Source organism: Aegilops tauschii, chromosome 5 (genome assembly GCF_002575655.3).
Source record: "Aegilops tauschii subsp. strangulata cultivar AL8/78 chromosome 5, Aet v6.0, whole genome shotgun sequence".
In the NCBI taxonomy this organism is placed as follows: domain Eukaryota; kingdom Viridiplantae; phylum Streptophyta; class Magnoliopsida; order Poales; family Poaceae; genus Aegilops; species Aegilops tauschii.
This window is the reverse complement of record NC_053039.3, coordinates 242,259,828-242,331,752: the sequence shown is the minus strand read 5'-3', so window position 1 is coordinate 242,331,752 and position 71,925 is coordinate 242,259,828. Positions and strand designations below refer to the sequence as shown.

General features: G+C 48.1%; 2 protein-coding genes, 1 long non-coding RNA gene and 1 pseudogene across 3 annotated transcripts in view; 3 read left to right on the top strand and 1 right to left on the bottom strand.

Moving 5' to 3' along the window:
- LOC109756331 (uncharacterized) overlaps positions 1-5,839 on the top strand; it is a 6,572-nt gene extending 733 nt beyond the window's left edge. Inside the window, exons 3-13 of the mRNA XM_020315184.4 lie at positions 99-181; positions 303-429; positions 2,911-2,971; positions 3,223-3,320; positions 3,409-3,493; positions 3,620-3,743; positions 4,001-4,102; positions 4,349-4,413; positions 4,929-5,010; positions 5,244-5,323; positions 5,412-5,839. Of these exons, the coding sequence (XP_020170773.1) occupies positions 99-181; positions 303-429; positions 2,911-2,971; positions 3,223-3,320; positions 3,409-3,493; positions 3,620-3,743; positions 4,001-4,102; positions 4,349-4,413; positions 4,929-5,010; positions 5,244-5,323; positions 5,412-5,469 (965 nt within the window). The 3' untranslated portion in view covers positions 5,470-5,839. The remainder of the gene's footprint in view (positions 1-98; positions 182-302; positions 430-2,910; positions 2,972-3,222; positions 3,321-3,408; positions 3,494-3,619; positions 3,744-4,000; positions 4,103-4,348; positions 4,414-4,928; positions 5,011-5,243; positions 5,324-5,411) is intronic.
- A 207-nt stretch (positions 5,840-6,046) lies between these two features.
- On the bottom strand, positions 6,047-8,734 carry LOC109756332 (protein LEAD-SENSITIVE 1). Its single transcript, XM_020315185.4, has 2 exons — positions 8,316-8,734; positions 6,047-7,333 (listed from the first exon to the last, which is right to left on the bottom strand). The coding sequence occupies exons 1-2, from the start codon at positions 8,410-8,412 to the stop codon at positions 6,375-6,377; spliced, it is 1,056 nt and encodes a 351-aa protein (XP_020170774.1). The 5' UTR covers positions 8,413-8,734; the 3' UTR covers positions 6,047-6,374.
- A 32,112-nt stretch (positions 8,735-40,846) lies between these two features.
- On the top strand, positions 40,847-43,536 carry LOC109756334 (protein FAR1-RELATED SEQUENCE 5-like; annotated as a pseudogene).
- A 9,543-nt stretch (positions 43,537-53,079) lies between these two features.
- On the top strand, positions 53,080-56,553 carry LOC120964663 (uncharacterized). Its single transcript, XR_005756995.3, has 2 exons — positions 53,080-54,369; positions 54,860-56,553. It is a non-coding gene; the product is annotated as an uncharacterized lncRNA (long non-coding RNA).
- Positions 56,554-71,925: the final 15,372 nt, after the last annotated feature.

The window sequence follows — 71,925 nt, the reverse complement described above, 5'->3', positions numbered from 1 at the left end:
CATAACTTGCTAATGCTGTGCTTCATTGAGACAGACGTGTAATTTTCCTCCACGGGAATCGGGACATATAACTGACTAATGGTTTGAACTTTCCCCAGATGTGGACTTGGTTGTTCATACTGCTGGGCCTTTCCAAAGGGAGGCTGAATGCACCGTCCTGCAGGCGGCGATATCGACCAAGGTGACTAAAAACATCCTATCCCTGAGGACAACTGCATAAGTTTTGCAGCATCTGTTGAACTTGGTGATATTTTACTTAAGAACTGAAATGGCTGTTGGCTCACTTAAGTTTTTGTGAACAGACAGCATATATCGATGTTTGTGATGATATGGACTATTCATGGAGAGCCAAAGCTTTTCATGAAGAAGCAAAAGCTCAAGGTGTTCCAGCTATTACAACCGCCGGCATATATCCTGGAGTGAGCAATGGTATTACTTCAGATTCATGCCATACAACACCATCAATTTGGCTTGCTATTTTTTTCTTCATCCACATCTCTGGTAATTGCTATATGCTCTTTGACTTGTTTCCATTCGTTTCCCCGCAAAAAAAAAAAAAAGACTTGTTTCCATTCGTTGCCACGAATGTCCATATTTGCTGTTGCTCCACTGTGTAACTTGATACTAGTGACTAAAGACAATGACATGCTATTCTAAAATAATGCTCGGTGCAATGGTTCTTTAAACAGTACCGAAATGGAAAGAAATTGCATGAATCAAAGCTTTCTTTTTCTGGAAAAGGAGGATAACCCCCGGCCTCTGCATCAGAACGATGCATGCGGCCATCTTATTAAAAAATCCAATCAAAACAAAGTCGTAGTTCAGTACAGCTCGCAAACGGAGCACAAAAATAAATGAAGGTAAATAAAGGCACAACCGGCGAAAAACAGGACAAGATGACTAAACACCTATCCTATTATTGGACCGCCATCCAAACCGGTTGTAGAATAGCCCGTGCTACCGTCTCCCATCGGTTGCACCCAGTAACCAAAATTCCCTGGAGTCCGTATGAGTGAGTAACGACCACGTACGCATCCAAGTTGTAGCTCTGTAAATAACCTGCAAGAAGTTTGTAAGATTTTTTCTGTTAAAGATCATATCATTTCTGCAGTTCCATATAGCCCAAAGCAGTGTGCATTTTTCTATCCGAATACGTCCCGCAATAACTGGTTCCACTCCAGTTAGCCACGTCCCAAGTAACATGCCAATGCTGACTGGAGGGTTAATGTTAAAGGCTATATGAATCGTGTGCCAAAGAAGCTTGGCGAGAGGGCAATCTATAAAGAGGTGTTCTCTTGTTTCATCCTTGTCACAAAAACAACAGCGTGAACTGCCTACCCATCTTCGCTTTAGCAGATTATCCTTGGTTAGAATCACTTCCTTGTGAACGAACCACATGAAGATCTTAATTCTCAACGGAACTTTTATCTTCCAAATGTGAATCGATCTTGGGATTGGGCCAGAATTAATTAGATCCAGGTACATAGATTTACCGTGAAAACGCCGTTCCTAGTTAACTTCCAATGAAAGGAGTCAGGCTGATCAGAAAGTTGAACATCCATCAACCTTTGCACGAGATGCAACCAGGAACTCCAACGCTCCCCCACTAGAGACCTCCTGAACTGGATGTTTAATGGAGACGATTGTATTACTGTAGCTATGTAATCCTCCTTACGTTGTACAATATTATATAGTGTGGGATATTGCAAGGCTAGAGGCATTTCCCCTAACCATGTATCTTCCCAACATCTGGTTGTTGTACCGTTTCCGACAACAAATTTCGCTCTACGAAAAGAAAAATCCTTCGTCCTCATTAGTCCCTTCCAAAATGGCGAGTCATTAGGTCTAACGGTAACCTGGGCTAAAGAGTTAGATTGCAGGTATTTGTTACGTATAATCTGTGCCCACATACCGTCGGTCTCAACCGATAACCTATATAGCCATTTACTCAGCAGGCATTTATTTTTGATTTCCAGATTCTCAATCCCAAGCCCCCCTTGGTCTTTGGGTCTACAAATAATATCCCACCTGGTCAATCTGTATTTCGTCTTTACTTCATCACATTGTCAGAAAAAACAAGATCGATAGAAGTCTAACCTTTTCCGTACCCCTATAGGTACTTCAAAGAAAGTTAGCAGGAACATCGATGTACTTGTTAATACTGAATTTATTAACACAAGCCGACCTCCATAAGACATAAGCTTGCCCTTCCAGCAGCTTAACTTTTTTTCAGATCGATCTTCAATGCATTTCCATTCTTTATTTGATAATCTACGATGGTGAATTGGAATTCCGAGGTATCTAAATGGCAAGGAACCCATTTCACAACCGAACAATTGTCTATATGCATCTTGTTCTTCTTTGGCTCTTCCAAAGCAAAACAATTCGCTCTTGTGAAAATTAATTTTTAACCCCGACAATTGTTCAAAAAGGTAAAGAACTAGTTTCATATTTCTAGCCTTTGCGAGATCATGTTCCATGAATATAAGTGTCATCAGCGTATTGTAGTGTCATCAGCATGAATCAAAGCTAGTGCATGAATATAATAGTATCATCAACATGAATCAAAGCTAGTGCTGTAAAAAGGTGGAACACGGTAACTGTGAGCGGATTCACCAAATTGATTCGTGTCTTGTATTCATATGTCAATCGAAAGATACGTACACTTGAAGCTGTCGGAAACTATGTTAATATAAATTGCAGTGTTACATAACTACTATGTCCTCATGGAACCAAGGAACGAAGTACTGAACTAGATCACATATGCATTGTTCCATTACGAAAGTGTGTGTGGTTTTTACACGGACCGCGATGCTTCATTTAAGGAATAGCTGCAGATATCGAGAACGAGAAGAGTGCCACATCTTAAATGTTTAGTGCTTATTCGTGTGCTGTATTGTTTTCTAACAGTGATGGCTGCTGAGCTTGTGAATGCTGCAAGAAGTGAAGATGGAGAACCTGAAAGACTAAGGTTAGGGGAGTTCTATATTTTCTGGAAAAGGGAAAAAAAATCAAATTAGGCATTAAGGACAGAAGGGGTGGTTTGATTTGATTCTCGATGCATCTATTCATGTCAGATCTTACTACTCCCTCCGTAAACTAATATAAGAGCATTTAGAACACTAAAGTAGTGATCTAAACGCTCTTATATTAGTTTACAGAGGGAGTACTTACTAGTATTCCTACGGGCTCACAATGGCCACATTGCTAAATCCTTTTTAGATTCTTCTATTATACTGCAGGCTCTGGTGGTGCTGGCCCAACAATATTGGCGACAAGTTTTCTGCTTCTTGGGGAGGATGTAATTGCATATAACAAAGGTACTTTTGAAAATTTTGTTAATAATCACCTATGGTATTCCTCAGTGAGGAGGAAAAGATGATGAATTCATTCTAATTACGTATTTAGGAGAAGAAATCAAATTGAAGCCCTACAGTGGAGTTCTCAACATTGATTTCGGAAAAGGGGTCAGAAAGAGAGATGTTTACTTACTGTGAGTACTTTGGGCATCATCTTATAATTGACAAACCAGAAGCCAGTGTGGTAAAAAAAATGCACTACTATTATTTATCATAGCTTGCCTTTTGACATACCGCAAATGCATCGCCGTCTATTTCAGGAATTTACCTGAAGTGAAGAGTGCTCATAAATTTTTAGGTGTCCCAACTGTCAGTGCTCGATTTGGTACTGCTCCTTTCTTCTGGAATTGGGGAATGGAGGCTTTCGCTAATTTTTTACCTGTTGTATGTATTCTTCCCAGTTCTCAGTTATCTCTTTATGAAGTTCCTTCATTCAAGCTCTTTACATTGCTATTCTAGTAATACCAATTGAAGATATTGGAAGTTGCAAACATACAGTAGCATGTATTTTCCTGCAATTTAAGCAATTAACCAATACGATCTGTGTCACTGGGCTGAAAGAAAGTATCAATATAAAGGATGTAGTTGAGTTGGTACCAATTTGCAGTATATATACTTGACTTCAACTTGATCCTTTTTAGGAGTTGTTAAGGGATAAAGATAAGGTTGGAAAGTTGGTTGAACAAATTGATCCCCTTGTTCGAGCCATTGATGGCATTGTAGGAGAGCGTGTGTCCATGAGAGTAAGTATTCCTTTATCTCTATTTCAGAATTATATTCAAGTCATTGTAATATTATTCAAGTTGTGTCAATAGTAAGAGCATACTACTCGTACACAAGTTGTGTCTACAGTAAGAGCATACTACTCGTACTCAAGTTGTGTCTATAGTAAGAGCATACTAATTCCACTCAAGCTGTGTTCAGAGCAGTACGCGAAAGGCGAAACTACTGATGACTATTGTTGGATCAAACTTATTTTGTTTGTGCAGGTAGACTTGGAGTGTTCGAATGGCCGAAATACTATTGGATTATTTTCTCATAGAAAACTATCTGTGTAAGTGCACATTTCTGGATGAGCAATTGAGCATCCTCAAATTCCATTACCTAATTGATATTTACCATTAGTTATTTCCAGCTATCAGATTATTTGCCCATCGTCTCTATTGAGCCTAAATTAATGTCCTCCAAATAAAGCAGAGTCCCAGGAAATTATAGTCGGCATTCAAGAGTTTCCATTGGTTTCAAAACTTCTTTAGGTGGAAACAATCTATAATCATGCCTATTTAAACTGAGGGATTATCTACCTAATGAGATTTCTTCATCTGTTCTTAATACTTGAAATGATCGATGCAGAATTTATGCAATACCTGTTACAACACAACTGTCAGAAAAAGTTATACTCAGAACTTACAACTCAAATCCTAGGAATTTATACTCGAGATTTAGGCAATATTTACTGTATGGCTCATTTTACAAGTTCTGGTGCACTTTTCAGTTCAGAAGTACCCAATATTATTCTGGTCAATCTATCTACATCTCTCATCTAAGCATCTGATGTTGGACTTGCAGATCGGTGGGCCATTCAACGGCTGCATTTGTTCAAGCAGTTCTGGAGGGAAGCACACAACCAGGTGTTTGGTTTCCGGAAGAGGTGAGTAGTGCTCCGATAGAAGGAAAACTAATGGAATAGTTGCAACAACAAAATTCCTTCGCGCCTCACAGAAATAAGAGAAGTTAATTCATACTCCCTCCGTTCGGAATTACTCGTCTCGGAAATGGATGTATCTAGAACTAAAAATACGTCTAGATACATCCATTTCCGAGACAAGTAATTCCGAACGGAGGGAGTACTTTCTAAGATCATCTCAATTATTTGTAATGCAGCCAGAGGGAATAGCAATTGAATCAAGGAAGCTGCTTCTTGAGCGTGCATCCCAAGGAACAACAAACTTCGTGATGAACAAGTGATTTCTTCTACCCGATTTCACAATTTAAGTGGTTAACTCATAATGTTTATGTTAGCTGACATAGTTATATCACTTGGACTGGCAGGCCTTCATGGATGATAGAGACTGATCCAAAGGAAGTTATCCTAGGAATATACGTGTGAGAAAAAAACTGGAAAAAGAAACACACACAGTTGAATATGGATAGATCAGTTTATAACTCTATCCTAATTTTGTCGATCGGATATTGGAGAAACTTACAGAAGTTCTGGAGTTATTACCGAGGATCAAAAGTAGCCACAATTAGTACGGTGTAGACTGCAGCAAGGAGAATCCTCTCCATAACATTCCTGTGAGACATTTTAGAAAATGCTGTAAATAACATAATGATCAATACATTTAGCATTACAAAACTGCAACTGAGAAAGGACATGCTAGCCTATTCGACAAGTTGGGGTAAGGAATTCGTGAATTGTATGATGATAGAACATAAGAGTTACTCCCTCCGTTCCGAATTATAAGATGTTCTAACTATTTTCTGAATCATACGTATTTAGATGTGTTTTAGTGTGCCTGTTCATTCATTTCAGCACGTATGTAGTCCATATTGAAATATCTAAAACGTCTTATGATTCAGAACAGAGGTGAAACTAGACACTATTGCAAGGAAAAGGCTTCAGGAAGCACCAGAAACTCCATTGGATAATTGTGGAAGGGGAAGAGCACACAAAACAATGAGTATTATGATAGAACCAAGAAATATATTACATCACATGGTTTAATTCAAATTTGTGCCACGACAAATCTTGGCTAAAAGTTCCCACCTTACATCATAACATTCCATACAAGCGAAGTAGAAGTATTGCTACTTCTTTCGAGGTAGATTAATTTACATGAGCAGGTTCAGGCAGCAAGTTAATAAGTGGATTAAGCAGCAAATCGTCACAGCCAGATCGACGAACCTCTTTCAGAGGTTGATTAATTTACATGAAGAATTGCGTGGAACACACTGATAAGGGAATTGAGCAGTAATCCTCACAAGCCAAATCGGCGAACGACAATACCGCAGCTAAATAACACTTCCCTTTTTAGCAAGTTCCCCTTCGCCTGGTAGCTCCAGCGAGCCTTCTGGTGTTGCCGTTTTAGCAAGCTCCCCTTCCCCTGGTAGCTCCGGCAAGCCTCCTGGTGTTGCTGTTTTAGCAAGCTCCCCTTCCCCTGGTAGCTCCGGCGAGCCTCCTGGTGTTGCCGTTTTAGCGAGCTCCCCTTCCCCTGGTAGCTCCGGCGAGCCTCCTGGTGTTGCCATTTTAGCAAGCTCCCCTTCCCCTGGTAGCTCCGGCGAGCCTCCAGGCATTGCCGTCTCCGCCTGTGTGGCCCCTTGAGGAAGAGCAGGAGTGACGTTGTTCACCCAGTGCTCTACAAGCCTTTCCACAGGCACCTTGATCACATCACGGCGAACACCCATGTCTGACACATATCGCCCCACGCAGTACATGCCGCTTGTCACAATTGCCAGACCACTAGCACTAGTTGTCAGGAAACGCAGCGGCGAAGAAGCCACCGCACTGAATGCAGCCGTCAGGGACGCCAGCTGCCCACTGCGCCCAACGCTGTAAGCAGTCTCGACAAGCAGCTCCGTCTTGCAGTATATCGCGAAGTCCTCACAGTTGTTCTTAAACAGGCTATACATGCCAAAGCCATTGTTGAGGAGGTGTTTGGCACGGTGGACAACAAGCTGAGCAGCGTCAGAGGGTGCCATAGTGCAGGTTCCTCCACGTGCTTTGGCAAGGAAGAAAGGGGGCGACACAGCATAGTCGAAGAGGTAGAGACTGCCCCCGTCCAGGAAGCAATCGAGACAGGACATTATGACGCCCTGAGGCTTGATGAGGTGCCCACATTTCTCACAAGGAGGGCCATCCGCCGTAGTCGGCGATGAGCTGAACAGAAACTTGTCTAAAAATGTCCCTGTCCCAATTTCATGTCCAGCCGCTCTCGTAAAATGGATAACCATTCCATCTCCAGCATATATCCCTGAAAAATGGAAGATCAAACTAGTCAGTACTACAGTAGTATTATTTATGACAACATATTAGCACATGTGTACAAGCAAACAAGTCAAGAGAACATCACGAACAAGTATTGCAGTAAGGAGCGTATGCATGGCGAAAACTAGCAAGCATAGGCAGCACGAGCGTGAGCGAAATGCGGCTTGAGAAGGAATATATCAATCTATAAGATGCTATTCAAAGCCCACTAGTCTAACAAACGGCAAAAGCTTTGCAGGCCTTTGTATTACATAGAAAGCAGTCAAAAGCCAAATTACAAATGTACGGGATGGCCAAAGCTTGCAGTCGATTCTTAACAGTCCAGATTGAACAATCACGAGCACAACTTCCGCTATATCTGAGTCACATAAAAGATAAAACTTGCCAACCCCTTCGCTCCAGCCTGACCTGAGTGCTCGCCTCACTGGGATCCTTGATGCCACATCCCACATAGCAGAGGAGATCCCAGACCATGATTACCATGGTGTCGAAAACTCAAGTGTTTCCCTTCCGGATTCGCATCCGCGCCCCATCCACCATGCCTTCAGTGGTGCTGGTGCTGCTGGGTAAAAGGAAAGGTGGCCAATCGTGCTTCGCTGAAGCATAGGCATCCACAGTTGATGAACCCAGACGCACTCGGCGAAGCAAGAATGAGCCGATCCACCGCTGAATAGCAACACTGGCAAGATCATGGTTATTGGGAACAACCCTCCTCATCACTCGACGAAAATCTTCCTCAATCGGGGCCAGCGGGCAAGCCTAAGAAACCATTTAGCCTAATAGTCTGATTCAGAGATGAGGGCATCTATTGTTGCAGGGCGTCTTCAAGGTGAGCCCGGAGGACCAGGCGCGAGATTAATGGTGGCAGGGTGCTTAATTAATCCTCGGCTAATTAACGAACCAATTGATAGAGATAGCTAGGGGGGATTGGTTGGGGCATTGAAGAATGAGGGGATTGGATTACCGACCGTGGTGGGCGTAGATGTAGGCGGTTCTCCACGAGTAGATGTGATCCCCGGCGGCGAGGGCCTCCCGGCCCACCCGATTCGACAGCACCCCCACCATCGACGAATCCAGCACTGGGGTCGAAATCGAAATCGAGTTCCCCAATCTGAAACGGCAGAGATCACCGGGGCTAGAGCATTACGGTCATCCTCGTCGCCTCGGCCCCGAGGTGTCGCTTGCTTAGCGGCAAAGGATGCCCTGGCTGGATGAACGCGGATGGAGACGGCAATCGGTTAGGGCTGGTTGCTTGGTTAGGTTAGGAAGCAAGGGCACGAGGAAAGCAGCCGTTGCTCCCGCGTCCGTGCCCGCGACCGCGACGACCACGACTCTCTTTCTCTCTCGGGTCGGGACTGCTGGTGTTTCCTTTTTTTTTTTAGGATCTGCTGGTGTTTCCTTGTCTAGCGCAAATTATACGTGGCCATCCGCCGGGCCAGGCCTGACCAAGCCCGAGGTAGAAAACTCAGGCCTGAGCCCAGCCCGGCCCAGCCATCGGGCCTATTTTTCAGGCCCAAGCCCATCATTACAAAAGTCAGCGGGCCTTGGGTCGGGACTCTTCAGTAAAGCGCAAAAACAGCGGGCCCTGACCGGGCCCGATGTTCGGGCTCAAAACCTAGGCCCAGGCCCGGGGCCAGGCCGGGTTGAGCTTTTTCAGGCCAGGTTGTTCATGGCCAGGACTAAGCGCAATCATCTTTTCATTCATACGCTCTTATGTTTCCTTACGAACAGATTTTTTTTTCCAAAAATAAGTTTATTTTTATTTTTACAAAAGTAATTTTGGTTGTCAACCTGACGTTGCTAAAATACATTTAATCTTGAGTTTTACTTTAGGAAAGGCGCTCTAAATGTCAAGGTTGTGTGATATATATGCAACCTTGCGTCGGGTAAGATGAACTTGACATCCTTGAAGCTCAGGTCTCTTCTAATGCAAAAGTGCTTAGATGAGATGCTAAACTCATTGAAGTGTTTAACAACTAAAGTCCGCAATGTGTATATGCTTAACTTGTTGTACTTCCTCCGTCCCAAAATAAGTAACTTAACTTTGTACTAGCTTTAGTACGGAGGGAGTACCTAAGCTTTCTTTGTTTAATTATTTAACAACTAAATTCTCTTCAACCTCGCAAAAAAACTAAATTCGCTCATGCATTAGTGAACTTCCTTTATTTAAGTGTTTCGCGCGCTTAGCATTGTTTCTTCTCGGTTATCAAAGTGCTCTCTGTCCTCCTTAATTGCTTTACCATGTTAATTTTTTACTTATTTTTTGCTTATGTGGCATGCTTAACACATGCACACCATGGAGCAATGCGAAGGGCCTTATATATTCTGATCTATGTAAAATCAATGTTGTGTTGACAAAAGGTGAAAAAAAATACTTAATGACGTTGATAGATGATTTCACTAGATTTTGCTACCCGTATTTGTTCAAAACTAAAGATAAGGCTCTACACTACTTTACAATATACAAAAATTAAAAATTAGCTTTAAAATCAAATCAAACGAGTTCATTCAAATCGTAGTGGAGAGTACTTATCAAATGAATTCAACTCATTATGTGAGGACATGGTATTACTCGTGAGAGAACGTCTAAGCATTTACCTTAATTGGTCAAATGGAATTGTCGAACGAAAAAAATTCATATTCTAGCATATTTGATTAACGTCATGTTAAATATTTAGGGTTTATGCAAGGCATGATGGAGAGAAAAAATTGATATTTTACCATATCTTGAAGGGCTTTGTGACTGATAGCTACTTTACCTTCCTTTTTGTTCTTGACTAGTAGTGCTCATGCACTATTAAAAGGGTATAGTTGGGAGGCAAAGGACAAGCTCAAGTCATGATCAAGACACCCCATTTCCTAAACCGAACCCAAAGCCAAATAGCTCAACGAATTCCCAAGCCAAAAGTTGTAAAAGTGCAACTTCAAGTTGGTCGAAATCTCCATTCATGCATCTGCGGTGCCAGAAAAGGACTTATTTTCAATTGGAGCCCGCAATTCCTCCGGGACTTCTTGGGCTAGAGCCGAAGTCTCCGAGTCAGTCTCTGGTTGCTCTTGAGCGTCTACTGGAGTATCGAGGAAAGGGGTCGAAGTCTCCGGGGTACCCAGTTCCCGGTTGGTGCTCTGGCAGCGGGGTGATGACCCAGCCGGAGCCTTTGGCTCCTCTTCTTGCTGCTTTTGGGTTGGATCCGAAGCATCCAGGTACATCTGCCCAGAGCCTTTAGGCCTGGCTTCAAAGCCCGATGATGACTCGCTATTTGGCTCTGGCTCATCTTTCGAGAGCTAACCTTGTGCCTTAGGGCCATTTGGGTCAGAGACTACATGTCAGGACCTGACATCAGAGATGTGTGCAAATATAGTCATTCCATTAGCAAATGCATATCAAAGATTCCAAGCCCCTCCACACAACATGCAAGTTATATACATACACGTAACATGCATGCTATGTGGGTGAAACAACATGTAACACAACATATAACTCTACAACAGAACTGCAACATATATAGACAACAAATTTGAAACAGTAAAGTTTTGCAAATTAATAAATACAAACAAGGATCTCACAATAAGTTGTAAATCTCAGAGCGGGAACATAAATATATCTTACACCTGTAATTTTAACAAATGCCTTAAGTAGGCTACAATAAAGCATATGGCAACCATAATCCTCCCATACCACTATCTAAGATAACCATAACTAACGTCGTCTTTCATCACTAAAGATCACATGTTCCAAATGCTACCATCTGCTTTGCATCATCCACGTCAAAAGAATAAATAAAGCAAGGTGAGTACAAAGGTACTCGCAATACTTACATCAGAATAATTCTAGATACACATGTGTTAATGAGGGCTATTTGTGGACTGTTTGAGCAGAAAGCAGCAAACCCTAATACACTACTATAAGCAGAAGTGGAGCGACTATTGAGAGTATAAGATGAGAAACATGAGATTGAGTACCATCTATCTTGGACCACCACAACAGTACACTACCATGAATACCCCCTTGACTCACCAGTGAGGAAGCAATCCATGGCACTCACACTTATCTCGCAATTTTAAAGTATCCATTAAAGTTTCGATGATCAAGCGACAATCTCCAAGTCGTTCATAACCGCAGACACGACTATTTGAATAGATTAAAACCCTGTGGGGGCATACCAATTTATCCATGTGTGCCTCGATCTCTCTTAGAACCAACACATTAAGGACGCTACCATCGTATGCCAAAAAAGGGAGATCGACTATGACATTCCCCTTATGCTGCAAACTAGTCCAGAGAGTCACCTACCTGACATGTACCCAGATAGTGATTCTGTCTGAATCTCTGATGCAGACCCAACTCTTGCGCACATGGACCAAGCCCATCCCACAAGACGATTTGTCCACTTGACAAGTTGTGCCGCATTCCTACCATGCCATGTTGTCTCAAACTTGACCTTCTCCCAATAATGTTATTTCAACATGATGTCTCTACTGCACTGGTGGCTCATTTATACGCCACTGTGCACTTTGGGTTCGATGAGGCCAAGACGATGACTTGGATGTGTGCTCGTGAGAGGGTGTTTGCTCCTCTATTTGTACTTGCTATTCTACTTGGCTACGAGTATACCGCTATATCTGTTGAGCATGCCACAAGATTCACGACTGAGGTGTATTTCTCAAGCATCTTGTAGCCCTTTATCCTGATAAAGGCAATGTTGGCATTATTACGGTTCTTTTACCATACTACTACATCATGCATCAGGTGTTCTGTGAGACCGTGGCTGTTAAAGTTGGTGACAAGAATAAGATTTGTGGCCTTCTTATCAACTTAATGTACTTCACTTTCCATGAGTCTAGTAAGGGCAATATTGGTGTGATGGACTTCATGTGGCATGAGATGTACAGTGTGGTGATGAACCGCAAGGTGCCTATCAATGCCCCCTATATTACTACCCTTATTGTTGAGGTGTCTCCCGCGCTTATGAAAAATCAGCACCATGTTTCCCACCCATGTGTGATTTTTCTTGTCAAGAAGGTCAAAGTTTTTTATGCTAATGATGAAGCTGAGTAGGAGGAGAATTTGCATGCTGGTGGATATGGTATTCTTCTTGGTGCTTGTACTCGCTATCGTTGGGATCCAAGCCCTAAATCTAAGAAGAAGAACAAGATGTGGAAGGTTCTCAAGAATATGTTATATCTGCAAAAGGATATGCATTCCAAGTAGTATGATGAGCACAAGACACGCAAGGGGAAGAAGTCCCTCAACGGTGGCTTGAGGAAGAGTGGTCTTAGTATCTCACATGGGTCAGAATATGTGATCACACCTTTTAACCAGTTCAAGTCCAAGCACTTTGATTATGATGTTGAGGTTAGTGATGAGGCTACTTATTCTCACCCTCAAGGCACCACTTGTGATGATGATGAATCTTCTGAGGATATTTACACTTTGTTTGACTTAGCCTTGGACGTAGCATCACTTCTTCCTGTTTTTCACGTCTTGACGCCAAAGACGGAGAAGTAGTTTCATTAGGTTCTATCGGGTTTACCTATGGGTAGGAAGAAGAGCTTGGTTTTTATTTGCTTGTCACTTATAGTTTGTGTCCATTTAAAAGTTTCTTAGTATGTTCTCTAGTATCGGTGAGTTGGTAAAACATGTGTTTATTGAAGGAAATATGCCCTAGAGGCAATAGTAAAGTTGTTATTTATATTTCCTTATATCATGATAAATGTTTATTATTCATGCTAGAATTGTATTAACCGGAAACTTAGTACATGTGTGAATACATAGACAAAACAGAGTGTCCCTAGTATGCCTCTACTTGACTAGCTTGTTAATCAAAGATGGTTAAGTTTCCTGACCATAGACATGTGCTGTCATTTGATGAACGGGATCACAACACCTTGTGTGCTATAAAACGTCACAACGTAACTGGATGATTATAAAGATGCTCTACATGTGTCTCCAAAGGTGTTTGTTGGGTTGGCATAGATCGAGATTAGGATTTGTCACTCCGAGTGTCGGAGAGGTATCTCTGGGCCCTCTCGGTAATGCACATCACTATAAGCCTTGCAAGCAATGTGACTAATGAGTTAGTTGCGGGATCATGCATTATGGAATGAGTAAAGAGACTTGCCCGTAACGAGATTGAACTAGGTATGATGATACCGACGATCGAATCTCGGGCAAGTAACATACCGATGACAAAGGGAATGATGTATGTTGTTATGCGGTTTGACCGATAAAGTGTTGGAAATATGCCCTAGAGGAAATAATAAATGGTTATTATTATATTTCTTTGTTCATGGTAATTGTCTATTGTTCATGCTGTAATTGTATTGTCCGGAAATCGTAATACATGTGTGAATACATAGACCACAACGTGTCCCTAGTAAGCCTCTAGTTGACTAGCTCGTTGTTCAACAGATAGTCATGGTTTCCTGACTATGGACATTGGATGTCATTGATAACGGGATCACATCATTAGGAGAATGATGTGATGGACAAGACCCAATCCTAAGCATAGCTAAAAGATCGTGTAGTTTCGTTTGCTAGAGCTTTTCCAATGTCAAGTATCTTTTCCTTAGACCATGAGATCGTGCAACTCCCGGATATCGTAGGAGTGCTTTGGGTGTGCCAAACGTCACAACGTAACTGGGTGACTATAAAGGTACACTGCGGGTATCTCCGAAAGTGTCTGTTGGGTTGGCACGGATCGAGACTGGGATTTTGTCACTCCGTGTGACGGAGAGGTATCTCTGGGCCCACTCGGTAATGCATCATCATAATGAGCTCTATGTGACTAAGGCGTTAGTCACGGGATCATGCATTGCGGTATGAGTAAAGAGACTTGCCGGTAACGAGATTGAACAAGGTATTGGGATACCGACGATCGAATCTCGGGCAAGTAACATATCGATTGACAAAGGGAATTGCATACGGGATTGATTGAATCCTTGACACCGTGGTTCATCCGATGAGATCATCGTGGAACATGTGGGAGCCAACATGGGTATCCAGATCCCGCTGTTGGTTATTGATCGGAGAGGCGTCTCGGTCATGTCTGCATGTCTCCCGAACCCGTAGGGTCTACACACTTAAGGTTCGGTGACGCTAGGGTTGTAGAGATATGTGTATGCGGAAACCCGAAAGTTGTTCGGAGTCCCGGATGAGATCCCGGACGTCACGAGGAGTTCCGGAATGGTCCGGAGGTGAAGAATTATATATAGGAAGTCAAGTTTCGGCCACCGGGAAAGTTTCGGGGGTTACCGGTATTGTACCGGGACCACCGGAAGGGTCCCGGGGGTCCACCGGGTGGGGCCACCTATCCCGGAGGGCCCCGTGGGCTGAAGTGGGAAGGGAACCAGCCCCTAGTGGGCTGGGCGCCCCCCCATGGGCCTCCCCCCATGCGCCTAGGGTTGGGAACCCTAGGGTGGGGGGCTTCCCACTTGCCTTGGGGGGCAAGGCACCCCCCTGGCCGCCGCCCCCCACCCTAGATGGGTTCTGGCCGGCGCCCCCCAGGGGGCCTATATAAAGGGGGGGAGGGAGGGCAGTAGCAACACAGCCTTGGGCGCCTCCCTCCTCCCCTGCAACACCTCTCTCTCTCGTATAAGCTCGGCGAAGCCCTGCCGACATCCCGCTGCATCCACCACCACGCCGTCGTGCTGCTGGATCTCCATCAACCTCTCCTTCCCCCTTGCTGGATCAAGAAGGAGGAGACGTCGCTGCACCGTACGTGTGTTGAACGCGGAGGTGCCGTCCGTTCGGCACTCGGTCATCGGTGATTTGGATCACGGCGAGTACGACTCCGTCATCCACGTTCATTGGAACGCTTCCGCTCGCGATCTACAAGGGTATGTAGATGCACTCCTTTCCCCTCGTTGCTAGTATACTCCATAGATGCATCTTGGTGAACGTAGGAAAATTTTAAAATTATGCTACGATTCCCAACAGTGGCATCATGAGCCAGGCCTATGCGTAGTTACTATGCACGAGTAGAACACAAAGAAGTTGTGGGCGTTGATGTTGCCAATTCTTCTTGCCGCTACTAGTCGTTTCTTGTTTCGGCGGCATTGTAGGATGAAGCGGCCCGGACCGACCTTACACGTACGCTTACGTGAGACAGGTTCCACCGACTGACATGCACTAGTTGCATAAGGTGGCTAGCGGGTGTCTGTCTCTCCTACTTTAGTCGGAACGGATTCGATGAAAAGGGTCCTTATGAAGGGTAAATAAAAATTTTCAAATCACGTTGTGGTCATACGTAGGTAAGAAACGTTCTTGCTAGAAACCTACAAACCACGTAAAAACTTGCAACAACTATTAGAGGACGTCTAACTTGTTTTTGCAGCAAGTGCTATGTGATGTGATATGGCCAGAAGATGTGATGAATGATATATGTGATGTATGAGATTGATCATATTCTTGTAATAGGAATCACGACTTGCATGTCGATGAGTATGACAACCGGCAGGAGCCATAGGAGTTGTCTTTATTATTTTGCATGACCTGCGTGTCATTGAATAAACGCCATGTAAATTACTTTACTTTGTTGCTAAACGCGTTAGCCATAGAAGTAGAAGTAATCGTTGGCGTGACGACTTCATGAAGACACGATGATGGAGATCATGGTGTCATGCCGGTGACGAAGATGATCATGGTGCCCCGAAGATGGAGATCAAAGGAGCATGATGATATTGGCCATATCATGTCACTATTTGATTGCATGTGATGTTTATCATGTTTTTGCATCTTATTTGCTTAGAACGACGGTAGTAAGTAAGATGATCCCTTATGATAATTTCAAGAAAGTGTTCACCCTAACTGTGCACCGTTGCGAAGGTTCGTTGTTTCGAAGCACCACGTGATGATCGGGTGTGATAGATTCTAACGTTCGAATACAACGGGTGTTGACGAGCCTAGCATGTACAGACATGGCCTCGGAACACACGCAATACACTTAGGTTGACTTGACGAGCCTAGCATGTACAGACATGGCCTCGGAACACGGAGGACCGAAAGGTCGAGCATGAGTCGTATAGAAGATACGATCAACATGGAGATGTTCACCGATCTTGACTAGTCCGTCTCACGTGATGATCGGACACGGCCTAGTTAACTCGGATCATGTTTCACTTAGATGACTAGAGGGATGTCTATCTGTGGGAGTTCATTGAGTAATTTGATTAGATGAACTTAATTATCATGAACTTAGTCTTAAATCTTTACACTATGTCTTGTAGATCAAATGGCCAACGTTGTCCTCAATTTCAACGCGTTCCTAGAGAAAACCAAGCTGAAAGATGATGGCAGCAACTATACGGACTGGGTCCGGAACCTGAGGATCATCCTCATAGTAGCCAAGAAAGATTATGTCTTAGAAGCACCGCTAGGTGATGCACCAATCCCAGAGAACCAAGACGTTATGAACGCTTGGCAGCAGCGTGCTGATGATTACTCCCTCGTTCAGTGCGGCATGCTTTACAGCCTAGAACCGGGTCTCCAAAAGCGTTTTGAGAAACATGGAGCATATGAGATGTTCGAGGAGCTAAAATTAGTTTTCCAAGCTCATGCCCGGGTCGAGAGATATGAAGTCTCCGACAAGTTCTTCAGCTGTAAAATGGAGGAAAATAGTTCTGTAAGTGAGCACATACTCAGAATGTCTGGGTTGCACAACCGCTTGACTCAGCTGGGAGTTAATCTCCCGGATGACGCGGTCATTGACAGAATCCTCCAGTCGCTTCCACCAAGCTACAAGAGCTTTGTGATGAACTTCAATATGCAGGGGATGGAAAAGACCATTCCTGAGATATATTCAATGCTGAAATCAGCGGAGGTGGAGATCAGAAAAGAACATCAAGTGTTGATGGTGAATAAAACCACTAAGTTCAAGAAGGGCAAGGGTAAGAAGAACTTCAAGAAGGACGGCAAGGGAGTTGCTGCGCCCGGTAAGCCAGTTACTGGGAAGAAGTCAAAAAATGGACCCAAGCCTGAAACTGAGTGCTTTTATTGCAAGGGAAGTGGTCACTGGAAGTGGAACTGCCCCAAATACTTAGCGGACAAGAAGGCCGGCAACACCAAAGGTATATGTGATATACATGTAATTGATGTGTACCTTACCAGTACTCGTAGTAGCTCCTGGGTATTTGATACCGGTGCGGTTGCTCATATTTGTAACTAAAAACAGGAACTACGGAATAAACGGAGACTGGCGAAGGACGAGGTGACGATGCGCGTCGGGAATGGTTCCAAGGTCGATGTGATCGCCGTCGGCACGCTACCTCTGCATCTACCCACGGGATTAGTTTTGAACCTTAATAATTGTTATTTAGTGCCAGCTTTGAGCATGAACATTGTATCTGGATCTCGTTTAATTTGAGATGGCTACTCATTTAAATCCGAGAATAATGGTTGTTCTATTTATTTGAGAGATATGTTTTATGGTCATGCCCCGCTGGTCAATGGTTTATTTTTGATGAATCTCGAACGTGATGTTACACATGTTCATAGTGTGAATACCAAAAGATGTAAAGTTGACAACGATAGTCCCACATACTTGTGGCACTGCCGCCTTGGTCACATTGGTGTCAAGCGCATGAAGAAGCTCCATGCAGATGGACTTTTGAAGTCTCTTGATTACGAATCATTTGACACGTGCGAACCATGCCTCATGGGTAAGATGACCAAGACTCCGTTCTCCGGAACAATGGAGTGAGCAACCAACTTATTGGAAATCATACATACCGATGTGTGTGGTCCAATGAGTGTTGAGGCTCGCGGAGGATATCGTTATGTTCTCACTCTCACTGATGATTTAAGTAGATATGGATATGTCTACCTAATGAAACACAAGTCTGAAACCTTTGAAAAGTTCAAGGAATTTCAGAGTGAAGTTGAGAATCAACATGACAGGAAAATAAAATTCTTACGATCAGATCGTGGTGGAGAATATTTAAGTCACGAATTTGGTACACACTTAAGGAAATGTGGAATAGTTTCACAACTCACGCCGCCTGGAACACCTCAGAGAAACGGTGTGTCCGAACGTCGTAATCGCACTCTATTGGATATGGTGCGATCTATGATGTCTCTTACCGATTTACCGCTCTCATTTTGGGGCTATGCTTTAGAGACTGCCGCATTCACTTTAAATAGGGCTCCGTCGAGATCCGTTGAGACGACACCGTATGAATTATGGTTTGGGAAGAAACCTAAGCTGTCGTTTCTAAAAGTTTGGGGATGCGATGCTTATGTCAAGAAACTTCAACCTGAAAAGCTCGAACCCAAGTCGGAGAAATGCGTCTTCATAGGATACCCTAAGGAAACTATTGGGTACACCTTCTACCTCAGATCCGAAGGCAAGATCTTCGTTGCTAATAACGGGTCCTTTCTAGAGAAGGAGTTTCTCTCGAAAGAATTGAGTGGGAGGAAAGTGGAACTTGATGAGGTGATAGTCACCCCTTCCGAACCGGAAAGTAGCGCAGCGCAGGAAAATGTTCGTGTGGTGCCTACACCGACTGAGGAGGAAGTTAATGATGATGATCATGAAGCTTCGGATCAAGTTACTACTGAACTTCGTAGGTCCACAAGGACACGTTCCGCACCAGAGTGGTACGGCAACCCTGTCCTGGAAATCATGTTAGACAACGGTGAACCTTCGAACTATGAAGAAGCGATGGCGGGCCCGGATTCCGACAAATGGCTTGAAGCCATGAAATCCGAGATAGGATCCATGTATGAAAACGAAGTATGGACTTTGACTGACTTGCCCGATGATCGGCGAGCCATAGAAAACAAATGGATCTTTAAGAAGAAGACGGACGCGGATGGTAATGTGACCATCTACAAAGCTCGACTTGTCGCTAAGGGTTATCGACAAGTTCAAGGGGTTGATTACGATGAGACTTTCTCACCCTTAGCGAAGCTGAAGTCCGTCCGAATCATGTTAGCAATTTCCGCATACTATGATTATGAGATATGGCAGATGGACGTCAAAACGGCATTCCTTAACGGATTCCTTAAGGAAGAGTTGTATATGATGCAGCCGGAAGGTTTTGTCGATCCTAAGAATGCTAACAAAGTATGCAAGCTCCAGCGCTCAATCTATGGGCTGGTGCAAGCATCTCGGAGTTGGAACATTCGCTTTGATGAGATGATCAAAGCGTTTGGGTTTACACAGACTTATGGAGAAGCCTGTGTTTACAAGAAAGTGAGTGGGAGCTCTGTAGCATTTCTCATATTATATGTGGATGACATACTATTGATGGGAAATGATATAGAATTCTTGGAAAGTATAAAGGCCTATTTGAATAAGTGTTTTTCAATGAAGGACCTTGGAGAAGCTGCTTATATATTAGGCATCAAGATCTATAGAGATAGATCGAGACGCCTCATTGGTCTTTCATAGAGTACATACCTTGACAAGATATTGAAGAAGTTCAATATGGATCAGTCCAAGAAGGGGTTCTTGCCTGTATTGCAAGGTATGCAATTGAGCACGGCTCAATGCCCGACCACGGCAGAAGATATAGAAAAGATGAGTGTCATCCCCTATGCCTCGGCCATAGGGTCTATTATGTATGCCATGCTGTGTACCAGACCTGATGTAAACCTTGCCGTAAGTTTGGTAGGAAGGTACCAAAGTAATCCCGGCATGGAACACTGGACAGCGGTCAAGAATATCCTGAAGTACCTGAAAAGGACTAAGGATATGTTTCTCGTTTATGGAGGTGACGAAGAGCTCGTCGTAAAGGGTTACGTCGACACTAGCTTCGACACAGATCTGGATGACTCGAAGTCACAAACCGGATACGTGTATATTTTGAATGGAGGAGCAGTAAGCTGGTGCAGTTGCAAGCAAAGCGTCCTGGCAGGATCTACATGTGAAGCGGAGTACATGGCAGCCTCGGAGGCAGCACAGGAAGCAGTCTGGATGAAGGAGTTCATTACCGACCTAGGGGTGATTCCCAATGCGTCGGGCCCGATGACTCTCTTCTGTGACAACACTGGAGCTATTGCACTTGCGAAGGAGCCCAGGTTTCACAGGAAGACCACGGCATATCAAGCGTCGCTTCAACTCCATTCGTGAAAGTGTTCAAAATGGAGACATAGATATTTGTAAAGTACATACAGACCTGAATGTAGCAGATCCGTTGACTAAACCTCTCCCTAGAGCAAAACATGATCAACACCAGGACACAATGGGTGTTCGATTCATCACAATGTAACTAGATTATTGACTCTAGTGCAAGTGGGAGACTGTTGGAAATATGCCCTAGAGGCAATAATAAATGGTTATTATTATATTTCTTTGTTCATGGTAATTGTCTATTGTTCATGCTGCAATTGTATTGTCCGGAAATCGTAATACATGTGTGAATACATAGACCACAACGTGTCCCTAGTAAGCCTCTAGTTGACTAGCTCGTTGTTCAACAGATAGTCATGGTTTCCTGACTATGGACATTGGATGTCATTGATAACGGGATCACATCATTAGGAGAATGATGTGATGGACGAGACCCAATCCTAAGCATAGCTAAAAGATCGTGTAGTTTCGTTTGCTAGAGCTTTTCCAATGTCAAGTATCTTTTCCTTAGACCATGAGATCGTGCAACTCCCGGATATCGTAGGAGTGCTTTGGGTGTGCCAAACGTCACAACGTAACTAGGTGACTATAAAGGTACACTGCGGGTATCTCCGAAAGTGTCTGTTGGGTTGGCACGGATCGAGACTGGGATTTTGTCACTCCGTGTGACGGAGAGGTATCTCTGGGCCCACTCGGTAATGCATCATCATAATGAGCTCTATGTGACTAAGGCGTTAGTCACGGGATCATGCATTGCGGTACGAGTAAAGAGACTTGCCGGTAACGAGATTGAACAAGGTATTGGGATACCGACGATCGAATCTCGGGCAAGTAACATATCGATTGACAAAGGGAATTGCATACGGGATTGATTGAATCCTCGACACCGTGGTTCATCCGATGAGATCATCGTGAAACATGTGGGAGCCAACATGGGTATCCAGATCCCTCTGTTGGTTATTGATCGGAGAGGCGTCTCGGTCATGTCTGCATGTCTCCCGAACCCGTAGGGTCTACACACTTAAGGTTCGGTGACGCTAGGGTTGTAGAGATATGTGTATGCGGAAACCCGAAAGTTGTTCGGAGTCCCGGATGAGATCCCGGACGTCACGAGGAGTTCCGGAATGGTCCGGAGGTGAAGAATTATATATAGGAAGTCAAGTTTCGGCCACCGGGAAAGTTTCGGGGGTTACCGGTATTGTACCGGGACCACCGGAAGGGTCCCGGGGGTCCACCGGGTGGGGCCACCTATCCCGGAGGGCCCCGTGGGCTGAAGTGGGAAGGGAACCAGCCCCTAGTGGGCTGGGCGCCCCCCCATGGGCCTCCCCCCATGCGCCTAGGGTTGGGAACCCTAGGGTGGGGGGCTTCCCACTTGCCTTGGGGGGCAAGGCACCCCCCTGGCCGCCGCCCCCCACCCTAGATGGGTTCTGGCCGGCGCCTCCCCAGGGGGCCTATATAAAGGGGGGGAGGGAGGGCAGTAGCAACACAGCCTTGGGCGCCTCCCTCCTCCCCTGCAACACCTCTCTCTCTCTCGTATAAGCTCGGCGAAGCCCTGCCGACATCCCGCTGCATCCACCACCACGCCGTCGTGCTGCTGGATCTCCATCAACCTCTCCTTCCCCCTTGCTGGATCAAGAAGGAGGAGACGTCGCTGCACCGTACGTGTGTTGAACGCGGAGGTGCCGTCCGTTCGGCACTCGGTCATCGGTGATTTGGATCACGGCGAGTACGACTCCGTCATCCACGTTCATTGGAACGCTTCCGCTCGCGATCTACAAGGGTATGTAGATGCACTCCTTTCCCCTCGTTGCTAGTATACTCCATAGATGCATCTTGGTGAACGTAGGAAAATTTTAAAATTATGCTACGATTCCCAACATAAAGATCTTCGTAGAATATGTAGGAACCAATATGAGCATCCAGGTTCCGCTATTGGTTATTTACCGGAGATGTGTCTCGGTCATGTCTACATAGTTCTCGAACCCATAGGGCCCGCACGCTTAACGTTCGATGACGATTTGTATTATGAGTTATGTGTTTTGGTGACCGAAGTTTGTTCGGAGTCCCAGATGAGATCACGGACATGACGAGGAGTCTCAAAATGGTCGAGAGGTAAAGATCATATATTGGAAGGTTATATACGGACACCGGAATGGTTCCGAAGAGGTTCTGGGATTTATCGGAGTACCGGGAGGCTGTCGCAACCCCCCGGGAAAGTTAATGGGCCCAATGGGCCATAGTGGAGAGAGGGAGGAAGGCCATAGGAGGAGGCGCACGCCTCCCCCTGCCCAATCCGAATTGGACAAGGGGTGGGGGCGCGGACCCCCTTTCCTTCTCCCTCTCCCGCTTTCCCCTTTCCCCTCTCTATTGGAAGGAAGGGGGGCGAATCCTACGAGGAACGGAGTCTTAGTAGGACTCCCCTCCCATGGTGAGCCACCCTTGGCCGGCCTCCTCCTCCTCCCCTCCTTTATATACGGGGGCGGGGGCACCCCAAAGGCACAACAGTTATTCTCTTAGCCGTGTGCGGTGCCCCCTTCCACATTTTACTCCTCCGGTCATAGCGTCGTAGTGCTTAGGCGAAGCCCTGCGCGAATCACATCACCATCATTGTCGCCACGCCGTCGTGCTGACGGAACTCTCCCTCGACTCTCTACTGGATCAAGAGTTCGAGGGACATCATCAAGCTGAACGTGTGCTGAACACGGAGGTGCCGTACGTTCGGTACTTGGATCTGTTGGATTGTGAAGGCGTTCGACTACATCAACCGCGTTAACCTAACGCTTCCGCTTTCGGTCTACAAGGGTACGTGGACACACTCTTCCCGTCTCGTTGCTATGCATCTCCTAGATAGATCTTGTGTGATCGTAGGAAATTTTTGAAATTGCATGCTACGTTCCCCAACATTTGTGAACCTTTTATTGAAGTCACATGTGGAACATATGTGCTAAATGACCTATCTTGTGATGTTCTTTACATATGCTATTGCCATGTCACACACCTCTTGTGGTTGGGATTAGTGAATTGCCTATCTTATTTTATATTACCAATCAAGCTTGTTGAATGTGTATACTTCCCGTTTCATTCTTGACTCACTTGCACATGTGTTGGTTTATAACGAAATAGGGGGAGTGTTTCTCCATGTTTGTGCCTCTGATATTGAAATGCAAAAACATAGGCCATGAATCTAGGGGGAGGGGGTCTCTTGCGGTCTTGCCTGTTTTCATAAGAAGCGTTGATGAATTAACATAAAAATATGTTGTCAAGTTATGTTGTCATCAATGTTGGGGGTGAAAGGGCAATACTGCCCTTAACTGTTTTGTGTTAATGATAACATGATTTATGTTCTAACCACATGCTTGAGTCTATAAACAGCATCGCCGCATCATAAAGAGAAGCCTATAAGGTTGGACGCCCCCTCACCCCCCCCCCCCCATTTTGGAAAAGAGAAAAGAAGCGCTTGTAGATGTCTTTTATATTTTAATTGAATCAATAGGGCAATTGTACTATTAAGAGGAGGTGCACCTTGGACACGTTGTGGGAATCAACTACATGTACACATAAAAATGCACCTACAATCATACCCAATATCTGAGAGCGAGTGCCCCTAAATCACTTGAAGTTCCACTGTTCCACACAGCCCGAAACTTTGGGGGGGGGGGGTGCATGGAACTTTTGGAGCAAGGTCTGCCAACATCTGGGGTGTTTAGATGTGCAATCGATTACAAACACTTTCAGGGTCCAACACTTCTAGTCAAGTCCAGCCAGCTTCTGAGGTGTTCAGAAGGTGTGCAATCTAGTTGCAAACCTTTGGTAATTCCTGGAACCTGCCTAGAACCTTGCTTGCAATTTCGGGGGCAGGGGGAGGACTTTCGGGGCAGCCCAGAACTTCCAGTCCACGTAGAAAATGTGTGGTACCGGTTGGATTTGGGGGCTGGCTATAAATAGGCCCTTCTTCCCCATGAAGAACGTGACAACCATATATCTCTCCTCCATTGATTCTAGCTCAAAATTTCTTGGAGATATCCCTTCCACTCAAATGTGTTGATGTTTTGGAAAGTGAAAGAGAGGTGCCCGATCTACACTCCACCAAATCAAAAGTTTATTCACACTTGTTTCCTGGGTGGATGTTGTTACTCTTGGAGGTTGGAGACTACTAAAAGGGGGGGAAATGAAAGTGCAATCATGCCCTTAATCATATTTTTATGCTGATGACAATATACATATAGATGACTAATCATGTTTGTCAAGTATATCATGGGTTTTAGTCTGGAATCATGTGTGTGGATCATGACCTACATAAGTGTATATTGCTCAAGAATGAAGAAACAAAGACAAATAGCTTAGGCTCTTCGGTTTGTTCCCGAGTATAGGGATCCCGCACTATGTAAGAGAGGATCATCGAGACTTGTGGAAGGTTCGCTCCAAATCCACGGTTTCTTCCAATGTCTTTCACTCACATCATACATCCATATCACACATACACCTACAAATCACTCCTGGGTATTTCTCCAAATAGACCTATTTCTTATCTCAGGAAAACCATTTTGGTCTTTGGCTCATAGAAAGTTCGGTATATACCGGACGTCTGATTCCTCATTGCTCACTGGATATCCGGACTTACCAAAAATCCAGGGTATCTCAAAACCGATGGATTTTTGGTCCCCACCATAAAACGGGTTCATCCCATCCAAAGCCAAAGTGTCAGTTGTTCAGCGTTCTCCAGATGGTCTCTCCCAAGCCACCGGACATCCAGTTGTGTCTGAAAATCTGGTACAATCTCAACAGAACATATTAGACAGATTTTTGGTCTCTACTGGAAATCCAGTGCACTACATCCAGTACCGAATTGACTGATTTTCAGTACTTAGTGGATGGATGGTGCCTTCGAAGACACCGGATGTCCAGCAAGTATCAGACGTCCAACAAGTCTTTGTCTTATCCATTTTATAATGCTTTCATCCACTAGCACACTACAACCACCGGATGTTCAGTGATTCCACCGAACGTCCAATGCTTGTTTTCCACCAGATGTACGACACAGTGCTACACTTATTGCTCCAATGACCACAACTGGCTAGCACTATAAATACCTCTCTACCAATCCAATGGAGGGTTGACCACTCCATTCAAAAGATCCCAGGAACCCTAGAAGTGCTCCCTCTCACTCTTCCTCACCAAATCTCATATGCCTGAATCGTTTGTGAGAGTTCTTGAGAGTTGTTCCAATCAAGTGATAGATCCACCCCCTCTCCTTGTTGTGACCAAAGCAAATCGTGATTTGAGCAAGTCTTGAGCTTTCCCCTTGATCTTCTTACTCTTGGAGGTTGGAGACTCCTAGGTGGTAGGAGTACTCCGGTGAGGAATTGAGCATTGTGATTACCCCCAGAAAGTTTGTGAGGGTTTGGAGACCACCTCAAGGTGTACCAATAGTGGTTGAGAAACGCCTTTATGGTGTTGTCTCAAGGAGAATAGGGTGAGCCTTCGTGGGGTTGGTGTGCCTTCGTGGTAACATCCATCCCTCCAACGGTGACTAGCTTCCCTCCAAGGACGTGAACATTGGCATATATACATCCTTGTCTCCCGGAGTTGCAGTTATCCCTAACCCTAACTCCATACTTGTGGTTAATTGTCTTGTAGTGCATATATACATCCTTGTCTCCCGGAGTTGCAGTTATCCCTAACCCTAACTCCATACTTGTGGTTAATTGTCTTGTAGTCTCTACTTACGTACACTATATTGTGCTTATTCCCTTGCTACTTGTTGTTCTTGAATATATTGCACTTAGCACTAGATTCACCTTTACAATTGTTAGGCGCACTTTCATGTTCCGCATTATTGCCTAAAATTTCTAGGTAACAATTAAAATTTGTAATTGTACCTATTCATCCCCCCCCCCTCTAGGTCCATCTCGATCCTTTCACTTATATTACATAGACGAAAGTCATTTTCTACATAGATCGTCAAGCAGTGAACAAGGTCTTGGACAATAAGGACACGAAGCCTAGATGGATTAGATGGGGCCTCCTTCTGCAAGAATTTGACACTCAAATGTTAGACCATATCGAGATAGACCAGTCATTGGTGAACGTCTCGTTCGTGGAAGAAGGAAGAAAGGCCTCTGAGACACGAGTTTGTATCCCTTACAGTACGGCGGTGACTTCGAAAAAAAACACCACGCGTACCTTTGGGGATACTGAACCCTCATTAATTGGTCTTGAGGAGTCATTCTTGAAACCGGAGGTAAGAAAATAAAGAGAATTTGATTTGCTTGATTGTGCTAATGCCTTGCACCCCAGCAAACTCGCTAGGATGAAACCCTCCACGGAGGGCAAAGATAGTTGGAACAAAAACATATCTAAAGAATAAAGCTTGGGCGAAAAGCCAAACGCTGCTAGTAACTTCATTAGATCTATTTAAAAGCTTTAGATTTCTATTTCTTTAGTCTTGTTTTGATTTTATGTTAAGTTTGGAGGTTTACCACGCGGTACGACCGCCTGTGGTTGTACCAGACGCCGTCTCTGGCTCTGGACTCTTGTGTGCGTGAGGCGAAAGTGGGTACGATCCATGGTATGAGTTCCCACGCTCGTACCTTTGGACGTCCTTCGTTCTGTTCCGAAAGCTCAAGTGTTTACTTTGTTTGAAAAAAAAGGTTCACTACAGGTTTGACAGGGTAGTACCGGCGCTAGTACGAGCGCACTTGCTCGTATCGAAGGCCGTCGTGGTTTCTATTCCCTTTTAACTTTGGGCGAAAAGACCGGTACGAGCGCTGGTATGAGGGCGCACTCGTCCCAGATGTCGTCGATCATGATAAAACTCCGATTCAGTTCAGAATATTCCCGATTTGTTCGCTTTATTTCCAGTTCTTTTTTATCTTCCTTATCTTGAGATTACCTGCGAGCTTTGCCTCTTATATATTGATCCCTTGCCTCCTTTCTCTTCAAAACTAACACAACCCACATAACGTAAGTTTTTCCCGAGTTTCGAGTGCAAGAAGCAATGACGCGTTAATGGGACATGAGGTGGACCTCTTCCCAAGAAGAGGAGGATCTGGAACTCGAATGCCATGACTCACATAGCAACAAGAGGGAGAGGACATGTCGCATCCGTGATTGGTCCTCTTTAGAGTAGGAACCATAAGAGAGCCTTTCGAGGACCAAGAAGATGAAGAGGAAGAAGGGAACAAGAAGCCGGAGTCGATTCCCATTAAGTCCGTCAAGGTCATCAACACTGGCAATCGTCTTAACTTCATCAAGATCAGCCCAATCATCATGGGTAGATGTGGCTTTAGTGACTGCACTATTCATGATCATATGGAGGAGCCCTGGCAGATTGAACCCAAAGCACGGAAGGAACATACCATTGGAGCACACATCACAGTAGGACCTCTCAGGAAGAAATTCCTCGCACATCCTAATCCTACGCCAGTTCAGCATAGCGCCTATGAACCAGAGGTACATGCTAGTAGTTCAAAAGCTATAAATATTATTTTGGGTGAACAAATCAAGGAGATGAAGGCGTCACTCATGGCAAAAACGTGGGCGGCGTTGACCACGAGCCTGAGAATCATTGCAAACCAAGATGAGACGCTTCGCGTGTACAAGCTTCGCATCACAAACTTGGAGTTGACAAACAAATTACTCCTTAACACGCTCACCAACATCACTCTGTCTACACCTGCAAAGAACTCCGGTACCAATAAAAAAAGATTAAATGAATCCAACCGGCTTGGCATGTTAAGCATGGAGGGATTTTGAGGCCCTTTGTATCCCTTATTGTTTTTCTCTAGTTAATTTCTCCATTAAAGTTTTTATCCTGGTTTAGTTTGAATAAAAGTTGGACTATCATGCTTATTTTTGGTGAAAAAAGATTCGTATATCCATTGAGCATCGGAGATGTTATATGAGTATTTTACTATGATATTTTTGAGATCATAATAGACAAGCACGACGGGGAGTTCGTGAGATCGTCAGCTGGCGGGTCGTGCGCCAGTCTCCGCGCGGCCGCCGAAGGGGATGTCTCGCCAAGTAGGTGGAGCGGTGGCCGTATAGCCATCAGTTTGGTTCGGGCAATTAATTCGGGATAAATGGATACCACGGGAGTATATGCATGAAGATCGGAAAGTTGAAAGAAAAACCGGCGCATGATTTTGATTGATTCTCTTGGCCGTGAGAAAAAAGATGAATCGACTGCCAAGGATCGGTCTGACAAATGCTACACATAAGACGGTTGTACGAAGTGTTTCCTCAAAATTGGTCTTAATCATCTTATTATGCCACCAGCTGCCCATCTACGTGGTGTAGTTGTATTATGTCAGACGAACTGACATGATTCAAAGCTAGTGTCGCTCCAAAGCCACATCATATACTTCTAGGTGATACATGGCCTAGATGCGATAATTTTTGCACTCGCTTCACTGTCCAAAATTTATTTCAACACTAGAAAGTATGCACGTGCAATGCATGTATTATCGTGTAAAAAAGGACAAGCTAATGCAATGTCTGCACAATCAGTTTATGAAAGACCAATGTACTACATGAGGGCATCATTTCAGTTCATAGATAATCAGTGAACAAAAGGGCATCATTTTAGTTAAAAGCCAACCTGCTATATAAATGCTAATTAAAAGGGTGCACATGCACGCACGTCTCAATAAACATGTGTATTTCCAAACAATCAACATGTATGAATTTAAATGGAATGCACACAAGTATTCAATTGAGTCTGTGTGCGCCAAAAATATAACAATGCGCTTAACATGAGTCAAGAAAAATATAGTTGCACTTAAATACTGAAAACTTGCCATTTCGGAAATAACATGGTTTAGTTCTCAGTTCTCACACAGAAAATTTATATAAAAGAACTTCAACCCTTCCACATTCTGTCTCAATATTTGTTTCATTCAAATAGTGCTCTAATAAACTACACTTCAATCTAAAATTAATCGCTTGAGAAAGATAAACTACACTTCAATATGTATTATGTATGCATATTCCTAGCATGACAACCCGCTGATATTGCTCCTAACTTGGTCCGTATTAGCATCACAACTTCATGTGCTTACTTAATCCAAGTCATGGCCGGATGTGCATATGCTTCAAGCAAGCTATGGTTGAAGAAAACCACCATGTTTCTTGCTTGTTTCTATCAATTGCAGTCCTCCTGTCATGCTTAGCAGGCCCTGAAGCCCTCTTCTTCTCCCAAACAGTCTACCTAGAAGAGTTCACTGATTAGTTCATAATAAAAATGATGCAAACTGATGAAAGCTGATGAGGACATCACTAACAAAGTTACACCCACAGCCCCTACTGATACATATACAGGACCAATTACTAGAGCTCGCGCACGCCAATTAAATTATCAGGTACTTCCGTTTCTTGGTAATGATTCTAATGTTCGTGAGAATATGATGCTGCCTAAATTGGATACATTTATCTTGCTTACAAATGAAGGGCCTAGCTTGGACAAGAAGGATGATCATTGGAGCAAGATCAAGCATGGAGATGATGGCATGCGCAAGGGGAACAAGAACGGAGTTACAAGTGATGATTTCAGGACTTTGAAGCCACCATAATGAGTGCGTGAAGTCTTGGACGAAATATACAAGATGCCACTTCATAAATTTCGTCCAGAGGCTATTATAGGTGTTGCGTCACCTTATTATTGGGCCAGGCCCATGTAATTTCAAAATACTTAAGTATAGACTGTTTTTAGAGTCCGTATGTGTGGGGAAACAAGAGTTAAGGTTGGTTTCGGACCCCTCCTCCAAGGGCCACGAAATTCCCCCCTCTTCCTCCATATATACAGCCCTTATGGCGCCGTTTAGACTTTGAGTTTTGTTTAGAATAAAGTTCGTCATAGCTGCAACTTCGCGTACTTTGTTTGTGTTCAACGACCAGACAAAGGCGTCACAGAACCCCACCTTGATCAATAAAGCTTTCCTCTTATATTCGCAATATCCAGATTGCAATCTTAGTTTCTTGCTTGTTCTTCGTTTGCCTGCAGGAAACAGACCTTCGTGGTCAGGTTGATCGTGCTCCGGCGTGGTCAATAACCTCTCGGAGTTGGTTTAGCGATTGCTAAGGCGCGACGTCCTCGCACGTTCGTAGTCGGATCGTCAAAGTCGACTTCCTCCAAAATAATAGCCACCATCTCATCGAAAGACAGGACACCTTTGCCTCTATCAAATGGTATCAGATTTCAAGGTTGCTCGGTGAGATTTTACAATTTTTTTCCTAGTTTAGATCGAGTCTGTTCTTCATACCTATAGTCCACGAAAAGGCCAAAAAAATTAGGGTTAGTTCATCCTATCCGAACCAATCTGAGCTTTTGCATAATCTTTTCTGTATTTGCTTTGTTGAATTTGCGGTTGCATCGTCGTGTCAAGTTGCTGGTCTTAGCGTCTAGTCCTTTAGAGTTTCGAGTTCTGTTCACAGGTTTTCACGTCGCCGCTGCCATATATCACCACCGTATCATCATCATCGCTGCTACCGTATACCACCACCGCACTAACTTCATCACCGCTGCCATATACCACCACCACATATTCACCGCCAATCCGAGTCCATATACGCCACCACCTATCTGCCGCCATCACACCAATCCGAGTCCACCTGCAACATATATCCGCCACCAGTCCGAGTTCCACCAGATTCATCGCCGCCGCCAGTTCGAGTTCCACCAAATTCATCTCCGCCACCAGTCCTGGTCCGAGTCCAGTATTTTGTTACTCTGTTTTGGATTTCCAGATCACGCCATACTCCGAGTCGTGATAGGGTAGGACTCCCGAACTTTCGTGATACCCGCAATAGAAAATAGTTCCAGTTTCAAAAAAAAAACTAAGTCTGGAAAATTCTAGCTAGGCAGTTTTTAGACCATTTGTAGACTTTTTTGAAAAAAATTATTGCGGAGCAAAAAAGAGAGGAAAAAAGTGCATGTTTACTTGCCACCAAATCTGATATTGATGATCTAGATTTCAGCAAATCTGTTTGCTATGCTTTTGTGTGCAAAGAGGCATTATTTTCATTCGAGGACGTGCCTTCCTCTTTGCCTCATGTTGTTACTAACATTTTGCAGGAGTTCGCTGACGTCTTTCCACAAGACGTGCCACCGGGATTGCCACCTATTCGAGGGATTGAGCATCAGATTGACTTAATTCCCGGTGCTTCGCTACCCAACCGTGCACCATACCGTACCAATCCAGAGGAGACGAAGGAGATTATCCGTAAAGTCCAGGAGCTGCTCGACAAAGGTTATATTCATGAATCCCTTAGTCATTGTGCTGTTTCTATTATTCTAGTGCCGAAAAAGGATGGTACATCGCGTATGTGTGTTGATTGTAGAGGCATTAATAATATTACTATTCGTTATCGTCATCCTATTCCTAGGCTAGATGATATGCTTGATGAATTGAGTGGCTCTACAATATTCTTCAAAGTTGATTTGCATAGTGGATACCATCAAATTCGTATGAAATTGGGAGATGAATGGAAAACTGCATTTAAAACTAAGTTTGGTTTATATGAGTGGTTAGTCATGCCTTGTGGGTTAACTAATGCACCTAGTACTTTCATGAGATTAATGAACGAAGTTTTACGTGCTTTCATTGGACGATCTGTGGTAGTCTATTTTGATGATATACTGATTTATAATAAATCTTTGGAGGAACATTTGGAACATTTGTGTGCTGTTTTTATTGCTCTACGTGATGCACGTTTGTTTGGTAACCTTGGAAAGTGCACCTTTTGCACCGACCGAGTATCTTTTCTTGGCTATGTTGTTACTCCACAGGGAATTGAAGTTGATAAAGCTAAGATTGAAGCTATTGAGAGTTGGCCGCAGCCCAAAACAGTCACACAAGTGAGGAGTTTCCTTGGCCTCACTGGTTTCTATAGGCGTTTTGTGAGAGATTTCAACACCATTGTTGCACCTCGCAACGAGCTTACAAAGAAGGATGTGCCTTTTGTTTGGGGTACCGCACAGGAAGAAGCCTTCACGGTATTAAAAGATAAGTTGACACATGCTCTGATTTTAATGAGACTTTTGAGCTTGAATGTGATGCTAGTGGAATTGGATTAGGAGGTGTGTTATTACAAGATGGCAAACTTGTTGCGTACTTTTCTGAAAAATTGAGTGTGCCTAGTCTGAGCTATTCTACTTATGATAAAGAATTATATGCTCTTGCTCGGACCTTAGAAACATGGCAACATTATTTATGGCCCAAGGAATTTGTTATACATTCTGATCATGAATCTTTGAAACACATTAAAAGTCAAGAAAAATCGAACCGTAGACATGCTAAACGGGTTGAATTCATTGAGACTTTCCCTTATGTCATTAAACACAAGAAGGGTAAAGAAAATGTTATTGCTGATGCATTATCTCGTCGTTATACTATGCTTTCACAACTTGACTTTACGATATTTGGTTTGGAGACCATCAAAGATCAATATGTGCATGATGCTGAATTTAAAGATGTATTGCAGAATTGTAAGGAAGGAAGAACTGAAGGAAATATGCCCTAGAGGAAATAATAAAGTTATTATTTATTTCCTTATATCATGATAAATGTTTATTATTCATGCTAGAATTGTATTAACCGGAAACATGATACATGTGTGAATACATAGACAAACAGAGTGTCACTAGTATGCCTCTACTTGACTAGCTCGTTAATCAAAGATGGTTATGTTTCCTAGCCATAGACAAAGAGTTGTCATTTGATTAACAGGATCACATCATTAGGAGAATGATGTGATTGACTTGACCCATTCCGTTAGCTTAGCACTTGATCGTTTAGTATGTTGCTATTGCTTTCTTCATGACTTATACATGTTCCTATGACTATGAGATTATGCAACTCCCGTTTACCGGAGGAACACTTTGGGTGCTACCAAACGTCACAACGTAACTGGGTGATTATAAAGGTGCTCTACAGGTGTCTCTGAAGGTACTTGTTGGGTTGGCGTATTTCGAGATTAGGATTTGTCACTCCAATTGTCGGAGAGGTATCTCTGGGCCCACTCGATAATGCACATCACTTAAGCCTTGCAAGCATTGCAACTAATGAGTTAGTTGCGGGATGATGTATTATGGAACGAGTAAAGAGACTTGCCGGTAACGAGATTGAACTAGGTATTGAGATACCGACGATCAAATCTCGGGCAAGTAACATACCGATGACAAAGGGAACAACGTATGTTGTTATGCGGTTTGACCGATAAAGATCTTCGTAGAATATGTGGGAGCCAATATGAGCATCCAGGTTCCGCTATTGGTTATTGACCGGAGACGTGTCTCGGTCATGTCTACATAGTTCTCGAACCCGTAGGGTCCGCACGCTTAAAGTTCGATGACGGTTATATTATGAGTTTATATGTTTTGATGTACCGAAGGTAGTTCGGAGTCCCGGATGTGATCACGGACATGACGAGGAGTCTCGAAATGGTCGAGACATGAGGATTGATATATTGGACGACTATATTCGGACACCGGAATGGTTCCAGGGGTTATCGGATATATACCGGAGTACCGGGGGGTTACCGGAACCCCCCGGAGGTTATTGGGCCTCATGGGCCCAAGTGGTGGAAGAGGAGAGGCGGCCAAGGGGCAGCCGCGCGCCCCTCCCCCCCAAGTCCGAATTGGACGAGGAGGGGGGCGGCGCCCCCCTTTTCCTTTCCCCCTCTCTCTCCTTCCCTCTCCTCTCCTACTCCAACATGGAAGGGGGGAATCCTACTCCCGGTCGGAGTAGGAGTCCTCATGGGGCGCGCCAAGGGTGGCCGGCCCCCTCCCCCTCCTCCACTCCTTTATATACAGGGAGGGAGGCACCCCTAGAGACACAACAATTGATCCCTTGGATCTCTTAGCCGTGTGCGGTGCCCCCCTCCACCATAATCCACCTCGGTCATATCGTAGCGGTGCTTAGGCGAAGCCCTGCGTCGGTAGAACATCATCATCGTCACCACGCCGTCGTGCTGACGGAACTCTCCCTCAAAGCTCGGCTGGATCGGAGTTTGAGGGACGTCATCGAGTTGAACGTGTGCTGAACTCGGAGGTGTCGTGCGTTCGGTACTTCATCGGTCGGATCGTGAAGACGTACGACTACATCAACCGCGTTGTACTAATGCTTCCGCTTTCGGTCTACGAGGGTACGTGGACACACTCTCCCCTTGTTGCTATGCATCACCATGATCTTGCGTGTGCGTAGGAATTTTTTTGAAACTACTACGTTCCCCAACAAGAACATGGAACAAGTTCGTTGTTAACGATGGATTTGTGTTTCGTGCTAACAAGCTATGCATTCCAGCTAGCTCCGTTCGTCTTTTGTTGTTGCAGGAGGCGCATGGAGGAGGATTAATGGGACACTTTGGCGTGAAGAAGACGGGGGATATACTTGCTACACATTTCTTTTGGCCAAAGATGAGACGGGATGTTGAGCGTTTTGTTGCTCGCTACACTACATGTCAAAAAGCTAAGTCACGACTCAATCCTCATGGTTTATATATGCCTTTGCCTGTACCTAGTGTTCCTTGGGAGGATATATCTATGGACTTTGTTTTAGGTTTACCTCGAACAAAGAAGGGGAGGGATAGCATATTTGTTGTCGTGGATAGGTTCTCGAAAATGGCACACTTTAAACCATGTCATAAAAGCGATGATGCTGTTAATGTTGCTGATTTGTTCTTTTGTGAAATTATTCGCTTGCATGGTGTGCCAAATACTATTGTTTAAGATCGTGATACTAAATTTCTTAGCCACTTTTGGAGATGTTTATGGGCTAAGTTGGGGACTAAACTGCTTTTTAGTACTACATGTCATCCCCAAACTGATGGACAAACTGAAGTAGTTAATAGAACATTGTCTACCATGCTTAGGGCTATTTTGAAGAATAACAAGAAAATGTGGGAAGAATGCTTGCCTCATATTGAATTTGCTTATAATCGGTCGCTCCATTCTACTACTAAGATGTGCCCTTTTGAAATTGTGTATGGTTTCCTACCTCGTGCACCTATTGATTTGTTGCCTCTTCCATCTTCGGAGAAGGTTAATTTTGATGCTAAACAACGTGCTGAATTGATCTTAAAAATGCATGAGTTAACTAAGGAAAATATTTAGCGCATGAATGCTAAATATAAATTTGTTGGAGATAAGGGTAGAAAACGTGTTGTCTTTGCACCTGGAGATCTTATTTGGTTACATTTGCGTAAGGATAGGTTTCCTAATTTATGCAAGTCAAAGCTCATGCCACGTGCTAATGGTCCTTTTAAGGTGTTAGAAAAATAAATGATAATCCATATAAACTTGAGTTGCGTGCAGATTTTGGGGTTAGTCCCACTTTTAACATTGCAGATTTGAAGCCTTACTTGGGTGAGAAAGATGAGCTTCCGTCGAGGATGACTTCAATTCAAGAAGGAGAGGATGATGAGGACATCACTAACAAAGTTACACCCACAACCCCTACTGATACATATAGAGGACCAGTTACTAGAGCTCGCGCACGTCAATTAAATTACCAGGTACTTTCGTTTCTTGGTAATGATTCTAATATTCGTGAGAATATGATGCTGCCTAAATTGGATACATTTGTCTTGCTTACAAATGAAGGCCTAGCTTGGACAAGAAGGATGATCATTGGAGCAAGATCAAACATGGAGATGATGGCATGCGCAAGGGGAACAAGAACGGAGTTACAAGTGATAATTTCAGGACTTTGAAGCCACCATAATGAGTGCGTGAAGCCTTGGACAAAATATACAAGATGCCACTTCATAAATTTCGTCCAGAGGCTATTATAGGTGATGTGTCACCTTATTATTGGGCCAGGCCCATGTAATTTTGAAATACTTGAGTATATGCTGTTTTTAGAGTCCGTATGTGTGGGGAAACAAGAGTTAGGGTTGGTTTCAGACCCCTCCTCCAAGGGCCACGAAATTCCCCCCTCTTCCTCCATATATACAGCCCTTAGGGCGTCGTTTAGACTTTGGGTTTTGTTTAGAATAAAGTTCGCCATAGCTGCAACTTCGCGTACTTCGTTTGTGTTCAACGACCAGACAAAGGCGTCATAGAACCCCACCTTGATCAATAAAGCTTTCCTCTTATATTCGCAATATCGAGATTGCAATCTTAGTTTCTTGCTTGTTCTTTGTTTGCCTGCAGGAAACAGACCTTCATGGTCAGGTTGATCGTGCTCCGGCATGGTCAATAACCTCTCGGAGTTGGTTTAGCGATTGCTAAGACGCGACGTCCTCGCACGTACGTATTCGGATTGTCAAAGTCGACTTCCTCCAAAACGATAGCCACCATCTCATCGAAAGACGGGACACCTTTGCCTCTATCAAAAGATATCAAGGCAATAAAGCTTTTAGACGAAACAAAATGGCCATTCAGCCTCTAGTGAATAAACAATATAATGACAATTAGTGCTAGAGAATTAGTTAAATTATACATTGGACACCAAATAAATTTGAATGAAGTGAAGAAAGCGGTACAACAAAAAGCAGGCTGGTTGAGTAATGATTAACCTACAAATATCATAAATGAATGAGGGAGGGAGGAATTTGAAATTTCAGTGGCAATAAGAATGACATGGTTTTGGTTTTGAATTTCTACTTGGATGAATGTGAAAACACGGTGGGAACATAGCATCATAAACCAGCGATTGCATTGCCTGCTACTTTGCACATGGCTGCAATAAGCGTACCTATATGAATGCTCTATAATTCTGGCAGGATATCACATACACACTGAATATGCAACTCCTCTGCTCCTCCTATTGTGGATTTTGTTTTTGGTAACAGATGCCAAAACCATGGCGTGTTTGCTTGCTTATCTGCACACATGAATCATGTAAAAGTGTCACAACAACCCATCGGGGCACACATCAGATATAATAAGAGATGGCTTGATCAACAACAATGGATGAAGGAATAAAACCATCATCGTGGAGCGCATTCGTATCAAAGTAGCGATCAATCTGACGGAGGTGTTTGTCACTATTGGGCTAGCCGGGAAGATGTGGTCCTCGAGAAAACGTCATCTAAATACAGGCTATAGTTTGTGCGCAAGTCTGCACAATTTAGAAACCTAATGTTCTGTTAGTATCTAAGGAACATGTTAACAACATAAATTCACAGAAGCAGCAAGAAGGCATGCCTTTGTTGAAGGCTACGAATAAACTAAAAGTTTCCATAAAACGGAAAAATGCTAGAATCATCTCGCTCTGACACTTTACTCTGAATAATCTATGAATCACTGAGCAAGAGAAGAGGATACAAAGAAAGTAAGCAGTTGAAATGAAATTTGGTTGCCTAGATTTAGAAAAATTGTATACCTGACAGGGACCATCATTCATGATTCCTACATCGCTAGGGATTGGAAGGTTCTACATATTTCGTTGAGCACATCCAGTACACAACAAGCAAGAAAAACAACTGTGTACCCGCAGACCTGTACATCTCATGCTTCGTGCTCAGATCACTGGGGGCTGCAAGAGAAGCAATCAGAGCTCAGTGGGATATTCTATTACTCAAGAGGAATACTGATGATAATTTGAGATGGAAAAGTGTATCTGGACACCGATAACTGCCACACGTGTGGTGTATCGGGTGGTTGTGCCGCACGCCTCGTGTGGCATGGAGAAGAACCCGCCCGCACGATCGCGTCCAGGCGCGCGCAGCCACAACCCGCACGTCCGGTGTGTGGCAAAACCGCCCACACGTCCGGGCCAAACGACCGCGCTGCCCGCACGACCCAGCACGTCAGCCGTCCCGGGCTCCTTCCGATCCCCAGTCCGCCCTACCGCCATTGTCTCGCACCTCTCGATCCCCTACCTCCGTCGCCTTCCTTCTCTGGTTGCCATGGCAACCAGAGCAGATCCCTAGCGCCTTTCCCACCGCTAATCACCCACCCCACCCCCTACCACCCTCCCACCCCAACCCCGCCCTCCCAAGACGACGAGCTAAAACAGGTGGATCTCCGATCTCCTTCTGTTTCTCGACCTTCTTTTGTCCAGAAATCTGAATTTGCAAAATTGCCCACGAAGATGGCGACTGGATCCACGCTATCAGGGCAAACACCCCACGAATTTGTGTGTCTTTGCATTTGCCCACCAACATACGCCAGATCTTCCATATACTATGCTAGACTTGTGCCAAGCTTCTGGGTTGGCTTGATGCGAGTAGTTGGTAGCGTAGTAATCACTATAAAATAGGGAGAGAAAGGAGGGATTTGGCATGGGGAGGGAGGAAAAATAATTGCCACTTGTATCTAACGTCAGTTGCCATCTATCGTTGTCCGTAGTTGCCACCATGTTATATTATTGCTTGCCATCCTATTTTATTTTCTGTTGCCATCGCTTCAAAATGATAGATGGCATCCAGAATTCAAAAAACAAAATGGATGTGCATGTCCTACTTGCCATGAGGTGTTGGTTGCCTACGCAAGAAATGTTATGAGATTGCCGTGTTATCTTCTACATGCAAACAACAAGAACGCTTTTTGCGGATTGTTGATGCGTTCTTGTTCATGCAGTGACTAAAAGCACAGTGGCAGAAAAGAAAAAGCAGAAGAATGAATCACGAAGATGGCACTGATCCTTGGCTTTCTCAAAGGCCGGAAACGCCACCTTGGGATGCAACAGAGTACAGTCAACTCATTTCTTCAGGGCCATTGCTGCCACTACTAGAGCACTACGCGGGCATCGGTACGATGCATGATAAACAAAGAAGAAACAATTGCCATGTTCGTGACAATGAAGATGTCATTCTACTTATGTCCTGCAATCTATTTTTTAGCAGGTTCTTATGACCAAACCACAATCAGGGGGGCAGCATGGCAAGTTTCATCACAGGGCGCTAACGCTGACAAATGTACGGGCAACCAACTTCAGCTAGCTAATGTGGCAAATCAAGGTAACGCATACGAAAAAGGAACTTACTGTTGTGGACATGAAATTAAACTTGCAAGGATGGCAAAAGACTCACGAGTTATATCGGAAAAAATGTAGGACCTTCATGCAGCACGTGGCATCAGGCAGCAACCATGTACCTGCCATCAACGTCGTACACAGGTGAGTGCATGAAAGTGAAGTTGTGGACAGTGAGTTAGGAGAAAGGAACATATCTGACAGCTGCAGTTGCCATGCCTGGACAACTTCGGTTGCCATGGCTGGACAAACTGCAGTTGCCATTCCTGGACAACTGCAGTTGCCATGCCTGGACAACTGCAGTTGCCATGTATAATCAAATGTGACTGCAATGTCTAAACAACCGTGGATGACAAGTGTGAACAAATCTGTGTGGCATGGTTGGACCACTACATGTGCCATGTTGAACAAACTACAGTTGCCATGCAATGACCAACTGCTACCATGATCGCAGGTTGTTACGGTGGAACCACATCGGCAAACATCTCATGGCAAGCTTCACAGTTGCAGGAAAGCGCTATTGCAGATAGAGCACATCAAATTGGAATGACAGACCACACAAGATCGGCACATGCGGCACAACAAGGTAAAAAAAAGTGAAAACAGAAAACAGTACTGCATTTGCTTTTGTGGGGAATAGCATGTGAAGAAAAGTAGATTTGTAACGGTGGTGGTGGGAAAAACAAACAAAAAATGCTACCAAGTGGTCATGTGCAAAAGAGTCATATATTTTCTTCGGGATTTGCCAATTGCTATAAGAGTGTGTGCAACATTCATGATTGTTCACATTTGCGTATTGAGTTCAAGCTTAGAATACAAGTTTTGATGCTAGAGTATACTGGTTGCCATGTGTTGGCAACAGTAGTTGCCATGTGTGTTGGACTGTATCTGCCATTGCTATGTGCTGCAAGTTCTGATGCTGAAAGAAGCTGGTTGCCATGTGTGGGCAATAGTAGTTGCCATGTGTGTTGGACTATTCTGCCATTGCTATATGCTACAAGTTCTGAAGCTAAAAGACGCTAGTTGCCATGTGTTGGCAACGGTAGTTGCCATGTGGTTGGACTGTAGCTGCCATTACTGGAGAATTACAGTTGCCGTGCATGGCCATATGCAGATTCACGGCTTGCTGTGTGAAATGATGTCATGCAAAATCACATGCAGTTGCTGTACTCCGTTACGATAAACATGACATTCAAGCAAAATCTTACGCTCGTACCTGATTTTTTTAATGCAGGACCTTCAACTACAATTAACAGCAGCGCGGGGACATCTACTGCGGGGAGCTCTGAGCGCACGGAAGACGCGTTCCACCAGCCAGCCAACACTCATGCCACAAACAATGCCGAGTCAGTGTCGGAAATGGCAATCGTGCCAGCAATACCGACAAGCACACCTGTGCACACCAGCACAAGCAACACTCAAGCAGGTGAAACAGCCGCCGATACTTAAGTGAATGATGAAACCGATGACGAAGCACAAGGGGATGAAGATGGCGGGCAATCAGAAATCATGGTACCCCAGCCACCGTATCTTGGGCAGAGATTTGATTCGTTTGAAGATGCAAAGGAATTCTACCAGACATATGCAAAGTTCCATGGGCTTGCGGTCAACACCGAATACCATAGGAAAATTAAAAAAACTAACGCGTACAGCAGAGGTGAGATGAGGTGCTACAAGGCACGAAGAAACAAGAAGGGCAAAGGTGATGCGCCTGTCATTCCGGAACGAAAGAGAGGTATCATTGTCAAGACGGAATGCCCTGTCCGGTGTAAGCTGAACGTAGATGGAGCACAGTGGGTGGTCACTGAATATTTTGACGAGTACAACCACGAGCTAATAAAGAAGTTTGACCTGGTAAAATTTATGACCGCCCACAGAGGATTCACCCCCCTCGAGAAGAAATTCATAAAGCTGCTACATGATTGTAACGTCGGTCCATCAAGAATGGTGCAGATACTCTCCCTCATCCACAGCAAAAAGGGGTCTCTGAGTAGCATGCCCTACCTACCAGCAGACGTCACAAACCTAAAGGCAAAGTACCGTAGAGAAAGCAAGTTGGCTGACATAGAAGCCACGATAGCCTACTTCGATGAGAAAGCGAAAGAAGATCAAGATTTCTTCTACAGGATAAGATTGGACGATGAGGACCGTGTCAGGAACATGTATTGGGTGGATGGTGCTGCAAGAAGAGCCTACAAACATTTCCGAGACTGCATTTCATTCGACGCGACATATCTCACTAATATGTACAAGATGCCATGCGCTCCATTCATAGGAATAAATAACCACAATCAGTCATTGCAGTTCGGATGCGGGCTCGTTCGGAACAAAGACACGGATGGGTACGTTTGGCTGTTCAAGACCTTCTTGGAGTGCATGGGTGGACTTGCTCCGATGAACATAATAACAGACCAGGATTTTAGCATGCGTGCAGGCATAGAGGAGGTCTTTCCGTTGGCAGTGCACAGGCACTGCAGGTGGCACATTATAAAGAAGGCTGAGGAGACACTAGGACCGTTCTTTGCTGACCGTCCAGACCTGCACAAGGCATTCGAGCTGTGCGTGGACCACAGCTTGACGGTGGAGGAGTTTGAAAGGAGCTGGATGGCTATGATTGAAACATATCAAGTCCAAGACCACGAGACGCTTGCTAGCTTGTGGGAGAAGCGAATGTACTGGGTGCCGGCCTACTTCATGCAGTGCTTCTTCCCGTTTCTGCAGACTAGACAGCGCAGTGAGGGGTTCAATGCTGTTTTGAAGCGGTACATGAGCCCTGGCAACTCATTGCTACAGTTTTCCAATCAGTACACCGCTTTGCAACAAAAAATACTGGGATCCGAGCTACAGCAAGAAGCAAACACCGCGCTCAAGCAGCCAAAATTGCTAACGTATTTACCAATGGAGAGGCAGATGAGCAAGATATACACCAACACGATTTTTAACAAGTAAGTCAGTTGTGTTACAATCTTATTTGCACAAATCATGAAGGTACCAGGTGCCATGTAGAATGCAATGCAGTTGAAATGCTTATTTGAAAATGATGATTGTGTTGAAAAGTAGCCATTAGGTACAGAGTAACCATGATATGTAGTTGCCGTGCTTAATGAACTACAGTTTGCCATGCTTAATGAACTGCAGTTTGCCACGTTTACTCAACTGCAGTTACCATGTTTGCTTAACTGCAGTTGCCATGTTTGATGAACTGAAATTGCCATGTTTAATGAACTGCAGTTGCCATATTTAATGAAATGTAATTCCACTGGCCATGATGGTATGGAATGCAAATGCCAAATTGAAGTTGTTATGTAGTTGCCATGTTTAAATGAACTGCAGTTGCCATGTTTAATGAACCGCAGTTGCCATGTTTACTCAACTGTAGTTGCCATGTTCGAACGAATTGTAATTCCATTGGCCACAACAAACAAAAGGTGCTACAAAAAACTTCACACAAGAGTTTAACAAAAACCACACAAAACTTGCAGATTCCAGGAAGAAATAAAGCGTGCCAGCATGTACACGGCTTTCCAGGTGGACGAACATACGTTCAAGGTGTGTTCTATCATGGGCATGTCGGATTCAGAACCTAAAGACCCGAACAAGGGAAGGAACTACTTTGTGAAGGCATCGATAAGCGAAGGCGAATAGTACTGCCAATGCTGCAAATTCGAACAGGACGGGATTGTGTGCTGTCACATTCTAAAAGTAATGGACTTGAACGCGGTGACACGAATGCCCTGCCATTTCATAAGGCAGTGATGGACTTGGGACGCTGACGACGCATTGGCGCCGCAAACATCAAACGCAGTTTTGGCCGTGCATGACGAGAGACCAGAGTCAACCATGGAAGCCGTGAGGCACGTTGTGTTGACAAAGAACTATGCTGAACTAATTGATGAAGCGTGCAAGCAAGGGTCGCAGAAAAACACAGGAAGGCCCTCAAAAGAGAGCTTGATGAGATCAAGAAGAGGAAAGCTGAGGAAGCCTTACACAGGTTCCCCCGCACATCAAGTGTGCCTTCGTCCACAGGGCCATCATCTGAAAACTCGGAGGTAGGATCTGGAACAGCAAGCACACAAACACAGGTTAGGAACCCGCCCCGTTCCATCACAAAAGGGCGCCCAAAAGAGATAAGATACAAATCGGGATTGGAGATTCAAGCAAAACACAAGAAACCAAAGAAAGGGACGGGCAATCCGTAAACAACATTGGAGCACTTTGACTTGGTCCATGGAGACATTTTTTTGTAATCTAGATGTTCTAAATTTTGTAAAAACTGGAGAATGACTCTTCAGGTGCATCAGAATCTGAAGTAAAAATGCCATGAAGGAATAGCTGCAGTTGCCACGTGTATGGCACTAAATTTGCCATGTTACTTGAACTGAATGTGCCATGCAATTTCTACTGAATCTGCCATACCATTTCTACTGAATCTGCCATGCCATTTCTACTGAATTTGCCATGTTATTTTACTGAATTTGTCATGTTATTTTTTACTGAATCTGCCATGTTAGTTGTGCTGAACATGCCAATGTTAGTTGTACTGAATCTTCACCGCGTAGATTTCCATGTTCAGTCAGCGCATTTTAGTCACACATATTGTATTGTGGTGCAAACTATGGGAAACAAGCTGAAACGGTCTCGTGCAGCAACCGCACAGGTTACTGCTCCGTGATCAAACTACCATGCTAGCCGGTACAGTTAGAAGTGCAAAAAACCCAAAAAGCCAAACAAGAAAGAACGATAACTTTCACTAACCATGACTGATCAACTACATTTGCCATGTTTTCAGACATCAAGGATGCATTCAAAACACCATGCTGGTACTACCAACCCACAAGCACATAATAATACTGAAAACACATAAACGTATCTGCTGTCACACCTAAGTAGGTTCACATCCACACATATATTACAAACTATTCAAATGTCACTCACACGCCGCCACTGTATACTAGGCGACGGGGAGATGCAGTCATAGCATATTACACGGACACAGTTTTGAAAAAACAAGGTAATACCTTACATTCCTCGGCAACAGGTAAGGTAGGCGTTCGGTCAGGAGCACCACGTGATCACTTGTACTTCTTGGCGGCTTTCTTCACAACTTCCTCTATGAACTCATGTGCGTTGGACCGCGTGTTGAAATCTTCATTCATCAACTAGTTCCATGTGTAAATTTTGCGGAGCTCGACGACCATTGCAGCTGTGACGACAGAACCCGTCGACCTTCCCACTTTGCAAGGTATTCCAATGTGTGGAAGCCGCAGTCGTGCCTAAACAAGAAAAGAGTCAGGTTAACTCACAAGAACATAGAGAAAAAATCATAAACTTCAATTCAGAGGTGACAAAAAGAGAGGGTGAGCATTGGTTTGGAGGACACATGAAGAAAAGATGGGAAAATACCGGTTTCCTTGCTTCATAGTCGCCACGTACTCAATTGGAAAATGTCTGATCTAGACCTTTGAGTTTTCATAGTGACGGTTCCATGTCTCTTTGAGGTTGTTGATGAAGTATTCAGCATGTGTAGTAAGGTCTGCATCAGCTTCTGAATGCATTGAATCAAGCACCTCAAAACGTGGATTCTTCAGATCAAGGCAGATCGCATAGTGGTGACCACACTTGTCGTGTGGGTCATGTGGTGCAAGCTCCTGGAACATGGGGAATAAGACCTACAAACAAAAATGAAGGAAAGAAAGAAGCAGAGCTCACATTAAGAACAGAAATGATGTAGTTGGGAAAATGACATGTAAAGATATCACCGGTTACACTAATAGGCACATGAGTGACTATGAAAGCATCAAGGGTCCAAGAAAAAGTGGACCAACGTACAATGTTTAGTTGTAGTGGGTAACTAAAAGAAGTTGCCGTCCATGTATGAACAAAGTTGCCATGTATTTTAGTTTGAAGTTGCCACATAGGTTGTATTAGGAAAGCAAATCAGAGGTCATTTTACATGGCAGCTGTTGCCACATGAAACAGCTGTCACAAAACAGGGTGTAGCCCACATCTGAAGCATAGCTATTGGCAAAAAAATAACATGGGAGGACAAAAATGTGCAAAAAAGGAAGGAGTACTCACACATTTCTTCATTGTGAGCTTGAAATCACCATGCGCAGCAAAATGCTTCCTCGGGATTTTGTGGTGGAAGTCACCATCCCATATTTTGCACGTCACAGTGTACTGCATGATTGTTTTGTCGGGAGACATATCCATATGCCTGTTGATGAAGTCAATCCCACATGCAACTACATTCTTCGACATTTTACCGAGTGGCCTCACAGACTCGGCAAGATCACCCAGGTTAACGTACGTCGCATCACATTATATGATCTTGGTTCTGTCCAAACATGAGCTGTATGAAAATGATATAACATGAAAGAATCATGTCTACTAAGTGAAAAAAAAAGAAATAAAACGTAAACGAAGCATATCTAGAAATATCAAAAGGATGAATAGTAAAAAGAGCAAAGCAAATGAGAGGTTTATGTGGGTGTGGTCATTACGCTTTCAGCTCCTTCATGTGATTGCTGTTGGACCTCGCATTTCCAAAGCGCTTGACAATTTCGTACAGCTGGTTCTGATCCTTTGTGGCCTTGACTTCCGGCTCATAATCATCCGCGGGTGGCGCGTGAACTACCCTACGCTGCCTCACAGAACCAGGGGTGGCACTTCTAATGGTAGCCTCATATACGAACTCAGCAGGCACGTTGGAACTTGATTGGCCCTGACCTCGTGAGGACCTCCTCTGCAATGTTGCCTCCTCAATCCTGCGGTAAGCTTCATCAAGTGACGGCGTAATCTCCTCAGGGGTGGCTGCATGGATCAAAAAAGTGGGTTAGGAATCCTTGGAAAACAAAACAAATCTAGTTCGAAAGAAAGGTTGCAGAAATATGAGATGTAGGCACAAAAAGTAGGGAGTTGCCATGTGCAGGCAACTCCAGTTGCCATGTGCAATGCATTGTAGTTGCCATGTGACAACAACTATAGTTTCCATGATGTATCAACTGTAGTTGCCATGTGCTTGCAGAATGGAAAAATGGAGTATGGCAACAGAAAAATGTAGGTGACAGCGTGCAAGCAAATCCAGTTGCCATGTCCATCAGATAACATTTGCCATCACAAGTGAGAACCCAAAAAAAATGCTTGGAACAAAAGTCAGACTAAAAAGATGCATACACGAATATGATAAACGCATAAAGAAATGTACCTTGCACAACCGGCTCTGCGAACTTCACAGCCTTCTTAACCTCGACCATTGGCTGCGCCATCATTGGGGCCATGCTTGCCGGGAAAGCAAATGCAACTGGTGAAGGATCTTGCACCATTGGTTCATCTTGACTGCGATCAATGCCAAGGCTACAGCTCGGTGGGGTGAAGGCCATTGGGTGCCTCTCCTGCCTACTGGCCGGACCGCGAACAGCTTTCTGGGCAGAATCCAATGGTGAAAGATCAACAAACATTTCTGCATCGGCCGCTACAGAATCATCAGGCTTATTCGTAGGACGGGGCGTGCTGTCAGCGGTATCAGTCACAACTTTCTTGACAATCTTCTTGTTTGGGCTGTAGGGGACACCGATGTTGACTGGGAGCTTAGAAGTGCGCAGATTTAAGCTGGGGTTATCCACTGCGGGTAAAGACGCAGTCTGCTCCGCACGTTCACCTCCGTCAGTCGTGCCCGGCTTGCCACCTGGGTCGGTTGTACTCCGGTCTTCCGTTCTCTCGATAACATTGCTTCTGGCAGGTGGTGGGAATAGTGTGGACGCAGGCACATAACCAGAGTCATCTCTGCTGCTCCTAGCTACAGCCGGCGCGTTGGGTGTGTCTGCAGATTGCTTGCGGGGGCTACGCCGCCTAGGTGGAAGACCAGCTCGCGTAACGGTCACCTTGGCAACCTCTGGAGCACCAAAAGCTGGAGCTGTTGTGCCAAGAGTCTCACCTATGGATGGCATATCATTATGAACTGTCGCCTCAGCCCCTTCTTTCGTGGACGAAGAAGTGCCACCACCCACGCGCTTGGAATCCGTGTCAGATGAGCGGGAATCTTCCTTGCTTAGGTTGATCTCGGGGGCGTCCACTTCAACACTTGCTGATCGGGTCGCATGGCTCACAGCAGCATCCTTCATTGCGAGCAGAGTGGGCAATATTTCAGCAGTCCTGGCAGATACTGACTCGTCACTCCCATATGTACGGATGCCTGTTGTCGTAGCCTGCACATATGCAACCGGCGGAGATGGTCGGCCACTTGCATCAGAGCTAGTGGGAACAGTGGACGGTGCAGCAGCAGGTTTGTGCACTGGTGCCTCATGAATGTCTGAGTTGCCACCTGTCGACAGCTTTGAGTGTATGCGTTCGAGTGGGTCTCTGGGGTTCTGCTTCGTCACGCGTGTGGTAGTCTTCTTCACCCTGAAAAAAATAAAACACACGAACATTGTTAGATGAACAGATGACAGTTGCCATGTAGGTGGAATAAGAGTTGCCATGTGGCCCAGTTAGCAGTTGCCATGCATAACAAGCAGCAGTTGCCATGGTAGACATCTTAAAAAATGTAAGAAATGTGTGATGTGCCAGGGCTGCCATTTCAAAACTAGGTGTGGATGAGTGCACAAACAGATGGAAAAGCTGGTAGTTGCCATGTAGGTGGAATAAGAGTTGCCATTTTGCCTGGTTAGCAGTTGCCATGCAAAACAAGCAGGAGTTGCCATGTAGTAAGAAGAAATAGAGCATGGGAGAAATAGCAGTTGCGATGTGGGACTGATGGCAGTAGCCCATGTGGCAAGCTGAACAGATGCATTGAAAGGAAAAAAATATAGCAATATGGCAATGAAGAAAGAACAGGGATAACCTACTTCTTGACTGTCTTCCTCAAATCTGGCAACACGACAGGATCACGGTGTTGGACGTCGACGTACGAGGAGATGACCTAGTGGAATGCGTGTCACCAGCAATAGGGGCACCCTTGTTCAATCGAGCAGAAACACGGGTTGGCGTTGGTGCTTGTTTCTTCGTAACTGCTCGTCCACTAGCCGTCGCCTTGCTGCACATATAAGAAAGAGGCAAAAAAGGTGCCAAGTGTCAGACACGAAAATCGTTGCCACGCTTAGCAAAAAAAAATAGAAAAAGGGGGTCAGTCTGTTCGAAAGGATAGACAAAACAAAACACTAAAATAGAAGTCGAACCTCCTCCTAGCAGTTAAGGGATCGGTCCTAGGTCTCTTGACAGGGGAGCCCTGCCCAACCTCCTCTGGATCCCTCCCCCTCTTTGAGGGCGACACCCCCTTGCCTCTCGCAGCTGTCTGTTCTTTGACTTTCTCCGGTGAGGGGACATCTGGTACACCCTTTCCCTTCTTACCACCTGCACGAACGTCGACATGTTCATCATCGTCGGTGTCATGTTGCATGTTCTCCATGTCATCGTCGTCGTCCTTGTCGAGAGCAGCATCTCCATCTACTTCATCTTGTGTGTCGGGAAGCTCCTACGAGCTGTTGTAGTCGTACCGACCACGGCAACCAGTTGGCCGATGTGTGCGTTCTGCAACGAATGGAGTGAACTGCCTCGCAACCGCGTCGCTGTCAGAGCCATTAAGGGATGTCCAACCCTCAACCAACTTCCTGAGCAAGCTGGTCATTCCGGATGCAAACTGCCCAATTAGATGCTCAACAGGTGCCCTCGCCTGTGCGCGAAACAAGAAGCAGCAGTAACCAACCGTATTAAAGTCACGTGCACAAGATCAAAATAAACCAAACACAACCATAGATATATATCCTTGATTACCTCAACAGGACAAGACGGAGCTGAGTGCACGTCCATCCACTTTCCAAAGTTGTGAGGCCCACCAAACACGCTGTAGTCTATAGCATGCTTGGCCATCAGCTGGAAAAAACCAAAAAAACAGCTAGCATGTAAAGATAGAAAACAATGAACACTAACTAACAGTTCATGTATTGCAACAAAAAAGAGGTATAGGATAGAAGTTTCAAAATGAATGACAAAGTTGCCATGTGGCGTAAGACATGGATACCATGCGCAGACAGCCATGGCTAACAAGGTAGTCATCTCTTGTTAGCCACGGACGGTTGCCGTATGGGGATTTTTTCATATGTTATGCAGCGTCAAAAATGAAAGAATGTCGTGCAAAGAAAGAAGCCAGAACTAACCTGCAGTTTCCCGTATTTCGTATCAGTTATCTTGTCCGCGGCAAGCACCGCCTTGACAGCATCGTAAGTCCACGCAGAAACAGCAAACTTGTGTGGAGGCGGCGGGCCTCCTATCCCAGTAAAGTCCACAGTGGACAGATCAAGACGGTCGACGTACATGAGCTGATGTACAACAATTTAAAAAGAAAAAATATGAGTTGCCATCATGGTATTTTGCAAAAAAAGAAGCTAACGCATGATCCGTCAATCATCAAGTTGGAGGGCATGAAGAAGGAAAGAGTTGCCATGTATTTCTGTTAGTTGCCATCTAGTTATGTTGGCAGTTGCCATCTTGTTATGGTGGCAGTTGCCACAGTGTCACCATCATGGTTGCCATGCATGCTCAAGGAGCTGGGAGTGTTTGCAAAAAGAGTAGTACAAAAATACCATTAAATGGAGCCGACAACCCTTCTGGTACATCTTGTTTGAGAATGCATCATGCAGGAAGTCCGCAATGAACTTACACCAATTCATGTTCTTCACTTCTTTCAGTTTTGCCTGCACGACACAAATTTCAGGACAAGAAGTTGCTGCATCAGAAATCAAAATGGGAAAACATCAAAAAACTGGCAGTGACTAACTTACAGATGACATAGGAGTCAAAAGATTGAAGGAAAAATGAAGGAGTAGAGATAGAGCATTCACCAGGATGGGGAAGCATTTGTTGCTTGGGCGAAGAGATGTGGTCGGCGCAAAAACAGCTGAGATCAGGTACATGAGTAGCTTCATCTTGAAAACCTCACCATGGGTTGTCATGCCCTCCAGTGAATTTGCCAGCACGGTCGTGTTCGGCATGGATGTCAACCCAGGAAACAAACGGGCAAACAACGTTTCCTCAATCGTATTATTGACCTCATACGAGACTTTGATCTTTCCGCGGGGCACACCCAACGTGCAGAACACGGATTCCTCGTCTAACGGCAGTCTTCCACGTCCCGGAATCACAAATTCCCTGGAGGCGGGCTCGTAAATCTCACCGAGCCAGTCGCATACAGGATTCACTAGATTCTTGCACCGAACATCTATCAGAGCCTGCATCCCTAACTCAGCAGCAGCTCCCTTCTGGTCGTCGGTGAATCCCTCGGTCAATATAGTCAGGCGTTCCTGTGAAGCCCTATTGCGATTACGTTTCTTCTTCTGCAAAATAGAGAAATGATCATTTGTTGCCATGTTTCACCATCATGAAGGTTTAGGCCCTATCAGACAATTGCAAACTCAACATGACATTCAAAACATATGGGGGGAGTGGGGCTGGGGGGGGGGGGGGGTGGACAGTTACCTCATCGCCGTCTGTTGTCCGTCTAGTTGCGCGATTCTGCCGCGGTAACTCCATGAAATCATCATCATCGTCTTGATGATCACCGCAAGCCATTCTGCTGATGTAAGAACAAATCAAAAATGTCAGGGTGAAAATGAAAGTATGAAGTAAGCAGTTGCCACCCAACAGAATGTACTTGCCACAAAGGCTCAATTGAAAGTGGCAAAAAGTACTAGGTTGCCATATATGTGGTAACATATAATGTGGCAACATATAATGTGGTAACTCACACTCTGTCCTCATACAAAAAATGAGTTGTCACATATTCAAAGGCGAATGTACTAGGTTGAAATTGCCATGTTAAAAATGCAAGACAATTCAAAAAGCGTTGAAAACATCTACTCAACAACATGTAATGTGGCAACTCACAAACTGACCTCATATTAAAAAATGAGTTGCCATGTAGTACGGCCAAAATATGTTCAGATATCACAAGTCAGTATGGGCAAACACAAAAAGTGAGTATATTATACAGAGAATTTGCCACATTATCCTGCCTATATCATGGCAACAGCCTTAGTGTGGTAACAGAAATACTTGCCACATAGAATCATACTGTGCGGCAACTGACACATTTGATCAGGAAATTAGTTGTCATCCAGTGCACATAGTTGCTGAAACTGCCATGACTACCTATTTACGACACTTTATCAGGCCTACAGCATGGCAACAGCCATATTGTGTGCACACAAAAAGTTGCCGCATGGAAAACATATTTGTGGCAACTGACACAGTTGATCAGGGAATTAGTTGCCATCCAGTGCAGATAGTTACTGAAACTATCATGTCTACCTTCTTACTGCACTTTGAAAAACAACTACCTTGATCTAGGGTTCATTGACAACTATCATAACCTGAAATTCGTCAACAAAAAACTTCCTGCACTGCTCGCAAAATAGCATTTCGAGACAGTACGTAACTATGAACACCCACACCCCCTACGATTGTCCAACGATAAATGTGGCAACTAAACACATTGGCTTCATTAAAAATCTACAGTTCATAAGGCAATTTAACAAAATGTTGAAGTTGTCATGTTAACGCAAAAGAAACTAGAAACAAAAAGGGGCACACACTACCATGCACAAACATATAATGTGGCAACTGACACCCTGTCCTGATATAAAAATGAGTTGCCATATCTTCACAGGCAAGTGTGGTAGGTTCAAATTGCCATGTTAAAAGTCCAGGACAACTCAAAAAGTGCATAAAAACATCCACCACACAGCATGTAGTCTGGCAACACACACCCTGACCTCGTATTAAAAACGAGTTGCCATGTATGTTCATATATCACAAGTAAGGCAAAACGCAAATTCAGTTTACAATACAATGAATTTACCCCATTATGCTGCCTACAGCATGGCAACAGTCATTGTGTGTTCACAAAATTAGTTGCCACATGGCAAGCATGTTTGTGGCAACTGACACGGTTGATCACGAAATTAGTTGCCTTCCAGTGTATACAGTTCCTGGAACTACTATGGCTGCCTTTGTAATTCACTTTGAAACACAACTACCTAGATCTAGGGTTCAATCACAACTATCAAACCCTGAAATTAACCAACAAAAAACTTCCTGCACCAATGGCAACAACATTTCAGGGCAATGCATGACTAACAACTACAAAAACGCCGGCTCAAATCGAACCGCAACACCCGGATGTGGTTGCGGACATGGCGAGCCACACCGGCATCACTGCCACCGCGGCGGTGACGAACCTGCGCAATGCCATCCTAAACGGCAAACACGGGACTCCGCCGCCGACGGGAACGCCGGAGCACCGCGATTACGCCGTAATCACTATGAATCTCGAGCGGAGAAATCCACCGCAGAGGAGAGAGGGGAAAATGCAGGGAGGAATGTCAGCGCGGGGAGGAGCATTACCTTCAAGCTGCGGGCACTCCGGCGTAGACTCTCTGGTCCGGCGAGCCTCACCGACGGCCGCGAATGCCGTCGACTCTTCCGCCTCCGCCGCCTCCTCCTCCTATCGGCTTCTCCTCCAATCGAATGAACTGCTGCGGATGGTGGGTTGGGTGAGTAGAGAAGTGGGGGGAGTAAATGGAACCGCGCACGATGGGGGTGTGAAGTATGCCGTGCTAGACGGTAACCGCATTCGTGTCAAGATTCGTGCAGTAGCTACTAGACGGCAACGGATGCGTGTGCGCGAGTTGGCTAACGCCCACACGTGTGGGCGTTAGACTTTTCGTATATTTTTACAACTTCTCTGTCTATGCACAAATCAAGACGGTGTTGGCGCAAAGGCAAAATCTATGTTCCCCATCTCAATCTAGGAAAATGGATGCTGAGTTTGATTCCACTGATAGTGAGTCTGCATTTTGCTACTATGATGCACATAGCACGGAAGGTTGGGACATGAATTTCAAATGCGGTGGGCAAGCGCGGCCATGACAACCGTCCTCGGTGGCAGCCTGTCATCCTCAATGGTGGCAGTTCCCGGAGTCCTCAACGGAGGCAGTTCCAGCTCAGACCTCGACGGCAGCGCCCGTAGACCTCAAGCGGATCCTGCCGCTCACCCCGCACGGTGCTGTGCTCCACGACAAGCCGACGCGCCGCTCTGTGCCTTCTGCCATGTGCGGTCCTGATCTGACCGCCACGGGCCCCGCGTGGCAATCAGGCCTCGCTGGCGCGCGGATCCGGCCGTTGCCTTCCCTGCTGTGCGCCACTCCCCGCCGGTCGCTGCATCCCCCTACAGAGTCGTAAGCCCCCGCTTCCCCTGGACCTCTCCCTTCTGGTGGCCGCGCCGGCGACCAGAGAGCACGACTGCGCCTCCCCTTGTCTCCCGCTGGCGGTCGCACTCCTTCCAGGCTCCGGCTTCCGGCGCACGCCGCTGCGGGCCGGTTCGGCGAAGAGCGGGCCGACGAGAGCGCCTGGGAGGGTGTCGCGGAGGCAGTTCGGGAGGGACCGGGCTTGCCTGCTCCCCGAGAATGCTCCCATCCGTGCTCCGCGCTCATCCAACGCCCCCCGCTGCTGCCCTCCTTTTTTCTTAAAAACCCAGCAATTAAACAAAACCGGCCGCTCCGTCTCTTAACCAAACCCAGCAAAAGACCAGCCGCTCGTTTCCTCTCTTATCTACTCACTTTCCCCACAGTCAAAGCAGTAGCTTCTCAACCGCGGGGAGACATCTCGACGGCGACCTCGATTTGCTAGCATGTCCGAGCAGGAGGGTCCTGGACATCCCTGCAAGCTGGCTCATCCAGCTGGTTGTCTTCCTCGGCGAGCGCGCCATCTCCATGGTCCTTCGGGCGCGGCGCTCGTCAGCGAACTGCTCACCATCCCTGCGGCCATGGCGTCCCTCGCCCAGCACGGCGCTCGTAGGCGAGCTACGCGCTGTCCCTGAGGCCGCAGCTTCCGTCGCCCGGCGAGGCGCTCGTGGGCGAGCTGTGGGCCCTCCCTCCTCGGCGGTCACCTTCGTGGCCCAGTTTGCCGCGTTTGCCGCGTCCCTGAGCTTCGTCCCACACGTACAATAGCACAGCTGACAAGGCTTGCTGTGGTACAAGGTACATCGTCCAATTACCCGAGTAGATGGCTGCTGTTCTTCTAATTTCTCAACCAAATGCTACTTCTGTCCGTGTGAGGTAGGTGAGAATGAGATGCAAGTATCTATGTTTTTGGATAAGAACCGTGCTTTTGGTCTGACTTGTTTAAGTTGTGCATTTGAGCTCTCCGTCAATCAATTAATATACTTACACGTTCTTATAAACTTGCAAGGATGTCATTAAACTAGGAGACGGCATTACCCTGCTAATGGTACAAAATCCTGACTTAATTATCAATTGGGCCTCATATCACCAATGGCAACTATGAGATTACTGACATAGCAAAATTCTGAAATATATGCTTTTTTGAAAGCAAATGCATTGCTCACTTAATTAAGTTGTGCATTCGATCGATATGCACAGACTCCCCATCAATCCATTAATATATTACAAGTTTTTAGTAAAGTAGCAAAAACAATAATAACATGAGCATCTCTAACAATGACGGCAGATTAAGTTGGCTTCTGTTGTTGGAAGAAGACTTGATTTCGGCCTGTCATCGTGCCTACGGATGGTTGCAGTGAGGCATTTGAGGCTGGGCGCCCTATCTTCATACCAATGGGTGATTGAAGTGAGGCATTTGAGGTTGGGTGTCCTGTCATCGTGCCAGTGGGTGGTTGTACTAAGACATTGTGGGCTGGGTGTCCAGTCATCGTACCAACGGATGGCTGCATTGAGGCTGGGTGTCCTGTCATCGTACCAATGGATGGCTGCACTGAGGCATTTGGAGCTGGGTGTCCTCTCATCGTAAGAACAGACGGCAATAGTAAGGCATCTGGAGCTGAGTTGCATTGTTCTGAATAGGTATACATGTGATTTGTCGGAACTCCCAAATGACCCTGTGTGTAGTAGTGGTAAAGGTCAACGTACATACAACTTTAAGATGATAAGATTAAAATATGAGTGTAGGTAGCTTATACCATTAAGCTATTGTAATGTTGCAATCCAGCCGACAATCTTTGGTCTTGCCCATACATCGCCATAGGATTTAGGATTGGGTTGTACAGTGGTAGATATGCAGGCATTTCATTTGTAAAAACCTCCAACCGACCCTACAAAAAAGATGAGATAAATGTTGTATAACTTCAGTTTTATAACTGAATTTCTCCTCTCTTTTATCTTCAGCATGGACTCCTATTAGTTGAAATTATTTTATTAGTCCCATCTAAAAATCGATATGACCAGAACAAGTTACAACTAGTCCATACCTTGACGAGAACATGTGAATGTCCGTTGTTGTATCGTACTGGATTTTTTCACTTTATGATGATTGCCTCTTCGGATGCTAAAACCCAAGGAATAAGCATACTTGTTATAGAAGGAATATGCTTCTTCTTTAGATAAAAACTGCATGCCAATCTTTGGCACCCTTTTTTCAATCTGCTCTGTTGCATTGCTAGCTGTAGTTTCTTCGACCCCCTGTTTAAATTAGTACTCACTTTAGCAATTGGTTCAAATACAAGGAAAAGGAAAAGAAAACATATATGTGTTGTAAATCAGCAATAACCTTGCTATGACTATTTATTTCGATGTCACAGTGGAATAGAAAGGAGTGGAATTTGTGTTGTTTTCCCATTCTAAACAAGGTGGTTAATAATTTCAATCTTCTGAGTACGCATTCTCAACTAATCAGAGGTATGTCTTTCCCCCTCGAACCATTACATTTCTCTTATATGTCCAGCATCCGTTTTTCATTTATATATATGTACCATCAGTAATACAACTTTGTATTGTGCGATCTGTGCAAGACATGTTAGCTGGATATTGCGCACTAGGAGTAAGAAATATACGCATCTGCTATCTAGTTTCATTTTGCTACGTGGTCCCAGTGACAGCAATCACAAAAACCTGAAAGTCATAGATCTGTTTCATTGCAGGATTGGGAGAAGACAGTTGGGTCAGAGAAAAAGGAAGAACGCAATGGAAACAAGATGGCTTACATTTGGGGGATCTAATTCCTCATTGGTTCCGGCAAGAATTGGTGAAGAAGCCATCAAGTTCCTCCAGCAATTCCCTTTGTTGGATCTGTGTTCGTAGATAGATTTGATGAAGAAGCGTATAGTTTGGTTTGTTTCGTACTCTGTGTACGGGAAAAGTTCTCCGCCAATGCTTTTGGCGGGCAAGACATATTTATTTCTCTCCAAATCTATGTTCTGTTGCGTTAATTACGTTGCCTAGAGAAAGTCCGGAGCGGACGATTTTAATTAAGAGACGGAGCGGCCGGTTTTGTTTGATTGCTGGGTTTTTAAGGGAAAAGGAGGGCAGCAGCGGGGGCCGTTGGATGAGCGCGGAGCACGGATGGGAGCATTCTCGGGGAGCAGGCAAGCCCCGTGCGTTCGGGAGAGGATTGGAGGTTGCGTCATTGTAGGTTTTTTTTCTGGGATCGATTGTATGTTGCGGGATAAGTGCGGAGGCGGATGACAGAGTTTCGTCCGCTCCCTAGAATTGCTAAACGTATTTTTGACGTGGACTAGTAAACTAGTTGCACGTCTGGACTAACATAGATTATATCAAGAGTCAATTACAACGGTTGTCGGAGTAAATGACCACGGGTAGCCTAACCGACTCCCCCTGGCTCCTCAAAAAATTATCAGGTCATTCAAGCCTTCAAGCACACGAAGCATAGGGCCGCCTTTCCCCGGCCGGCTATCCCCATGGCCGACTCCAGGAAGCCGGCTCCAAAAGGACCGACTCCCGGAAGCTGGCTCCAAAAGGACTGACTCCCGGAAGCCGGCCATGAAGAACGCCGAATCCCAGAAGCCAGCCAAGACCGCACCCACCAAGACTGTGTCCACTAACGGTGATAAGACGGGGCGTGGTCATAGTACGGCTCACTACCCCCGAATCCCGAAGCAGGCATGGCCACAGGACGTCGTACGGGTCAGCCATCTCCCGTCCGGCGCGGCACTGTAGCCATGTTGGCCTCAACGTCATCCACGACCGACGCCGATACGGCCCGCGGGCGGCGGGCCCCTTTAGCCAGAGAGACGCTCGAAGGCGGCCCGGCCTCGCCTAGTCGGCCAGGGGCGTAGCCGGCCCCCAGGAGTCGGCTACCTCCCTCCCTCGAAACATGTGCCTCATTAAGGAGACAAGACGAGGTAAGGCTACAGTGAGAGCCCGCAAGGCGGCTACGCTGTAGCCATGCTTACCTCGACAAAGCCCTCGTCATCAGGGGCGAGGCAACAGTAACCCGCCGCCGACAAGACCCCCAAGTGGTGGGGCCGGCCTGTCGACCAAGAAGCCGGCAGCCGGCGGGACCCCCCAGTCGGCGGGCCCCAATGGCTGGCGGAGAAGTCGGCGAACACAGACACTGACGGCTGGGACCCACGCCCAGCCGGATTACTATTGTACCCCTGGGGGTAGGCCTATATAAACCCCCCGGGGCACCCATGCAAAGGGTTGGTCTCATAGAATTACACACACCATATAGAGAGAAAAGGAGAGCCAGCCCTGCCCTTCTTCTCCCTCTAACCCGACAGCTCCAGGAGCGTTTGTAGCTACTCATTTTGGTCTAGTTATCATGCGGAGACCCCGCAGAGCAGGACTAGGGGTGTTATCTCCACGGAGAGCCTCGAACCTGGGTAAGATTCGCCGACGTGCATGTCTTCGCCTTATCCCGTTTCCAGGCACCGGCGACGTCTTACTGGCTCCCACAATGATAAGCCACCCGTTGGTATATGTCGCACCTACCACCCGACATTTGGCGCCCACCGTGGGGCCAGGTGCACCGTCGTCCGGAGACCTGTTCTGGACGGGAACCCTTTTCCTCCCCCGCGAGCGCAGCCAGCCAGCTGCGCCCGACGGCGTTTGCCCCGACGCGCTGCAAGGCGTCGACGACGCCTGCGCAGCGAGCTGCCTCGCCGATCGGCTCGGCGAGACTCGCATCTCCGACGAGCCCGCGTCCGACGCGGGCACGGACTACTCCGAGAGCCGCCTCGTCAGCCTCCTCGACCAACTTCACGTCTCCAGCGAGCCTGCTGTAGACTTGGAGTCGGTCGGCTCCACCGACCCGATGCTTGTCGACTCCGACACGACATTGCTCGACGCCTACCCCTCCGACATGGTAGTCTTCGACGACCCTCTCCCTCGAGCTGACAGCGGCAGCAGCGCTGTCACCGAAGTGCTGGTCATCAGCCACGTCGCCAACTCGGGCGAGAACGCCCACGACGCTCTGCAAGCGGCGATGCACGACTTATCCGTCCCCATCCCGGCCGACGCCGACGCCGAGACCTTGGAGGCACGACGCCTCGCCCTCATCGCGGAAGGCCAAAAGATAGCCTCCATGAGACGCCTCACCGAGGCTCACCAGCGCGAAGTCGATCGCGCCGCCTTTGGCACGCCGCCTCATGGCGGGCCGAGCCGAGCCGGCTTCGTCCAGAAGCGCGGCGCGGCTATCGCCAGCATGCTGGGGGCAGACCGCCCCGTCTACGCCACCCTGCTCGAGAATCTGCGAGCCGCTCAGGCGGCCGCTGAAGAGCTAAATGGGCTGGGAGCCGATGAGCTCCCCTACATGACAAGGCGAATCCAGCAGCTGATCAACGCGGCCGCAGAACGTCACGAAGCCGGCGCCCGCGCTGAGAGTCCTCCCCCGCGCCGAGAGCACGCCGCGACATCCCGATCGCCGACTGCGAGCGGTGCCCGCGCGAGGAAAGACAAGGAGCCGGCTGCTAGCCGCAGCCGGACTCGGATCACCATCGAGCGCGACGCGGAAGGCCGCCCTCGAGCAGTGGAGCGCCAAGGAAATCCGCCTCCTCCCCCGCCTCGAGGGGAGAGATATCCCACCCCGCCGCCTGTCACACATCCGACTCTTGGTGGCCGACTAGGCCACCGCGAAGGAGTCGGCGAGAACGACGCCCGCCACCGGATCGACCGCCTGGCTCGATCCCTGGTGCTAGAAGAAGAAGACGATGTCGGTCCGCCATGCTTTGGCCCCCGCATCCGCGACGAGCCCTTCCCCAAAGGGTTCTCGCTCCCCAGAGACACGCCCAAGTACAACGGCTCTGTGAAGCCGGAAGATTGGCTCATCGACTACTCTATTGCTGTCAGCATAGCCAACGGCAACCGGCGCGTAGCCGTGAAGTACGTCCCCCTCATGCTGCAAGGCACGGCGCGCACCTGGCTCAACAGTCTCAAGCCCTACAGCGTCAACAGCTGGCTGGACTTCACGGAAGTCTTTGTCCGCGACTTCACCAGCACGTACAAGCGGCCTCTCAAGCCTCGCCAACTCTCCCTATGCGTCCAAGGGCCTAACGAGTTGACCCGCGACTACCTCACGCGGTGGGCCGAGCTCCGCAACTCCTGCGAGGGGGTGCACGAGGTTCAGGCCATCGAGTACTTCACCGCCGGGTGCCGAGAGGGCACCCTCCTCAAGCATCGACTCCTCTGCGACGAGCCGGCTACCCTCGACGAACTGCTGATCATCACGGACAAGTACGCCACGGCCGACTCCTCGATGAAGACTGAGCTTCGAGTGGACGCCTCTGGGAAGGTGATCGCTCTGGCTCCCAAGACGACGGCTGGCGACTCCAATCGGCGCCCCTACCAGAACGATCACAAGCGCAAGGCCCCTATGCCGCCTTCCACCAGTCGGCAAGTGGCCACAGTTGAAGATGAGCAGCCCGAAGAGCGGCCCGCTCCCAAGAAGAAGGGTGGCAGGCCGGCTTGGCAGCCGGCTATCTCCTACGAGCAGACTCTCGATGCCCCCTGCAAGTTCCACAGCGGCGCGAAGCCGTCCAACCACACGACCCGAAAGTGCCACTGGCTCACACGGATCTCCAAGGGCGAGGGGCTGGTGCCGCCTCCGCCTCCCGGCCCGCCGCCTCCAGCCCCCCAGCAGTCGGCTGCTCTACCAGCAGTCGGGGCCATTCAAGATGAGTTCCCTGAAGAGCACGCCGCCTACGTCGTCTTCACCAGCCAAGTTGAAGACAAGCGCAGTCGGCGCCGACAGCACCAAGAGGTCAACGCAGTCGCCTCCAGCAACCCCGAGTTCATGCACTAGTTCGAGAAGCCCATCAACTGGAGCCAGGCCGACCACCCAGAGGTGATGCCGTCCCCTGGCTCCTACGCATTAGTATTGGATGTCACCCTCGCAACGGAGAGGCGAGCTGCCCGATTCTCCCGCGTCCTGATTGATGGCGGAAGCAGTATCAACATACTGTACCGCGATACCATGGAGAAGCTGAACATCAAAGCAAAGCAGCTCATGCCAAGCCGGACCGTGCTCCATGGCATCGTACCCGGCTTTCCCTGTTCCCCGATCGGCAAGACCAAGATGGATGTTCTCTTCGGAGACAAGGATCACTTTCACCGAGAGGCGATCTGGTTCGAGGTAGTGGATCTAGAGAGCCCTTACCATGCCTTGCTTGGCCGACCTGCTCTGGCCAAGTTCATGGTTGTGCCCCACTACGCCTACCTGAAGATGAAGATGCCGAGCTCGAAGGGGATCATCACCGTAGCCGGCGACTACAAGAAGTCCATCGAATGCGCTGCAGCCAGCAGTCGGCTGGCCGAGTCCCTCGTAGTAGCGGAAGAGAAGAAGATGCTGGAGCGAGTTGTGGCCATGGCCGGCAAGCAGCCGGCCTTATCCCCCAACCCCAAAGATTATGATGCGCAGGGCTCCTTCCAACCGGCCAAGGAGACGAAGAAGATAGCTCTGGACCCGGAGAACCCGGAAAGGTTTGCTGTCATTGGGGAAAACCTGGACAGTAAATAGGAAGGCGAGCTCGTCGACTTCCTCCGTGAGAATCGAGACGTCTTTGCATGGTCCCCAAAGGACATGCCGGGTGTCCCGAAGGATTTCACCGAGCACAAATTACACGTCCGAGCCGACGCGAAGCCGGTCAAGCAGCCCCTCCGCCGACTGTCAGAAGAGAAGCGAAGAATCGTAGGAGAAGAGGTAGCCCGGCTCCTCGCCGCCGGCTTTATTATGGAAGTATTTTTCCCAGAGTGGCTTGCCAACCCAGTCTTGGTATTGAAGAAGAACAACAAGTGGCGTATGTGTATAGACTACACCAGCCTCAACAAGGCCTGCCCCAAAGATCCGTTTGCTTTGCCACGGATTGACCAAGTGATAGACTCCACGGCCGGATGCGAGTTGTTGAGTTTTTTGGATGCCTACTCAGGGTACCACCAGATCAAGTTGGAACCAGCAGACCGCCTGAAGACTGCCTTCATCACACCATTCGGAGCTTTCTGCTACCTGACTATGACATTCGGCCTGAGGAACGCCGGTGCCACTTTTCAGTGTTGCATGCAGAAATGCCTCCTCAAGCAACTCGGCAGAAATGCCCACCTCTACGTAGACGACATTGTGGTGAAGACAGAGAAGCGTGGCACCCTGCTGGAAGACCTGAAAGAAACATTCGCCAACTTGCGCCGATTCCAAATCAAGCTCAACCCCGAGAAATGCGTGTTCGGAGTACCAGACGGCCAGCTGCTAGGCTTCCTGGTCTCCGAACGCGGCATCGAGTGCAACCCTGTAAAGATCAAGGCCATCGAGAGGATGGAGATTCCCACCAAATTGCGAGATGTGCAGAAGTTCACCGGGTGCCTGGCCTCCCTAAACCGCTTTATCAGCCGACTAGGAGAGAAGGCTCTCCCCCTGTATCGACTCATGAAGAAGTCCACTCACTTTGAGTGGAATGACCAAGCCGACCAAGCCTTCCATGAGTTGAAGAAGATGTTGACCACTCCGCCTGTCCTGGCAGCGCCGACTGAGAAGGAGCCCATGCTCCTCTACATTGTCGCGACTAGCCGAGTCGTCAGTACAGTTGTTGTGGTCCAGCGCCCGGAAGAAGGCCGAGCCCAGCTAGTCCAGAGGCCGGTGTATTACCTAAGCGAAGTACTATCCAGCTCAAAGCAAAACTACCCGCACTACCAGAAGATGTGCTATGGGGTGTACTTCGCCGCCAAGAAGCTGAAGCCCTACTTCCAAGAGCATCCCATCACGGTCGTGTGCACCGCCCCGCTTGCCGAGATCATAGGCAGCCGGGATGCATCCGGCCGGGTGGCTAAATGGGCCATTGCGCTGGCACCCTACACAATCTTTTACCAGCCCCGCACCGCCATCAAGTCCCAAGCATTGGCCGACTTCCTCGTCGACTGGGCCGAGACCCAGTACCTACCACCGGCTCCCGACTCTACCCATTGGCGGATGCACTTCGACGGGTCCAAGATACGCACCGGCTTGGGAGCCGGCATCGTCCTCACCTCTCCCAAAGGCGACAAACTCAGATACACGCTGCAAATCCACTTCGCCGCCTCCAATAACGTGGCCGAGTACAAGGCGCTCATACACGGGCTCCGGCTAGCCAAAGAACTCGGCATACGCCGGATCCTGTGTTATGGCGACTCAGACTTGGTGGTCCAGCAGTCATCTGGCGACTGGGACGCCAAGGATGCAAACATGGCGAGCTATCGGTTCCTCGTCCAGCAGATCAGTGGGTACTTCGAAGGGTGCGAGTTCCTTCACATACCACGGGCCGACAACGACTAAGCAGATGCCCTGGCGCGGATCGGCTCCACCCGCCAGGCTATACCGACCGGCGTCTCTCTCCAGCGCCTCCTCAAGCCGTCCATCAAGCCGTCCCCAGAGTCGGATTCTATCTTCGTACCGCCTGCCACCGATGCAGCCGGATCCGACTGGAGGAACCCAACAGGCGGCACGGGGACTTCGACAACCGGCCCGGGGACTGTCGTAGTCACACCCGGCTCGGGGACTTCAGAACCCGCCCCGGGGACTGCAGCAGTCGGCCCGAGGACTGCAGCAACACAAGAAGCGGTGGCCGACTCCAATTCCACGCCACCCAACCCGCCCGCCCGAGTGATGGTGGCCGTACTGACAGTAGAAGAAGTAACAGCTCCATCATGGGCCCAGCCCATCCTCAAATTCCTAGTCAATAGAGAGCTGCCGACTGATGAGATCTCGGCAAGACTAGTGCAACGTCGAGCCGGAGCATATGCAATAATAAACAGAGAGCTTGTCAAGCGCAGCGTCACAGGAGTCTTCCAGCGCTGCGTCGAGCCAGAGAAAGGAGTGGCAATCCTCAAGGATATCCATCAAGGCGAATGCGGCCACCACGCAGCCTCAAGATCACTTGTGGCCAAAGCTTTCCGCCACGGTTTCTTTTGGCCGACTGCTTTGGAAGATGCCAAAGAGATAGTCAAGAGCTGCAAAGGATGCCAAATCTTCAGTTCCAAGCAACACCTGTTGGCTTTTGCACTCAAGACCATCCCCCTCACCCGGCCCTTTGCCGTCTGGGGGCTGGACATGGTGGGCCCATTCAAGACAGCCCGCGGTGGCTTGACACATCTGCTTGTCGCCATGGACAAATTTACCAAGTGGATCGAAGCAAAGCCGATCAAGAAGCTGAACGGGCCGACTGCCGTGACATTCATCACCGACATCACCACTCGGTACGGCGTGCCACACAGATCATCACCGACAACGGCACAAACTTTGCCAAAGGAGCACTGGCACGTTTCTGCGCGACGCAGGGTATCCGACTGGACTTAGCGTCTGTTGCCCACCCGCAGTCAAACGGCCAGGTCGAGCGAGCAAATGGACTCATCCTCTCCGGCATCAAGCCTCGACTGGTCGTACCACTGGAGCGATCGGCCGGCTGCTGGCTCGATGAATTGCCGGCTGTCCTCTGGAGTCTGCGTACTACCCCCAACAAGTCAACCGGCTTCACTCCGTTCTTCCTTGTATATGGTGCCGAGGCTGTCATCCCAACCGACATCGAGTTCGACTCGCCTCGGGTCACCATGTACACGGAGGCGGAGGCCAAGGAAGCGCGAGAAGACGGCGTCGACCTGCTGGAACAAGGCCGGCTGTTGGCACTCAGCCGGTCCGCCATCTACCAGCAGGGGTTGCGTTGTTACCACAACCGCAAGGTCAAGCCAAGATCTTTCCAAGAGGGCGACCTTGTGCTCCGGCTGATCCAGCGAAGAGCCGGCCAGCACAAGCTCTCGGCCCCTTGGGAAGGCCCTTTCGTCATCAGCAAGGCACTAGGCAACGACTCCTACTACCTGATCGACGCGCAAAAGCCAAGAGCACGCAAGAGGGATGATTCTGGCAAGGAGTCGGAGCGACCATGGAACGCGAACCTCCTGAGAAGATTTTACAGTTAAAAGCAGTACGTATCATGCTACCCTTTTGTATTAAGTACGAAACAACAGGCCCCCCGAGGAGCACTCGGGGATTGCCTTCCTTTATCTATGAATGACGAGTGCCATATTCATGAATGTATTATTACATTTGATTTTCTGTCTGGCACCGGGTTCGACTAGTCGGCCCGGGGACTGGCCGCCTTAAGTTATATTAAAGTTCTACCTGAAGTCAGACAAGTAGTGTGCCGGCTCTCGAGTCCGACTAGCAAGAGCCAAAGGCAGAAAGGATGCTCACACGAAAAACGGCTAAGGACTAACGAACTTGTATAACGAAAAGACGGCCTCCAACCACGCTTGCCGACTGTCAAAACAGCTGGCTGGCCGGCCTCCCAAACACTTCGCTATAATCCAACAAAGCTAGAGTACTTGCCCTCCCAACTGGCCAAGCACTTCTCCGGCCACAGATGCGGAGCAACTGTCCGACTGGGGAGGCGGCAACCAAGGGAGGGCGGCAAAGGAAACAGCAGAAGGATGAAAAGCAAAGAACAAGGGAAAGCCAAACGCATGCATAGTCATATTTACATATAAAGCCCCCAACAGGCCGGCAATCAACATAGTTCGAATACACCCCAGTGGGTGGAATTGTGCAAACTTAACAAAATATTGTTCCAAAAGTGATAAGACAGGAAAATAAAGATAGCAGACTAGACTAAAGGCGCGGTGTGGGAGCCGGGTTGGTCGGTGGAGACGGCGCCACCAGCTGGAGGAGTGGCCGGCTGGCGGGTCTCGTCTTGATCATCGCCGGCTGCAGGCGGTGCACCCGCGCGTGCCGTGTTGCTGGAGGCACGGTCAAGCTGAGGCTGACCGGCCGCTCCACCATCTGGCCCGGCGTCTTCACCCTCCTCCTCCTCCTCTTCGTCCTCGTCGCTGGAGTCGATCTCCTCCGCCGAGTCTTCGCCGTCCGCCGGGTTCAGCCCGAACCATTCCTCCGGCTGGGCAACACCGTTGTCGTCCACCTCAGGAGCGAAGGCGCTGGTGTCGGTGTAGTCGGCGATCGCTGAAGCCCGCCGGATGATAGCCGGCCGCGCAAGCTCCAGTTCCGTGTCGGCCTGCTGCCGCCAGGTGGCCAGCTGGTCCAGACTCAGCCCGGGATACCAGGCCTTGACGAACTCCAGCGCCCGCCTGGCGCCGGACCGAGCCGCCGAAGCCTTCCAGGCCTCGGAGCGGCCGACCGCCACCTCCAGCCAGTCGGCAGTCCGACTGGGGGTGCGGGGAATCACTTCACCAGGCCAGAGAGCGGCCAACACCTGCGCCCCGACACGTTGAAGCCGGCGGAGCAGGCGATGAGCCGGCTGGAGGCGGGCCTGGATCGCCAAGAGCTGCTCCTCCAGCGACCGGTGAGCGCTTGGCGCGATCTCAGCGCCAGCCTGCCTCTGTGCCTCACGGCGGGCCTCGATGATCTGGTTGGCGGCGGTAGAGTAGCCAGGGAAGTACTCTGCGCAAGAAAGAAAGAGAAAGAGGAGAAAAACACCAAGTCAGAAAACGAGCCAAAACGGCAAGCGGCAAGCAAGGACGAAGAAGAAGGCGGCTTACCGTCAACCAAATCTTCGATCTGGCCATAGCCGTTGATCAGCATCTGCTTCGCTTCGGCCCAGCTAGCCGCCTCTGTCTCATACTCGGCTTGGAGGGCGGCCTCGCTGTCCTGCACCGCCTTCAGGGCCGCCTTGTGGCTCTCCTCCTGGTCGGCCAACCTCTTGGCCAGGCGGTCACGCTCCTGCGCCAAGGCGGCAAACTCGGCCTCCTTAGCACGAAGGGCGGCCTGAGACCCTCCCAGCTGCTCCCTTAAACTGGCGTTGGCCGCTGCAGGGATGGCAGAGTAAAAGAAGCAATAAGAAGAAGTCGTCAAGGAAGATCCGACCCGACTGCTCAGCAGTCGGCCCGAATCTCGGGGACTACACCCAGTGGGTGCGCTGACGCTCACCCACGTGAGATAAAAGACGAAGCACTTACCCCGACTCTCAGATAGGTCAGCAGTCTTCTGGGTCAGCTCCTGAGCCTGGGAGTTGAAGGCAGCCGCGCGGAGGTTGTGGTAGTCCTGCAAGTCAGGCAAAAGAGCGAAATGAGAACAAGAATAGCAAAACAAGGTCCGCTAGAAAGTTCCAAGCCGCCTGCTCAGCAGCCGACTCGGAACTCGGGGACTACACCCAGTGGGTGCGCTGACGTGCCCCCACGGAAGAAACCAAGATCAAAAAAGCAAAGACAAGAAGACTAACCCGGATGGCCGCCCGCGTCGCAAGGAACTCGTCGTTGTACTTCCTTAGCGCCGTAGCCTGGGCTTGGAGCCGGGTCCGGACGTCCTGCGCGGCCACGTTCATCACGGCCGTCCCTCCGCCCGGCGTCCACCCCGAGCTGGCGCTGGCCGCCTCCATATCCTGGGTCGACGAGCTGGAGCCCGCGGCCGGCTGCGGCTCCGATGCAGCCTTCTGCGGCTCTGATGCGGCCTTCCCCGCGCGCTGGCGCGACGGCGTCCGGACCACCAGATCAGTCCTCGCGGCCGGCTCGCCCGCGGCCGATTGCACAGGCGGCAGGTTAGGCCGGCCGCCTTGAGTCACCCCAGTCGGCGAGGCCGGTGCCGCCACCCTCTCCAGGACGACGACGTCGTCCTCCCTCTCCAGCCCCGGCTGGTCACCGCCGGCTTCTTCGGGCGAGGGCTCTAGGGCCCCAGGCGCCGCGACGCGCAGTGGGGTGACCAGCAAGGCCCCCTCCGCCATCGCCGCAGCCACAGCCTCCGCTTGGGCCTTGGCCGCGGCGTCGGTGCGCGCCTTCGCCGCCTCCTCCTCCTGCGCCGCCTTGGCGGCGGCCGCCCTCAATGCCTCCGCCTCTCGCTCCTCCTGCGCGCTCCGCTCCGTCGCCGCCTGAAGATCGGCATGGGGGTCCACGCGGCGAGTGGTGCTCCCGGATCCTCCCAGCGACCCAACGACGGAGGTGGCAGCAACCAGCTCGAGCGACAATGGAGCCCTGGTTTTTTGAGAAAGGAAAAGGATTCAGGAACTACCAGAGAAAAGAAGAAAGAATACATGAAGGAGTATATACTTACGCCGACACCGTCTGCGGCTGCTTCATCGCCTTGCAGAAGCGGGCCGCCTTCGCGGCCGCCTCTTCCCGCCTGGTCGCCGCTGCCCCGCCCCTGGGCTTCTTCGGCCGACTGCCGAACAAGCCCGGCGCGGCACGACGCTTTTTCCCGCCGCCCCGAGCAGGCGGCGCGGCGGAGGAACCCGCGCCGTGGCCAGGCGCCGGCTGGCGGCGTGGGACGACTTCCGCCTCGTCGTCGTCCGGCCAGTCGTCAAAGCTGACTCCAAGCCCGGAGCCGCCTGCCTCGCCGCCGGCTTGGCCACCGCCCGCCTCGGTGTTGTCATCCATGGCGGCCGCCCCCAAGTCGGGGTCCTCCAGATCGTGCTCCGTCCGATCGGGGACGAATCGGCGCTCCGCGTCTGACCCGCCTGCAGGCCGAAGAAGAGGGCTCTGTCGAGACAAGCCGACTAGTCAGAGTCTGCCAATAGGAACTCGGCGACAAAACTGAGAGAAAGGGAAAAAGAGAACATACCGTGGGTGGCGGGTGAGCTCGGCAATATGGCTCCTTGCCAAATTGCCACTCTGCGGAGAGCTTGCAGTTCGCAAGGTAGTTCACCATGTGGGCCACTTCGTCGTGCGGCATGTCTTTGGTGCACATCCGACTCGGATCAAGCTGGTCGTTCATCTGACAGATCAGATGAGGGCGGCTCTGGAGCGGAAGCACCCGGCGTGTGACGAAGGCGGCCAGCAGGTCGGGCCCAGATAGGCCCTCCGACTGGATCATCACCCGCAGTCGGGCGACAGCCGCGGCTCCAGCCGGCGTCAGCGTCACGGCCCGATAGGACCATTGGGGCCGCCTACCCGCCGGCGGGCCGGCTTCGTAAGCCGGCAAATTGACGTAGTCGCCTTGCGGGGCGACGCTCTTCAGATAGAAGTATGACTTCTGCCAGAGCTTCACCGACTAGATCAGCGTGATGACGGGGAAGGGGTTGTCGGCTGTCACCCTCCGCATCGCGATGAAGGCGCCACTCTGAGCCGGCACGCCCTGCATACGCGTGCCCAGCTTGGACTGGAAGAACTCCCCCCAGAGCTTGAGGGTGGGGAGGACACCGAGGTAGCCTTCGCACAATGTGACGAAGGCAGACAGCAGCACCACCGTGTTCGGGGTGAGGTAGTGCGGCTGGAGTTGGTAGAATTCAAGAAAAGAGCGGAAGAAGGCGCTCGCCGGCAAGCCGATGCCGCGCAAGAAATGCGAGCGGAAGACCACCCGCTCGCCTTCCTCCGGCTCCGGCGTGATCTCCTTCTCCGGCGCGAGACGGACCCGCACCTTGTCCGCGCCGGGCAGCCGCCGCGTCCTGCGGAGGAACTCGACGTGGTCCTCGTGAACGTTGGAGCCATCCCAGTCCCCGCCGTACTGCATCGCGGCGTGAGGCCGGCGAGAATGGGTGCGGCGGCGGGAAAAGAGTGGTGGAACGGTGCGGCGGCGAGACGCTGCTGTAAGGGAGAGCAGAAGGAAGAAGATGGCGGAGAGGAGAGGGGCGTGCGAGCGCCTGCCGCTTCCCCTCCCCTCCCTACTTATAGCCTCGTGCGGCGAAGCCGAGGAGGCGAGACGTGGGGTGGGACGTGGGATTAACTGCACCCACTCCCCCCACGTCCCGCGATTGCTGCGCCCTAAAGGCGTGCCGAAACCGCCGCAGGAAGACATGCGGGCGGCTTTGGGCCGCAGAGAATCCGCGCCTGGGCTCGGGCGTAGGAGTGGTGGGCCCCCGACCTGCGGCGACGTCTCGTCGCGCGCGTGGGCTGGCAGGCTTTTTAGCCACGGGATGCCACGTGGTTCGCAGGCGGCGAGTGGCCAGCCCGTAGCCCGGCGCGCGAGCCAGCAGACTCCCGCCCTCCGACTTCAAAAAATTTCGCCAAGACGGCGCGCCCAACCGGAGCCGGCTCCCAGCTGCCGGCTTATCAAGATAGGAAGCTGACCGAACTTCTCGACTTCCACCCAACCTCGAAGCCCAATCAGCTTCGGGGACTACTGTCGGAGTAAATGGCCACGGGTAGCCTAACCGACTCCCCCTGGCTCCTCAAAAAATTATCAGGTCATTCAAGCCTTCAAGCACACAAAGCATAGGGCCGCCTTCCCCCGGCCGGCTATCCCCACGGCCGACTCCAGGAAGCCGGCTCCAAAAGGACCGACTCCCGAAGCCGGCTCCAAAAGGACTGACTCCCGGAAGCCGGCCATGAAGAACGCCGAATCCCAGAAGCCGGCCAAGACCGCACCCACCAAGACTGTGTCCACATAACGGTGATAAGACGGGGCGTGGTCATAGTACGGCTCACTACCCCCGAATCCTGAAGCAGGCATGGCCACAGGACGTCGTACGGGTCAGCCATCTCCCGTCCGGCGCGGCACTGTAGCCATGTTGGCCTCAACGTCATCCACGACAGACGCCGGTACGGCCCGCGGGCGGCGGGCCCCTTTAGCCAGAGAGACGCTCGAAGGCGGCCCGGCCTCCCCTAGTCGGCCAGGGGCGTAGCCGGCCCCCAAGAGCCGGCTACCTCCCTCCCTCGAAACATGTGCCTCGTTAAGGAGACAAGACGAGGTAAGGCTACAGTGAGAGCCCGCAAGGCGGCTACGCTGTAGCCATGCTTACCTCGACAAAGCCCTCGTCATCAGGGGCGAGGCAATAGTAACCCGCCTTCGACAAGACCCCCAAGCGGTGGGGCCGGCCTATCGACCAAGAAGCCGGCAGCCGGCGGGACCCACCAGTCGGCGGGCCCCAATGGCCGGCGGAGAAGTCGGCGAACACAGACACTGATGGCTGGGACCCACGCCCAGCCGGATTACTATTGTACCCCTGGGGGGTAGGCCTATATAAACCCCCCGGGGCACCCATGCAAAGGGTTGGTCTCATAGAATTACACACACCACATAGAGAGAAAAGGAGAGCCAGCCCTGCCCTTCTTCTCCCTCTAACCCGACAGCTCCAGGAGCGTTTGTAGCTACTCATTTTGGTCTAGTGATCATGCGGAGACCCCGCAGAGCAGGACTAGGGGTGTTATCTCCACGGAGAGCCCCGAACCTGGGTAATATTCGCCGGCGTGCATGTCTTCGCCTCTTCCCGTTTCCAGGCACCGGCGATGTCTTATTGGCTCCCACAATGATAAGGCACCCGTTGGCATATGTCGCACCTACCACCCGACAACGGTGGTACTTGAACTTGACGTGAACGGTCACTTTGATGCTGGAACTTGCGGTATACTCCCTCCGTTCTTTTTTAGTTTGCGTATAAATTAGCGCATGCATACCATGCAATCCATCCGGTGGGTTATTTTGGACTGTTTTACCCCTGCATGCAACGAGCTGGAAAGATGTATGGCTATTAATACGCATGTAGCCATTGGCTCCTTTTCCTCTATTCGCGCATCAGTCTTCTCGGATTCTGCGCGCATGCTTCCCCTGCCTCCTCTATGCATGCATGCGTTTGGACTGTAATTACTACTCCCTCCGTTCCAAAATACTTGACTTCCATTTGTCCAAAATGAATGTACCTATATACTAAAACATGTTTAGATACATCTAGATTTTGACAAATGGAAGGCATGTATTATGGAACGGAGGGAGTATCCGGCTGCATGCACTGCTCTTAATTAGGGGTAAACTTGGAAACAGGTGCTAAAAAAGTGGATCACGCAGAGCATTTAGGGTAAAACAGAAAAATCTTAGACGCAGACTATTGAGGACCGGAGGGAGTACATCGAACTGGCGTAATAACTTGGCTCCGGCGTGCAAATACGGTGAAATCTCAGTTGTGTACGCCCGACCCACTGACTAGGCGCGCCAACATGGCATGGTCCTGCCGTTAGGATGGCAAAGAGAGGGAGCGTGGCCAGTTTTTTCTAAACCCCCTCGAGCTTTTTTCTCATAAAAAGGCCTTATTTACGTTGGAAAGGTGGCATTTCAATTTGTTTACGACTCTATTGCCAATGGATCCCGTGTGTGCATACTAAAATTAACATGAAAAAAAGGCTTGGTTTCTCGAGTGCGTGACCCTTGGTTAGGTCACAGTTGGTCCTGGCTGCTATACCATTCACTTATTAACAACTTCACATGGATAGTCCTTTTTTTTAGAAACACTTCAACACGGATAGTTAGGTTAATGTAGTCGAATAGAGGCGCTCGTGGGGCTGAAATGGGTTGCCGTCAGTGCGGCCCATTTGCTCCTGTTTGTTTTATTTAGATATTTGTAGGTATGTAAATTCTAATCTCAATGATAAAAATAATGTTTAAACTTTCATGAAGTATAAATACTATTATACATACAAACAAAATAAATTAAT

What these genes read in the sequence shown, in the direction of transcription:
- LOC109756332 (XM_020315185.4), bottom strand. Translation starts at nt 8,412, where the DNA reads ATGGTGGGGGTGCTGTCGAATCGGGTGGGCCGGGAGGCCCTCGCCGCC. An exon ending in CTACATCTACGCCCACCACG is followed by an intron (nt 7,334 to 8,315) that starts GTCGGTAATCCA and finishes TCCATTTTTCAG; the next exon opens with GGATATATGCTGGAGATGGA.